Genomic DNA, 71455 nt, shown 5'->3' with positions numbered 1-71455 from the left:
GGTCTGGAAAAACATCGAAAGTTTTGGAATCATCGCAATCTCGAAAGACATTGGATCGTTGCATCTCGTCACAATTCCGGGAGGATTTATCTTGCACTGTTAAAAATTTCTTGAAATTTCAGTCACAATGCCATCTGAATTTCCAATGTTGTGAGTTTGAATTCAATTTCAATTGAAAACGTTCACTAAATTTCGCATTCATCTTGAAAATTCAAGAAAATTTGATTTTTCATTTTAAAAATCCATTGATTTTTCAATGAAAGCTTGAATTTTGGAATTCATCGTGGAAATTGAACATCAAATATAATTGAATTTTCAATAGATTGCCTGAATTTTCAACATTATCGATGTTTTTCAGTGCCGTATGGATCTGAAAATCGAGAATTACTTGAATATTCAAGAAATTAACCGATTTGTCAGTGAAGAATTCTACAGGAATTTCATGTAACTTTATCGTTGTTAAAAATTTCAAGTTTTGAAATTTCAAGTGTAATTTTCTAACAGTGCACCTGGATCTCGAGATTTTCGGTTCTTCAAGTTCACCAGACGAGACGAGACAGATATCGAGATAAACATTTGAAGAACAGAAAATACTGAAACTCAGACGTGATGGATTCTTCCAAGTTCGTGACGAGATGCACCGATCCAATGTCTTTCGAGATTACGACGATTCCTAAACCTTCCATGTTTTTTGAGACCGTGAAGATCTTTTCAAAATAATTCTCGTCTAGTCTCGACGGCATCACTATTGTTGGGCATCTGAAATTGAGTGGTGCCAACAAACAATCTGATTTATCATAAAATATTGGCAAGATGTGAAATCTCTATTATTTATATCGTTCCAAGATATCTCGATTTCGGTAATTCGCTCTCAGAAATTAGTTTTGCTCGCGCACAAGCCTTGTCGATAGTTGATTCTTGCTGCCCTCCACTTACGGCTTTCAACTTTTTAATTTCCTCTTTTCCCTGAACATTCCCTGGACGAGTGCCCGTCGTTGGGGCATGCTAAAAAAACACCTCTTGGCTTATCACTATGGAGCACCGTCCACCAGTACCAAATGGACGATACGATCGATGAGTAAGAAAGACAGAAGCTCCTCCAAAAAAAGAACAGAAACAGTTGAAAAAGAACACATTAAAGCTGCACAAAAAGTGACAAATTGAAGCACTAATTATTTTCTGTTCACAGATAATCGGCGTTATATCCGTCTTCTTCATCTGTGTATCGATAGTGTCATTCTGCTTGAAAACCCATCCAGATATGCGTGTACCAGTGATAGAGAGAAGAATAGCTAGACGTGGAAATGGAACAAGTACAACATACGATAAAATTGAGACAAATGCACACGATGCATTCTTCTACATCGAGTGTATGTGCAATGCATGGTTCACTATTGAATTTATATGCAGAATAACAGCGAGCCCAAATCGTTGGGCATTTCTACGTACAACAGTGAATTTAATTGACATGGTTGCAACATTGAGTTTCTACATTGATTTGGCATTACAAAAATTTGCCGCCCATCTTGGTAATGCCGATATACTTGAATTCTTCAGTATAATACGTATACTTAGGCTGTTTAAATTAACAAGACACTCATCGGGATTAAAAATACTGATGCAAACATTTCGTGCATCAGCCAAAGAACTCACCCTGCTGATATTTTTTCTGGTCCTCGGCATCGTCATCTTCGCCAGCTTGGTCTACTACGCTGAAAGGATCCAGTCCAATCCCAAGAATGACTTCAAGAGTATACCACTAGGATTATGGTGGGCACTAGTTACCATGACCACTGTTGGATATGGTGATATGGTGCCAAAGACCTATCCTGGAATGTTTGTTGGTGCATTATGCGCATTAGCTGGTGTATTAACAATCGCCCTGCCGGTGCCCGTGATCGTTAGCAATTTTGCAATGTATTACAGTCACACGCAGGCGCGAGCCAAGCTGCCCAAGAAGAGACGTCGAGTGCTTCCGGTGGAGCAGCCTCGGGTCAGAGTACCCGGGGTACCGGGGGTAGGTGGGCAAACTCAGGGATCTACTGTCTGTAGCCAGCAAGTTGCCCTTCTACCCCCGGGGGGTGGGGGAGGAGGTGGTGGTGGTTTACAGTCTGGGCCACAAAATAGGAGAATGAATGCTATTAAAACGAATCATCCCAAGGATCCATTTGCTAATAAGACAGGTAATTATCTCTCAGTATTATTAGAATCCAAATTGTCTTTTGGTGATGAAATTTTCGTACTCGTAATTGAGACTCCAAAATTAATCCATTCCGTGACCAAGCGTTTTCCCATCTTTCGCCATCTTGTTGTAGTGGCCCGCATGGCCCCCCACTTTTCTCACACGTAGGGGATTGTACACGTTGGTCGTTGAATGGGTTAAGGATCAGAAACTCAAGGTCATAAGGGTTATAATTGTGGGAAATAATAACGGTGGCATGCAACTAGTAGATGAAATAAAAAATACATCAACTTTCAGTAAGTTGAAATCAGTAGCGAAGTGGTAAAAGGTGATAAGTCAATTTTGACTATTGACCAGTTTTCAATCAATAGCTCAGAATCTAAGGGAGATAGAAAATTTTTTGTTATAACCTTCTTTCTGGAGCCGATTGAGTGCTACAACAAATGTGATTACGAAAATTTCGCTATCTCCCTTAGATTTGGAAATATTCCTCAAAAACTCAACTGGGAGATAAGTCGACTTTCTCCGTTTACCACTTCACTACTTAAATGTATTTCAATGATAAAAATAGGTCCGAATTTGAAAGTCTCAAACATGAATAATTGTTCTGCTTTCGACAGCAACGAAATATTTGGCTCAAGAGGCGGATAATTTTCAGGATGAAAATATCTCATATAGAGGAAAATTTATCAACAAATATTTTACCCCCAAGTTATAAGATTGCTATCACATCATTATTATTGGTTCATTTAAGGGTTCATTTCTTGTCTGTGATTATTAGAAAGCTGAAACGAAAAACTACTATCGCTTGTTTCGCATAAAGCAAAGATTTTTCGGGAGCAAAATACGTACGGGAGTATCGAATGACGAAGGAGTAGTGCTAGAAATGACATTTCTTGCGTGTACAGAAAACGCAATTTTTTTTAAACTACTAAATATATTTCTGCGACAAAAATTTTTCATTCCGGCGCACTCTCTGCATGTTTGGCACAAAAAAAAACATTTTTTGATAATTTTCAAAAAAACTATTTTCTTGGCTCAAGTAAGACTTGGTTGAGAACTTTGTCGTTTTTCCCTCAGTATACGAACGCACTCCGTCTTGCCCTATCGCGCCCAAAATCATTTTCCAAAAAATGGGGGAGAAACAGTGAAAAATTGACCATTTGACTATCAATGAATTGTGGAATACAAATTGATTCGCTTGTTTCCAATTACCAATAAACCACTTGGTAATTCATAATGACAATCATCAGTAATTAAGTTAGATTGATGATTCCCATGGAGCAATGGAAACCCAATGTCCCACAAGGGTTCTCTAATTACTAATTCACCAACATAGCAATGATATGAATTGCTTCGCGTTACATTAATGTACGGAGTAGAGTAACTTTTGTAACATGAATAATTAGTACATTACGATGGGTTGCGGTTGCCACACAGCTTCCAAGGAAAGTTGGTGAAAATTATTTACACTGTAATTGGATCATGAAATAAAACATGGGATCGGGGGGGTGGGCAGGCTAGCAGACGATGTGACTTGGGGATAAATTGGGTTAGGCATTCGAGTCAACTTCGAAAACCCCTCTGATGTTGTGTGTTAGCTTTTAGTGAGATTCTGCCTTCATTATTTAATCATACGGCATTCCATACCACAACAGCCGCAATGGCGTAATCCACCCTTGAACACAGTCCCATGAGGTAGTAATTTTCCATTCGTGGACTCTTGTCTCTTACTCTTGGTTGCGGTACTTTGCCATATTACTTCCTGAAATTATCCGCCATGCATTAGCTTTGAATCGCTTGTCGCAGTTGGCGGCCAACAAGTTTGGCCAAGGCGTGCGCGGAAGAGGACTCATAAACCATAACTTCTAGAAACAGAATGTGATTGATGCGAAATTTTCACAGGATAAACTCTCAGTACACTGAGAGAAAAATATGATTCTTCTGACTATATTCCATCACCATCGAATTATAGTCAAAAAGTCCTCAACAATTTGGCATGGGTTACGGTAACTGTGGCCGGAGAAGTGATTACTACAATGGAATGTAGTAATTGCAACTATTTTATAGTTCTACTCACGATAGAATTGTCGTGCTTACTTTTGAAATTTGGGTAGTTTAACTGCATTTTCGTTTGCAAAAATTACGCTTGTGAAGTTATTTTAATGTTATGTGCCGCATAAAAAAAAATCATATCGTTCACCAAAACTGCCTCAACTATTTTCGAACTTCGAACTACTTTCGAAATCGAACTTCAGATTTTTCTCTCAGTGTACTTCCAAGTGTACATTGATTTAGTGAAATTGTTATTCGTCTCCATTGTTTGTATCAATGAAGTGTGGAGAAAACAATAAACTGCACTGGATTATTGTCAATTCGCGACTATTCGCTTGTATTTTAAGTTTCCTCAGGCATCAGAAAGTCAATTGAGTGCAAAACAAAAATTCGACTGGGTTGTTGGTTGCTCGCTCCCATTGCGAGTGGATTGAAGTGGGTGTGTCCCATTACGAGTCGAACCAATAACTTCCCGACCAATTGCCTTTCCTTCATTCATTAGAATTAGATTTTTCTATATAACCCCTTCTATTGAGATATTTTCCATCAAATTTCCTTGGCTCAAATCTTCTAATTTTTTGTGTTTGATTTTTTAAATGAAAAAAGCAAAAAAATAGAATGAAAAAAAATAATAATGAACAAATTAGGCCTATATTGAAAAATCTTTGGAAAGTTTCAAAGTTCAAAAATTCATGTTCGAATTACTCCGAAACCGCTGAAACGATTTTGCTGAGATTTCACTCCACTCTTAATCATACAAAGTTGCATCAATTATAATGACAAGAAATCAATCTCATCGTTTCTGTAAGAGGAATCATCAAATTTGTAACAAAAGTGTCAATTTTCGATGTTTTTTCACAAGTTTAATTGCAAAATCTAAAGAATAGCTGTGGCGATGTTACTCTGAATCTAATCAATTCTAAGTTATATGATAACACATCTAAAAAAATTGAATCGCATCGTTTATTCGACAGAAATCGTAGCGCAAAATTTTGTTCCCATTCACACACAAACACACACGCACACACACACCCACACACATACAGACCGGCCTCTAAAAAGTATCGGGAAGATTCTGCCTTCATTATTTATTATTATTATTATTATTATTATTTATTATTATTTTTTTTTTTACTTCCGCCCTTTGGGTCGGCAATTTAAAAATAAATTCATGGAGATATTGCGAAACGAACGTTAATAAACATCAGAATATCAAAATTGCATCAACATTCCAAATCAAAACAAAAGACATGACTGATAGTCACAGGTCCAACAGTCACCGATGGATAAAATGCAGAAAATCTTGTTAATTACTTTAGTAATCAAGTACACAGTCATATTATTTTCTAAAATATTTCACATTGAGAACCCAAACACACTATTGAGTTCATACAACATTAAATATCTGGCACGCCACGAATTGAGTTTCAAAAGATTTTCGTCTCTACCAAAATTCCAAACCGTAAAACCCAATTACTCACTGTTGCCAAACAAACTTGTGCTTTCAGATGAAGACCGAAGAAACTCAAATCTAAGAACCAACGGGACCAAAGCGTCAGGTGGCCTGGGCTAATAAAACAACAGCGAAAGAAGAAAAAACTTTCCAAATGAAAAAGGAAAATTAAAAAACAACATACTCCACTGCCGCGAATGTCGCCCGGGGATTCCATTACCAAGATAGCAAAAAACAAGTCAAAAGTACAGAAATTCCACAGAGCGGAGGAAAAAAATGAAATGATGGCGGAAAAAAAAAGTATAGCATCAATTGAAGGACTCAACGGCATTGTGAGTAGTGAAATAATACCAAAAAGACATTAAAAAAAAGCTTAATGTAAGTAAGAGTGAGAGGCTGAACGAAAGTGGACTGTTCATGGTTTAAAATTTTATGAGAGCATTAGATAGACCATAGAGATAACAACGGACGTTATGAAGGAGGGGATGTTACCAAGTGGTGTAGATAAATGCGACGAATGTAGAAAATGCGTCCGACATGATGTATGAAGTGAACATTCAGGACACTAATATAGGATATACGAAGGGGGAATATAAATATTTACTTTTGGACCACACTAATGGGAAGTTAGTTGAGATAAGTATAAACGAAATGAACAAATGTGGAGGGGGGGAACACTTGAGTGAAGACACCACGATGGACACATATCACGATCCATTAACAAAAAATAACATAAACTCACTATTCACCCTTCCCTTCTCCCAACGCTTGCCTCTGCACAGAGTGTAATGAATCGATTCAATCAATCACAATCACAGGCCCATTGTATGTGAATTATAGGCAACGTTAATGATAATGGTTCAAGTGAATGATAACAAGCATAAGCGAGCCTTCTCCTAAAATGCCCACCCACGCTGCCTTTTTGTCATCATGACAAAAACATATATTAGGGAAGTAATAATACACGAGCTAGACACTCTTGCACTCCTGCAGCCCCTCAAGGCCTTGTGGGAAAAATTTAAATATTCCACTATTTTAATTCAGATAAAATCCTCTCCTCCTTCATTCTAAACACCATGATCGCGTTCTCTTGTTCCAGCGTAATGATAAGAAAATATCTAGTAAATACCGTACCTTTGGAAAATTCACGTTTTACCTTCATCTAGGGATGGGCGATGTTTTAGAAAACATCGATGTTGCGAATCTTGTTTCAAAAAACATTGATTATTTTAAAAAATTATGTTTTTTCTCATTACACAGGAAAACAAATTTTAAAAAAAATTTGTTTCTTCTCGTTTTTATTGAAAAAAATATATTGAATATTTTTTCGTCGTTGGACGTTAGCTGCAATAATTACTCAAAATTTAAATTTAAAAAAACAATACACGACTGGACTTGTCCACTTACTATTTACAACGTACATACTGTAGAAAATAATTACTTCTGATTGCGGATAAATTATAATTTTTTTATTCTCAATCAACCAACATTATTATTCGATTACTTCCACCATCACCTTTCCGAACATTAGAATCGCGGTATTCGACGTCCCGTGGACCGATCAGAAGCGATTTATATCGATAATACCCCGTCGTTCCGTAATTTTCCCGTTGGCAAGCAAAATAACAAAAAATTGTCGATTGTACCACGATGACACCGAATACCACAATTCTATTTATCGAAATGGTGATGGGGGAAATAATCCGCCGAATACCCCTCGAGCTTCAAAATGAATCGGAGTATTTCCCTCAAACTTCCCGGCATACAAACAAAAGCGTCAAGTTTCGGAGGAAAAATTCCAGCGAAACTTGACGCGCAAGCGCTCGAGATTTTTTTAAGGATGTTCGACACCCTTTTAGCCAAAATTGACGTTGTTTTCATTTTTCTGGCAAATTATCGATGGGAGTGACGTGAAAAAATATAACGATTTTGTGGTTTGTCATTCTTTAATGGCTCACGAAGTTGCGTAGTGGTGCGATAATTTTCATGCGTTTTTTCTACAGTTTTGTGATTCTTTTTAAAAGTTTAGAGAAAACGCAGGAAAATGTTCGCACCACCTTAAAATTTCGTCAGTCATTAAATAATGACAACACGCAAAAACGTTATATTTTTTCACGTCAATTCCATCATAAGTTTGCCCGAAAAATTAAAAAAACGTAAATTTTGGCAGAAAGGGTGTAGAACATCCTTAACCTGCGAAACTTTACATATTCGTTTGTATGCAACGAAGTTATCGCACGGAGAGAAATATTCAATAAAAATTACCAGAAAAAGACGTAAAAATTACGTTTCGAAACGTAATTTGGGAGCTAAGTAAAATTCAATAAAAAGTGTCAATCGTCACGTAAATTCTACGATCTGTTCCGTAAAAATCACTCATCCATCCGACGCTTCACGGCTAGCCATGAGTCACCGTGAGGGGGAGATTTTAACAACACGTTCCGTAATTTTTCCGGAACTCTTCGTAAAAATTCTTAAACATCCAAGAATTTTCATGTTCTGAGGCATAATAAGTCTTGAAGTTTCTGTTAGATTTTACAACTTCCAGAAAAATTACGTGACTTTTTCGTATTTTTTCGGTGACAGACCCGAAAATTTACTGAACGTTTCAGATTTATTCTCTTATATTCCTATAGAAANCGGGAAATACCCGATCATTTTGAAGCTCTCGGGATACTATAACCGATAAAAAACGGAAAAATTTTGTAAGCTTAGTAATAAACATCGATGTTTGAAAAGAAGAATCGAAAATCGATTAATCGGCCGTTGAAAATTTCAAGGGAAAACCATCGATGCTTGTGCATGAAAAATCGATGTTTTCGATTAATCAACAAGCATCGCTCATCCCTACCTTCATCGATTTAACCGACTGAGAATAACTCACTTAACCCCACGCCCACCCCCTTCCCCTTCAACCTCAATATTGACTTTAATATCTCGATATCGTTCTGCAACGAATATGAAAGAATAATAATAAAAGGGGTAGATTTCGGGGGAGAATGGCTTATGAAAAAACTTTCGACCCTCATCAAATCGTGAGAAGAAAGAATTCCTGAAAGAGTGGGTGGACCAATTCATGTTGAGCCTTCTCTGATACAATGAAACAAAGAAGATTACTGAAGTTTTTTTTGTCCGGGTAAATGAAATAGAAAAACATTTCAATTTCACAAACACTTGGGGGAGACAAAAACGACAATAATTCGCTGGGGGATTGTTGCACGATGTGCTGACAGAGGGGCGTGATGTTTCCAAACGTGGTAGGTTTTTCTTTTTATTAGTCCTCCACCCACCACCCACAATTTTACCCCAACGCCACTGGGACCAATCAACCATCCTTTACCCTTCCTACCCACCCAGTCCGTGCTCCCTCTTTGGCAAATCCAGGGGAAAAAAAATCTCGGTAAGAGCTTTTTTTTCGCAAGCTTTTATGCCGCAATGTTGTCCAGTTTTATTTCAATCGAACGTCAACACAATTTTTTTCTGTGCTCATGCCACTGACTTGTTGTTTCGCCAAGTCGTCGCCACACACGCGCGTATAAATCACACTGTGGGGAGAATATGGCGAAATTGTGTCAGCCACAAAGCGATATATAAAAAAATACATGTCATACACAATTTCACGCATATAGAGTGCTGGGTAGGGGAGGGGCTTTTGGTACATGATGCTGGCTATGTGTATATAGGGGAGGAGAGTATCAGTACAGACGATTTATTCTGGTTTCTATCGAACATATCATTGCGCAACTTTCCTACAATCCCCTTTACCACCCGCCGAACCTCAGTACCTGTCGTCGGGTATTTCTGGCTTTTAGAACCCACTATCTGGGTATTGAGGAAAAATGTACACTTTTAGAATGTATAGTATCAACGGGATTTTCCTCCGGGCTTTCTGCATACGATAGGAATAGCGAGGATTTTTTTTTGAAAAATCAGAGGTTATCGTTGAGAGGTTTTTTGCCGATGATAGGGAGAACAGGCCAATAGCTGAACTCGGGGCAATACCTGGACGATTTCACCTTTTATTGAATTTTCTATCAATAATAGAATGAAAACTGGACGGATTGTTGGCATTAGGAATAATAACAGTTGTGTATAATCATAGGATGAAATTTTTTTTCAAAATCTCAACATTACAGCAAGAAAAAAAATGAAGTATTCAGGGCCGCGATTTTGCTCGTTTTATGTCGACATTAAATCATAAATTTCAACCAATCCTAGTTGAATATTGCGAATCCAGGACTGTCATTGGTTGAAATTTCCGATTTTATGTCGACATAAAACGAGCAAAATCGCTCCCCTGGAGGTACAGTGCTGAGTGAGGAAAGAAAATACTTTTGACAAGGGAGTTTACTTGATACAAGAAAATATTCTCTGGTCAGTTTTAAAAACCGTGAAAGCTCATGATAAATCACATTCGCGATCGCAACGTAGATGTGAGAGCCACCAAGTGGTCTCTAAACTAACTACTCTTGGGGGCCAACCAATGAGAGCTCTGGGAGGGAACCAACGATCGGGCTCAACCAATGAGATCAAGGAGAACTCAGTGATATCATTGGTTGGTCCAGAAGAGTAGTTAGTTTAGAGACCACTTGATGGCTCCCACATCTACATTGCGATCGCGAATTCTAACAGGATGACATTCTCTTGTCCTGAGAAAATTTTTAAGCGTTCTCAAGACTAGAAATGATCTTGCGTTATATCTAGATTTTTTTTCATCATTGCTTTGCAGAAAATCTTGCACAAAGAGCACAACACTTGAGATCCATTTTCTATACACTTGAATTGATAATGAAAGTGTTCGTCGTGCAATCGAAACAAGAATTCCTCAGTTGGAGATGATGAGTGTTCAGATCGGAAAAGTGTGAACTCTCACAATTCATTAAATTCTAGATATAACACAAACTGTATAAATTTATGGAAAGACATGCTAAAACTTTGAAAATTTTCTCGGGACATGAGAATCTCATTCTGTTGAAAGATTTCTTTCCCTCAGTGTGAGCACAAAATTATTTACCAGGGTATTTCACGATTCTAGAAATTGACATGAGAATATTTTCTTGTATCAAAGAAATCATCTTTGTCAAAAGTACTCGCAATTTTTTCTCTCAGTGCAGGCATCAGTGACAGGGTCTCGTGGAGAAAAAAAACGAAGTTCTTACATTCCGAAAATTGAGAATCTATGTCGCCTTGAATTGCTTCACATTCAATAAAAAACAATTCACATGTTGGTTTAAACTGGATAAACGTTTTATATTCCTCCAGACCTTTCATGACCCTCCAGACCCTTCATCCACCGTTTATCTATTGGCCCTAGCGTCCAGTTATTGGGGATTTAGAAGATATGCTCCCCTTTTCCCTCGTTTAATTATTCTTCTCTTCATTTTTTCCACTTCAAATTATTGTTTTCCCTAATTCATAGATTCCTTCAGATCTAGAGCTCATTTTTTATTCATTTGGCTACTTCATCGATTTTAAAACCTTTAATGAAGTTCATTATTTCCTTAACGGTCTAGCTATTGGCCTGTTTACCCGATTTTTTTACGTGAATTCATTTTTGGACAGTATAAAGTAAAAATTTACACATATTTGATTTTTACCGGAAATTTCAGTCTCTCCAACTTTGGGTTCATGAATTTGTTAATTAAAATTGAAATTCAAGTGTCGTTCGACGCAGATTCGTCATGATCGATTTCCAGGGTTCATAAACATACGGACATATGGCGCTAAATGTAATAATGCGACAGCTGATGCTGGAGAACAATGCGAGATATTTAAGAATAGATATGATACTCTTATTTATTTTCTCTCCCTTGTTTCCTTACGAGGGATATAATGGGGTTGCTGTCGGCTGATGACGATCTCCTGGAATGCGAGGGAATCTCTCCAGATGTGAGGGTGTCACGCCTACTTTACGGAAGTCGAGTGGTCGGCAAGGGTTCAGTTTTCTTCAGAGATCTGTTTTTCATGGGAGGGGAAACGGTAAATTTCCGGCAAAATTATTAGAGATGATTTGAAAGTGTCGGCTGTTCTGAAAAGCTTTAAGAATTGGAGTTGGCAAAAATGCCCCTCATCGTGTGAACCTCAACTTCGCGCATGACATGACCGTCTCTCTCGCTCTAGCCCTCTCGTAAATCAGTCCTTTCGTATAAATAGGGAACTTGCATGTTTGAAAACAATTTTTTCCTCACATATATGCCCCCAAGAACCCACATTTGATAAGGAAACACACGGAAACTAATTTAATAATTATTTATTTGCTTTTAAAAATGTCATTTTTTAAACATTCTAAAAAGACCTGTGACGTCAACTCACCAGAGGCCGAAATTTTCGTGTGGCGCCATCGAGCTGTTTAGTGCAACTGCTGGAATTAGAGATGCAAAATGACCGACATTTTTTAGATCGCGTCATATGACCAAAAAATGACGGTCATGTGACGCACAAATTTTCCAACTACAAATGATTGTCACAAATCATTTGTAACCAAATTGTTGTCAAACCATCTGTATAGTTGCATAATGACGGTCATAACTAATTTCCAATTTGTGACGGTCATGAATAAAACAAAATAGTTTCATCTATATGGATGGAAAAAGACGTGATTTCCATTTCAAAATGCGGATTAGGCCAATACAAAAGGAATTCAACTGAAAATTGACCGAGAAAAAAATAAAGTTTCATCTATATAGATGAAAAATGACCGTCATTTTTTCTTGACAAGTTGTGACAGTCACAGAAGAGGGAGGGGGAATGTGACAGCCGTCATGAACCCCTCGGCATGTGACCGTCAATGACGGTCACATGACCGTCATATGACGGGTCATGTGACGCATTTGCATCTCTAGCTGGAATCTAGGAAAATACTCCGTACATATATTTAGCTCCAAAATGTCAGAAAAAGCGGATCGCGTGATGAAAGTTCTTTATAAATATTATTTTGTAGCAGGATGTAAAAATACAACAGTGAAAATTTTACAACCACGACTTTCGAAACTTTGGCAGATTTAAACCCATAAAATCTATCAACACGCCGTCTGAAAATCATTTTTCCGTACTGATCTTCCCTTTTCCTTGTTCGGGATTGGTATTGGCCCTTCCCAAACTCGTAAAACTGAAAATAACTACGGAAAAATAGCGTTCACGACTAGTTTCATGGGGTTTTTTTACTCGCGTGGTTGGCCATAGTGTAGTCAATCTGGCATTTGACCTCCATATCGATAAATAAATTATATACAGGTAGAAACATATACGAATAGATAGATAAAATAATTGTTTCAATAATTCTTTCAAATAATTAACCTCCTCGATTTGTTTTGGCTGAACGTCCCGCACTTTGAGAAGCTAGAATCTAGAATAACTCAATAGCGCTCCCAATGGTCGCAAGAGGAATGTGATTTCGGTGAATTGACGTTATGACCCCAAAAAAAGTGTTCAAAATTGATGCATTTTTAATCAGTTATTACAAAATATCCAGACAACTTTTCGGGAAACTTTTTACTCTGTGATGATTCATAGACAACAAAGACTCTATTCATTTGAAGATATTTGAAAAATGGACTCTATGCAAGTTCCCTATTCCGGAAAAAATCCCTTTATTAATAACATTATTGTCTCTTCCGATTTTTATCGTGTCATTCATACCCGGAAATACCCTTATTCAAACCGCTATCATCATTATCTAAAAACCTTCACCCCTCGGGAAAAAAAACCTTGAAAATATGAATCGTGATAACCCGTAGGATCGTTAATAAGCCAGATTTTCTCGGGGAGGGAACGCGAGATAACGAAAACTATTGGAAAAAATAACACAGGGAGCTTACTGGGGAACAAACGAAAGGGATGCATATCTGTGGTGGGCACAGACCTACACAACACGTTAACACGAGAAAAAAAAATTTTTAAAAACCACGAGCACGTAGGCACATGAAGAGGAGTAAATATATAACGAGTATAAAAAAATAAATAAAGGATTAAAAAACACGTTTTTTAAAGGGATTAAAAAAATAATTTCAGTGAGAAACAGAAGAAAGTTGAGTTATGGAGGAGAATAATAGTACGCGACGGCTTTAAATCTACGCCTAAGGGATCACGATGACATCATGATTCCCATTGTGTTCTAGATATGACGAAGACGGAGGATTAGTTATGCATGAATAATTTTCCATTCACGAATTGAATAACAAAGAAATATTTAAAAGAAATGATCGCACATTTTTATTCCAAAACGAAAGCGCATAAATCGATAAATTATTTAAGTTGTTGTGAATGAAAAAATTGTGATGATTTTTTATTTGACATTTTAATTGGGCTGTTTTATTGTATAAATTTTAAATAAAAACAGAACATTTATCGACGAAGAAAATGCTAAAACACCGCCCATTGTATGATGTTAACGTTTTTCACAGGGAAATAATTAACGTGAAGAGTTGGAGAGTATTTTATCCACTAAGAAATCATCTAAATTTCATAGATAAAAAATAATGTTGCGATAACATTGGGTAAGGGTGGACGATTTATTACGATAATTATCTGCTCGATTTATTCAATTGAATTAATTATCATTGTTAAGAATTGATCATGAATTTTGAGGGTTCAAATGTATGATTAAATCACGAATAAGATTTAATAAAAAAAAGAGGTAATTATTTTATTAAAGAAAAAATATAAAAAGTTGAACCTAAAATTTTTTATTGATTGCGGATAAATTGAGGACGAAGAGATTATTGTAAAATTCTATTTCAGTATTGATATTTGTTTTTATCGTAAGTAAATTTATCAATTATTTATCAACTCGTCATTATCGTGATTTAATCGAATCAAATGTGATGCGAGAGAACAAAGAGGATGGGAAAAAGTGGGAGAGAAATTATAAATTTTATTGTAATCGTTGATAAATGCTCGACTTCTTGGGTGTAGATAATGGAGTGATTGTTGGTGGAAATGACGTAAAATCATTAAAAGTTGGAGGGAGAAATGTATTATTCGATTTTCACAAAGTAATTCACGAAAGACAAATGAAATGATTATGATTAATAAAAATTATTGTACCACGGGCCGAGCGTTGTGTTACGACGAGCTAGCTGGTTTGTAAATAAAACAACAAACTATTTGATTCTTTGAAGTCATTCGTTTTTTTTTAATCCTTTCTGAATTAACTTAAAAATCATGAGACTAGGCAACAATTATTCAACTTGTTTTTATTAAAGAAATTGAGTACAAAGTATCACTGCAATTATTGCCAATTAATATCTATTTTCATGTTTCTAGAAATATCTCTACTATGTACATCTATATTATCCCTTGGGCTATTTTACTCGGTCAACCTTAGATGTTTTTAAGGCATAAATTACTTGGAAAGCGGGATGCTATGTGCTATCCATCGACTTTCCGGACCTCTATATGAGGGAAATAATTGAATAATTATCAATGCACAAATTAAAAAATTCGGAGGCACACGGATGTTCAATATACCGGTCGTAAAATGTCTTTGATTCTACTATGTACACTTTTGTAGTATCAGCTTAAAGTTAATCGATACTGACCGAGTCAATCAGACGATGGCAAAACGTCATGTGGTCTCAAGTATTTCAAAGTTAATTTTTAGAAAATCGAGCGAGCGCCAGCGCAATTAAAAAGCATTTTTGAGTGATGGAAACACTGATGAAATTACAATTGAATTTCTACGTTATTAACTAGAGATGTGGGTGACCATCGCTGCTGAAATTTCCAGGTCACTTTTCGGACATTTTTATCAGACTTAAGTTTCAGTGGAATTGCAAGGAATTTTGGGGAAAATCAATGAAAACTAGATTTTAGTGCAATTATTCCCTAAAAATTAGTAAAAAACCGGAAAATTCTGATAAAATTTTCTTGAATTTTCAATTTAAAAAAAATTTAAATAAATTAAAGCATTCTCGTCTTCACGCTTCTCAAAATTTTCAAATTTTATCGAATTTCATTTTTTTAATAAAATTTGGGGAGAGTGGGGCAAAATGAAACAGATGAAAAACGACGATTCGGCGCAATTCAAGCAAAAAAAAAAATTTTTATTAAATACTGATGTAGTGTACTGATAAAAATAATAATTTTGTATTCGTCTGATAATTTAATTTATTAGATTACGCTGATTACACTTTTCTGTTTTCATTCTATTGAATGGAAAATAATTATTCTCATCAGTACTCCGAAGAATGAAAAAAGTTAATAAACAAAAATTGATTAAATTGCGTCAAACAGTCGTTTTTCGACTGTTTCATTTTGCCCCACTCTCCCCTACTAAATAAAATAATAATTGATAATAATTCAATTCTATTAAAAAGTTTTCCGATCGAGCCCTCAAAAAATGACCCAAATATGAGAAAATATGACGGAAATAAAACGGGCATTCCACATCTCTATTATGAACTACCTCCCCTGCAACTCCCGCAGACTAGAACTTTGACATTAAATTGTTTCACGATACACAAGGCAGTTGTTCGTAATTGATGCACATACCAATCATGTCTTCCATTGACGTGAAATTCTCATTTCCTGTGCCAAACGCCACCCTTATGTGGAATGGAGTGGCCGATGTTTCAACTCGGCAATTACCCTCAGTGTCCATTTCCCCAGGTCCACAAAGTGATGTGCCACAGTGCTCAAGGTCACAGACACCAGCGCCATCATTGCCCGGCTGAAAGCGAGAGAAATGCCCTCGGTGTAAGTGAAAAATCCATTTAAAGTCAGACGATTTTATCATGCTCGAGTAGTTAGGCATGGTAATCAGGTAAATTTGTAATGAGTGTTTGAAGAGGGCATCGAGAGCACTCACTGAATACCTGATGAGGATATTAAACGACTAGTGTCTGGTAATTGCCTCTCTACATTCGTTTTGCATTACTAATTGTTGTATATTGTCGGGAGTAAGACTCGACAATTTTTTTTCCCATATTTTTTTTAGAGGGGGAGTTGTATGGAGATTACCTCTGAATTTTTCATCGTTCAGTCTGACAAAAAGTGAAATAATTTTCTCCCCCTTTGACGTTTAGAGTAAATATTCTTGAATATTCAAAACTTTTTTTTTAATTCACCTGCATTTTTTCCCACATTTTATACGGAAAAAATGATATTTCTCTCTGTGATCGGTCTTTAGATGAACAAATAATCGCGATGATTTTTTTATTCCTCGAGTGAATAGTTAACAAGGACAATTATCGAGGCGGCCCAACTTCATTTCCCTCTTGATGTGTGGGGAGATGCGTTAGTCATTCCCATTGTGCTGCCGCAATTCTAATTTATCCTCGGGGGTAGAATAAATTTGAAGAGGATTACAGGAATGGTTTAATGGAATTCAATTACTTAGAGGAGATTAATCATATGGATTCTAAAAATGAAATGAAAATTCTAGTCTGCGAAATTTTAGAGAGAATTTTCGTTCAACTATTCCAATACGGAAAATTGAATCACAAACTGATTTATTAATTCCAGTTGCTATAGATATTTCACTGCATCCCAGACATTTCCATGCAGCTCTCGGAAACTTTGTCTGCAAATACAGAAACTCGACTGTCTTGACTCAGCGATCGATTGGATATTTGAATGAATTTGTGATTGGAACGGAAAAGTTACATTAAGCCAGCAATTTAGTTTTTTGAATATCAAAGGAGACATTTTTTCAAACATTTTCTGTGAATTTTTCGGCCTAACGACATAACAATTTTTTTTCACCCCGAGCCAAAGGGTCAGATTTTCGATTTTTCCAGGGGGAAAGTCGGCTTTGGCCAAAATCTAATTTTTTAGCCGGGTGGACGTTGATTCCAACTATTTAAGCGACGGGCTATTCAGAATTCTCAAAAGTATGTGGAAAAAGTGAAAACTGAAATTTTTTTTTTTCACGTTTTCAAAGGGTCAAATTTTCCGTTTTTCAAGGGAGAAAGTCGACTTTCGCCAAAAACGAATTTTTTATCCGGATGAACGTTGATTCCAACTATTTAAGCGACGGGCTATTCAGAATTCTCAAAAGTATGTGGAAAAAGTGAAAACTGAAAATTTTTTTTTTCACGTTTTCAAAGGGTCAAATTTTCCGTTTTTCAAAGGGGAAAGTCAACTTTCGCCAAAAACAAATTTTTTATCCGGATGAACGATGATTCCAATTATTTAAGCGACAGGCTATTCAGAACTCTCAAAAGTATGTGGAAAAAGTGAAAACTGAAAAAATTTTTTTTTTCAGATTTTCAAAGGGTCAGATTTCAGTTTTTCCAGGGGGAAAGTCGATTTTCGCCAAAATCGAATTTTTTAGCCGGGTGAACGTTGATCCCAACTATTTAAGCGACGGGCTATTCAGAATTCTCAAAAGTATGTGGAAAAAGTGAAAACTGAAAATTTTTTTTTTCACGTTTTCAAAGGGTCAAATTTTCCGTTTTTCAAAGGGGAAAGTCAACTTTCGCCAAAAACAAATTTTTTATCCGGATGAACGATGATTCCAATTATTTAAGCGACAGGCTATTCAGAACTCTCAAAAGTATGTGGAAAAAGTGAAAACTGAAATTTTTTTTTTTCATATTTTCAAAGGGTCAGGTTTTCCGTTTTTCCAGGGGGAAAGTGGACTTTCGCCAAAATCGAATTTTTCCCTCGCCTCGCCTCGCGTGCCTAAAACGTCCCTTTTCCACACATTGTGATGAAAAATATCGTTCGATACTCGTGGGAAAAGAGTTTTTTGGCTCGTGGGATCATATCACTCGCCTTCTGCTCGTGCTATAAACCTCCCACGAGTCAAAAAACTCTTTTCCGCACTCGTAACGAAATATACTATTCTCGTATTTTTCCCGAAAGCGATCATCTCCTCATAATTGCGACCACCAGTCGTTTATCAGGACTCTAGGTGTGACAAGTGTGGGTGGACACCGGATTAAAAGTGTCGAAATGCAAGGGGTGGGGTATTGCGCCATGTAAAATCAATTCAATTGAATAATTCATGAGGATTGAGGTACGGAAGTCGGGTGTGGTATTCTGCAGTTGCCTACATTGAACGTAAAGATCGATGAACACGTGTGTATCTATCTCCATCAAATGCCTCCACGGATAAAGTGTATACATACCGTTATGAATTCCTCAAAGTCACATGGGATGAGAACACGATCATTGCAGCGTCTGATGGGAGTAGGATCATCAGAGCCAGCCCCAGAGCCATCTGCAAGGTTCACTTGGTTACTCTGGTTTCCAGTTAATCTACTGGGACCTATTCTGAATGAGTCATTGCTGCATGGTGAATAAGCAATGCTGCACATCTCTCTCTCCTGGCGTATGCACAGCAGATAATCCTGATTTGATAAGTATCGTCCGTTTGGCAAGTAGTTTAAAGTTTTTAGAGTACCACGCGATGTGTCGAAGTATTGGAGGCAGCCGGCTGGTGCACGCTGCTCGAATGGCAATTGAACTATTGACATTTCCCATATTCGGGATTGCAGACTACTGGGTAGAATGAAGTCAAGAGTCACTGGACCCTCTGACACGTCCACGTACACTTTGAATGAAAAATAATGGGCTTTAAGGATTTGAATTAAAAACGCTCCTTGAAAAAGTTCAGAATCTTTTCTACTTTCTTTAATCATTCTATCATAATTTTTGGGAATTTCTACATGATATACCACTCAATTTTCAATTTTGGATTACGAAAGATAAAAAAATGCAGATCTCATTCGAAAGATAGTACACCCGGCGCTTAAATTTAGAAAAAAAATTTTAATTTAAATTTTTAATGATCATTACAGCTAACGTCCAGCCACGGAAAATAGTCAACATATTTTTCTCCATTAAAAATTCAACTCTCCAGCAGTACTTATCACTGAAACGTAAGTTCCTCGGGTTGCATTTTTTCAATATTATACTTTTCCATAAAAATCAGAAGAAAATAAATTATTTTCAAAACTTGTTTTTTTTCCTGGGTAATGAGAAAAACAGATTTTTTTAATAATCGATTTTCCTTGAAAAACATACGAGAGCAATTTCTTCTCTCGTCTCGTCGAGAATTGAAAGATTCTCTCGTCTCGTTTCGTCTGGCCTTATCTCGTCCCTATTATCCAATTTGCGCGGAAAAGAAAAATACACAGAGGGACAGAGAGGGGAGGCTCTCTCAACTCTCGTCTCTCCTCTCGTTTCTCTCGTTCTGCCGGCTTTCCTCGTCTCGTCTCGTTTCTGTCATTGTCTCGAATGACTCGTCTCGTCTCGTCATGTCTCTCGTGTCGTTTGTCTCCTCTCGTCTCGTTTCTCTCGCGTCTCGCGGCATCATTACCTCCAAAGTATTGTCTCATCATGTCTCGCGGCATCACTATATATTTTCAATAAATAGTAAAAAAGCATGGAGAAATTAAATTCCTTGAGGCTCTCGAAACGGAGTTGGGGCTGTCGATTCACATAGAACAGAGTTACGCAGTGTATGACGCGCACGCTAGAGGCGCTGATATCACCAGGAGATACATCCCCCTTTATTCCATTCACAGAAGCATGAGAACCACAGAAATTACGGAGACTAAATTGTCCCGCATACATTTCATTTATACTCCATTGTCTTCTCACCGCGAAAATGTAAATACCCCGTTATTTTCTCCCGATAAATATGTAAAATTGTTGGTGCTTACTGTGCTGTCCACTATTCCATCCGCAAAGCTGGTATATTCGATCGCCACTCGTGATTTCCATTATGTCTTCATCGCATCCACCAGTTCGCCTGTTCGGCTGACCCTATTCACCGGAGGAGTGCTTTAGTTTTTCATTCTTATTTGTGTTTTTATTACTTGCAAAAAATAATGGGAATCAATATCCGGATAGTCTTGGGAACAAATAAATACGTAACGGAGAGGACGACTTACGATATTAAAATGCAAAAAATCGATACGAAGCTGACTGACTTGGGGCTCTATCTTTCTGATGATCACTGAACAATTCATGGGCTGATCGATGAGGTTTGGGAATCCCGGGCTCGTCACGTACGTCAGGTTATTACCAACTTCACTGTTGCAAGTCGCTGTAACTGTTCACGAAATTTTCATTGATTATTTTTCCAACCTAAATGTCGGGCAATATAATTGGCCCATTCGACATCACGTGGTAGAAGCTACAGGGTTTTCAACTGATAATTTTTGGATAATTTTCTCTGGTAGTTGCTATATAAAAAACAAAACATCATGCAGTCGAATTAACCCCTCGTCAAACTGACAGATTGAATTCAATTGTGGTAATCCGAGGATTTTTATATAGTTAATTACACAATTTTCGTTTCTCAATTGTGAGTTTCGTCTCATGGTCCAATTATATTGCCCGACATTTGGATTGGAAAAATAATCCCCCGAATACCACACGAGCTTCAAAATTAATCGGGCATTTTCCTCAAGGTTCCCTGCATACAAACGAAGTCGTCAAGTTTTTCAGGAAAAATCACTCGTGCTTCGCACTCGTGATTTTTTAACCTGAAAAACTTGACTCCTTCGTTTGTTTGCAACGAACCTATCGGAAAATACCCGACAATTTTGAAGCTCTGGTGGTATTACAAGTGATTATTTTTCCAACCCAAATGTCGGGCAATATAATTGGCCCATTCGACATCACGTGGTACAAGCTACAGGGTTTTCAACTGATAATTTTTTGATAATTTTCTCTGGTAGTTGCTATATAAAAAACAAAACATCATGCAGTCGAATTAACCCCTCGTCAAACTGACAGATTGAATTCAATTGTGGTAATCCGAGGATTTTTATTCGAAACGAGTGCTAATTATACATTTTCGTTTCTCAATTGTGAGTTTCGTCTCACGGTCCAATTATATTGCCCGACATTTGGATTGGAAAAATAATCCCCCGAATACGACACGAGCTTCAAAATTAATCGGGAATTTTCCTCAAGGTTCCCTGCATACAAACGAACCTATCGGAAAATACCCGATAATTTTGAAGCTCTTGTGGTATTACAAGTGAATATTCATCTTTATTATTCCAGATAGTTAACAAATTACTTGGAAAAGTTTACGGGCAACATGAGTAATGGAGACGCTCGGGAAAAATAGAGGCCAGGGAGGTGAATAAATTCCTAAAGTGCAAGCCATTTTTCCTGATTTCAAGTTTACGAAAGTTGTTCCGAACTTTTTACAGTAACAGCACCACCAATTTATAAGAAATCTTTCGTACACTATTTGCCTCAAGAGTTTCAAAATTTTCTTGAAATAGTTTCAGTGAAAATTTCTTATGGCTTGTCACTCACAACTGAAATGAAAAACTGGAGAAGAAAATTTCATTTTCCGGGCCGTTGAGTCTTCATTTCTTTCGAGTCCACTTGTTATTATTTCTCATAAATTGAGGATAAAATATTTTCACTGGCTCTCGGGCGACGATGGATAATTCAATCAAGCTAAGCAATTGAATAATATATTCACAAAGAGGCATGTGTATCCTTGATTACAGTGAAAAAAATATCAGAACTAGAATTCCCCAAGAGCCCCATTCCCTCCGAACTAAGAGAGCCGAAAAAAAAAAAATACCAACAGTTGGGGAAAATAAAAATCCGCCTGATATCTGTATTTATGCATTCCACGTGGAAACCTCGGATGGTTTAACCACTCTTTCCTCATATTCATTTTTTTTCTTTATTCACCATTCACTGCTTCCTCGTTTTTCGTGCAATTTCGCCTCGACTCCCTACTCCCTTGCACTTCTGTGAAGTCCCTCAGCTGTTCAACCAAACACATCACAATCTGGAAGAGAGAATATTTGAACAAGAGGGACAGGGGGTGGGAGGGGGAGAAGGCAAAACTGAGCGTTGAAAAATTCACGATCCACCGCTGAGTCTGTTTGGGTTGAAATAAAAAAGAAAAATGGAGGATGTAGGCCTCCGTCCCTTTAAAGCTGAACCAACCGACGAATTTCCCAAGTGACAACTGGTTGAGATGTGGTAGGAGCTACCAAGATTCACTGCTACGATAAAGGAGTTGAGTGGGTGGTGGGTGGGGGGACAGGTTGGCAAACCGGTCGTGAACCTCAACGGTATACCTAGCCTGAAGAAAGGCACGCGAGTAACGTCAGCATAGTTGTAAACAAGGTACTTGGACTGGTGGTGAGATTGGTCCATTTGGGGGAATGAGTCAGGGTTATGTAGCGGTGAATTTCGGATGCCTGGGGGATTGAAGGATATGATTGAAAATTTTGGGAATTGATGGGTTTTTAACTTCCCGGCACGAGGGGAAGTTATTGTAATGATTCTGAAAATCGAGGGTGGAATTTGCACTCCATCCGATCTCATGTTTGAAAGATTTTGGTTTTAGAGACACCCCCATGGGGTTCGGGATGAACGTCCTTTCTTCATCGTAATTACCCACAATCAAAAAAGTGTCTCATTTTCTCAGAGAAGTTGTCTTTGAAACTCATTCTCAGGTCGGCTGAAGATTACTCGAACTTGCACAATTTACTTGTTTATTTGACGTCTTATTTATTTCGGTAAGATCGTATATCGCAATAAGGTTTTGCAATAATCTACAATTTGTTGTTAAATTTGATTCATCAAAAAAATTGACGAAAATTTATGGAAAATTTAACAAATGGTTGTCGAATGAAATTGAAAAATCTTTTCTGAATTTTAATTAATTAGTTGTCAAAGTTCACCAACACCAGCAATCCAGTCGAATTTTTTGTTATAATGAACACAATCTGACGTGATTCAGTGAAAGGAACGTCACCTTCATATTATGCGGTGGAAATAGACATTAGATCCGCCATTTTGTAGTCCATGAAATGCACAGCAAAATGGCGGATGAGGTACAGTCGCTCATAAAACGAGGAATTTCAATACATAAATTGTATTATTTCAAGAATTATACAGAATTATTTCAATATTTTGAGGATATCTTGAGAATGACTCGGTTAATCGAAATGTGGGACAGTCTGACAAAACCTTGGACGAGGCAATACGGAGTAACTGTACCTCGTCTTGGCCGGTCAATGCTGCAATGAATTCCAGACCTGTTTCGAGATCCTTATCCATCGTTTATTCTTCATCCAATTTATGCATTTACTTTTTATGATGGAAGAAACTTTATTTCCTCGGTGAAACGATACTATCGCAATGCATCTTCAGTGATATTATTTGCACCGGCCACCGGTTCACCCATTTTTCTGATATCTCTCAGTGAAAAACCTGACGCAGGAAGCGATTCTCGGAAAATTGAATTGGCTGAATATCTTCTATTTACCCAGGATTTTCATCCTTACTCTAACGATAAATATTTACTCACATACACAACAAACGCCGAAGCCAAGGGCACATGGACCGTGAGATGTTCCTTGCTGAATTCGGCATTCGTACGTGTTCATGCATGTGCCGCGCCGGCGTTTGTCATCCGTGAGACACTCCTCCTCGACTGGTACAGGGAAAAAATTTAATACTGAAACGGAAGAAATCGGGGTGAAAAAGTGAATTACTTGTCACTCGTGATTTATTGAGGAATTATTCGGCAGAATGGATTGACACGGCCTATCGGGGCGTCATAAGACATAATGAGTGGTATTAGGGCAACAGCTGTTATGTCCCTCCATTAACCCTAGTTTGGTCACCATAGGAGGGAAACGCCGCAGAAGGTCGATTTTTTTTTCTTACCATTGACTGGCTGGGCGGAAAAATCCTAAAAAATTGGAATGCTTCAATTCAAGTGTCTAGAAAATTATAATATTTTTTAAAATTATTTATATCCACAATTCCTGAAGAAAAAAAATTATTTCTAACAGACGGGACATTTTTCCCATGTTAAATGAAATTGTCCGTTGTGCGACGTTGCCGAAGTCTCGCTAAACGCGCCCGGGCAGTATAGAGTGAATTCGGCAACGCTCGGGCCTAAATAACACGGCGGCGATTCCCTGCGGAGGTGACCAAGTCGCAAGTTCTCATATGGGGACCAATTAGGGTTAACGGTTATTCAACGCTATCAAGATTCGAGTCTTCTGCAATTTTTCAGCAGTTTTCAAGAATCTTTGAATTTACCGTAAGGGTAGAGCTACTTTAAGAAGCAATGAAAATAGCAAGTTGAAATTTGGTATGATTATAGCTCTTCCAACACTGAAGGTTGGTATTTTGAAACGGCGGCTGTTGACACCCTGTGGCATGTGGTTACGGTACGCCTGTCACAAGGATATGGAATTGCTACGGATCCATTCAGAAACTTAATACCAATGGAATTGGTAGAAATAAAAAAAAGCAATCAATAAATAAGTTCGTCTTCATGAGATTATTAATTAGGAGGAAGGTCAAAGGATATCGGTGATTTCCCGTTATGTTTTAACACGAATTGTGTTAAAATAAGGTCGAATTTGTTTGTATTGTTTTTCCAATGTCTGAAGAGGCTGAAATAATCAGCCAAACGTCACACTTACGGCAGTTTAATCAACGTCGTAATTTATTCTCCAATTTTCGTTGACCTTCCACTTCATTAAACGAAAGGAAGAGGCTAATGACGCAAAAAGTAACGGCCAGATACCTTCTGTCTGATAGGCTCGAACCCCTGCTTGTTTTATTCGAAACACACGATTTGGAAAGCATTTGGAATGTACGACAAAATTTTACAGAAAAACTTGGCAAATTCGATGGAGAAATCAATTGAATTTCTTTGGAAGGCAACAGCCAACCACGAGCGTTTTACATAATTCAATCGCTGCGAGACATTACTCTCGTTCCGGATTAATCAATAATTATTCAAATATGATTAAACTAGATAACAGATCTGCATTCATACAACAATCCGCATTGGTTCACTGCGTCCAGTGACTATAATTGAAATCGTATAATACAGAATGTTGCGTTCGTTAAAAATAATTACGACGAAATATCCCGCAAATCGTGAAACATCACATGACAAAAATAAATTCTGATTAATTTCAAACACAAACGTGTTGATGACGTGAATTCGCAAAAGGGAGGAACAAAGAACAGAATATCAGCATGATTTTGTGCACCTGCACGGCGATTTATTCGTACAATTCTGTGGATTTATCCGGCATTAAAAAAATCCACGTGTCCCGAGCTTTTACGCATTCCCCATGACAATGTAATTCCCTCGTTCCGGGGAATGCTCAAACAAATACGACATTGTAGACATATCGCAACAAATGGTGGTCGATAAATTCACGGGCGAATTGAATAGATTTATTGAATTACGAGCGAAATAAATATTTTACCTCAGTTACACAATTGAAACACGCGACATACTTCACTATACACTAATTTCCAGAGACTACTGTGAGTGTATGAGTTTTAAAAGCCGCAGGCTATATTGAAGTGAGATTTTTCATACATTGAAGATCGATTGAATATGTTTAAAAGTGAGTGATTAGTACAAAATAGTATATTTCGATACGATTGCGGGAATAGTATTTTTCCGGCCTGTTGCGATGGGGTTTTTTACTCGTGTGGCGTTGGCCTCCGAGCCGTAGGCGAGGACTGGCCAACCACATAAAAAAACCCCATCGCAACAGCCCAGGAACAATATTTTCTGTAGTGATTTTAAAGTTTTCGAGCTTGAGAAGTATGTAATACCAATTCCCAGACGAGAAATCGTGAGAAGCAGTACCGAAAAATGATTTTGGGCTCATGGGAGGTTTATAGCACGAGCCGAAGGTGAGTGATATAATCCCACGAGTCTAAAATAGTATATTTCAGCACGTGTGGGGCAATTTCGTCTTTAACGTGTGTGGGGTTTACAGCATGAGCCGAAGGCGAGTGATGTAACCACACACGTTAAGGACGACATTTCCCAACAAGTACTGAACAAAATTTTATGTCACGAAGAAGCGCGAAGCGTCTCGTGTCTAATTCAGCCGGTTTCAGGCATGAGTGGCGTAAACACTTTATTGACACTGCTGCTACGTTCACCTCGTGGCGAAAAGTGCCTTTTCGTTTACTAGTAAACGAAAAAAGGCACAGTTCGCCACTCGCTGAACGTAACATGACTGCCAAAAACTATTGTTCGACACATGTGAGACAGAATTTTCACGAGTGTGAAGTTGGCGGCCCGAGGCGAAGCCGAGGGCTGCCAATCACACGAGCTGAAAATTCCTATTTACTAATAGTAATATACTATTTTGTCACTGCTGCTACGTTCAGCCCATGTCGAAAAGTGCCTTTTCGTTTACAAGTTTCGACTTTTAGAGTGTCACAAATTTTGGTCATCGAAAATTAAAAAAACCGATCGATGAATTAAATTTTAATTAGTGGTGATCAATAGGGCTCAACAACACCTACATTTGAAGAAAAAAGCTTCAATTTTATCCATTCATTAGCGGGCAATTGAAGACAAACTTTGTTACATACGTACACACACACGTACGGACAAGGTATAAAAATTGAATTTTCGGACTTTTTGGATCATACTGGGACGATATAGCACAAAAATCCAAAACTTAAATTTGAACGATTCCAAAGTTTCCATTTGAAAGCAAAAATACGGTTTCCGAAAGTTGAAACAATTTCACTGATTTATCCATAAACAACTAATGTTTAAAAAAATAATAATTCTGTGCAAAATGTTTTATTTCACAAAATGATTGTTTTCCAATCTTCCCTCACACATTTTAATTGACAAATTTGACGATCAAAAATGGTTGAATCTCCAGAGTGATCTGTACCTAACTGTAAAAGATACTTGGATATCCTCAACTACAGACGACGCTCAAAATCTCCTCGTCTCCAATACTTCACAATTAAGAAATTACACTGACTAACCCCTGGCCTCGGTGCGCTTCCCTGAATAATTCCTCTCATTTGAATTTCCCAACGCTGACAGCCAAAATCCAAGCGCTGGCCACTGTTGACTCAGTCTCACCGCACAGAGAATAAACATCAGTGACCATGGTGAACATGGGCCCATGATAGGGGCTACTTTAACAACGTATATTGTGATTTTCACTACACCTTAGTTGCCTTTAAATACGTAAACAAGTGGCTAACGTACACAACGGGGGCTGTACACCACTGCACCACTGAATTCACGCGGTGTTTACTGGTTCAAGGTCTCGGCTGGTGGATACCAAAGCCGTCAAAGTGACCAACCGGACCCCCCACCTGACCGGCAATCATTATCCCTCGCTGCGAACGCCTGGAGTCACTCTGGGGTGGGGAATGACCAGGTAATCACGGAGTCTTTTTTTGAGGCCAATGACTCCGCTTGAATCACAAGTTTCTCTAGTTGATGTAACTTTTAGTCGAAGTTTTGCAGGTCTTCGTTGATAATTTATGAATTGGGTCAATGGTTTGTGGAACAAGTGGAATGCATGGAAGAACAACTTTTTTTTTCCTGATTTTTTTTTCGCGGCAAATTATAGACAACGTGAAATCCCCATCTGCTCGATTTTTCTCCCTCAAAGCTCATCATAAGGTTCAACAAGAATGCTGAAGCCAAAGCTTTGTGACGGTGACTAGCGGGCTATCCATTAAACCACAGACTGCCGCTCGTTAAAAGTAATTATGCGTTCATGTTTCTTCCGCTTTTTTTTCTTCATCGCCAACATCTCAGCGGAATTTTCCTCCATAAACCGGGAATCCAATGAATTTCCGGTGATTAAAAATTCATCTTCATGCTTGATTCAGGGTAAAAGTGGTCAATTATTCACGTGGTTTTTGTTCATTAATTTAACATGAACTGTCTGCCCTTTTCCGAAATAAAATCCGATGCAATGGTCATTTGACCTCGATATGAATAATTTTGGTGATACCCACATCGAATTGAATCCCAATTAATGATTTAATGAATTGATTGATTGAAACATTTATTGAATCCTTAAATTTATCGTTTTTACAAGTGATTTTTTTTGGTGGAACTCGATTTTTAAACCACCTAATACTGCAGCCATAAATGTGAGGCTGTGAATTTTCAATGTTGCGTCTACTCCGTTTTCATTGAGGAGATACGTCGGTGAAATTTAAAAGTCTTCACTGGGCTTTGGGACCTATTGAACAGTTTGTGATATATAACGGAAAATTATTTTGGATTTTGCCTTGCATAACCACGAAGAACTTCATTTTTGCAGTTTTCACTTTCAAAATGCTCCTTATGTCGTAATTTTCATATGATTCTAGCTTTTTTTTGAATGTTCATTACACTGCAAAAAATAACGTTAAGCACCCGTTTTACTTTAATCGCAAATAGATCATGAATAAATGAATTTTGAATTTCATAAATTTTTCGCGGCTCTAGAGAAGCACTAAAATTCATCGGTTTTAGTAACTGAACATCGTAATCATGCGTAATCTATCTTTTATGAAAGAAAATGGCAGGTTGAAGCGAAAAAGCGGGTTCAATAAAAAAATTATGAAATTCTAAATTCATTTATTCATGATCTATTGCGAATAAAGGAAAACGGATCCTTAACTTTATTGTTCGGACTGTAACGAACATTATAAAAAAAAAAGCTAAAATCGTGTGCAAACTACGGCGCAAGGAGCATTTTGAAGGTAAAAACAGGAAAAAAAGAAGTTTTTCGTTGTTATACGGGGCAAAATCGATCGGTTCCGCGATTTTTCCTAGTTATTCTCAATTTTCGTCATATATCACAAACTGTTAAATGGGTCCCAAAGCCCAGTCAAGACTTTTTAATTTCACTGATGTGGCAATAAACAAACAAGTGGACAACGACATTTTTTAATAAATGAGTACAGTAATAGTGGCTAATAAATTAACAATTTGCAATTAAGCAATTTCCAAATGAGTTCTCTTTTTTCCAATTCTTGATGAACAGATGAACCGCCAACCGCGGAATTTTTAAATAGAATTGGTCAAAAACTCACAGCAAGTTCAATGGAAATCCTATAAAATTTTCTATCGAATTCGCTAGCTTTTTCAATGGAATTTTTTATTTAAAAATATTGCTGCGAGCTCTCCGTTTTATCGACATTTTCTCGTGAGCCATCAGAAGATAAATGAGAAGACATCCATGCCTACCGTTCACAACAAAAATATTTCGATGGGGAAGAGAAGGGAGAGCCGATTCACACTGGAGTAGGAGAGGAGAGCGATCAGAACAGAACGAAAAGGAATACTCCAAAAAGAATTCAATAATAAAGAATAAAGCAGCTAGAACAATCAACGAAAGGGATTTAATTAACAAAATAGTTTGAAGATTTTTTATATGATTTCTACGAAAATTCGAGAATAAAGGGAAAATGGAAGGAATGGCTAGTGGTTATAAGAAGAAAATGTCAGACTCGTACGAGGACGAGGAGGAGAAGAAACACTTTCAACGGATCGTCTCGGCGTTCAAATATTACAAGTGAGTGGTTTGGATTTTTTTGTTTTTAAGAATTACAGGGCTGACGTTATGTAATTGAGCCGCTCAGGTGATGCCCTAGCGGTACCAGTCAGTGTTTTTTCTACTTGTTTTTGCTGGGGGAACATAACCTGCGGGTTTTGTAAAGGTTTTATCTGCTCTTTTACTTTACATTTTTTTTCACAGGTTTATACTGGAGAAAAAAATTTATTGAAATTTATTTATTTACTTTCTACAAAACAAAAAATAAATATGCAAAATTGTAGAGAAATGCCTTCAATATTTCTCTCATTTTTGCTTTTTTAATTTACATTTTTTTCACGTGTTTTATTCTGTACAAAAAAGTTATTGAACGTTTGAAATTGTATAGATATTTTTTTTCAGATTTTCTACAAAACAAAATATTTAAATATACAATATTCTACAGAAGTGCCGTTAACATTTCTCTCATTTTACTCATAATTTTCAATAAAAAAAATATTCATACAAATTTCTCCACTTGCACCTGGGTTTTTTACGGTTTTATTTGATTTTTTAATTTAAATTTTTTCACGTGCTTTATTTTGTACAAAAAAAGTTATTGAGCGTATAAAATTGTATTGATACTTTTGTTTTTTTTCAGACTTTCAACAAAACAAAATATTTAAATATACAATATTCTACAGAAATGCCGTTAACATTTCTCTCATTTTACTCATAATTTTCTATAAAAAAATATTCATACAAATTTCTCCACTTGCACCTGGGTTTTTTACGGTTTTATTTGATTTTTTACTTTCAATTTTTTCACGTGTTTTATTTTATACAAAAAAAGTTATTGAACGTTTAAAATTGTATTGATACTTTTGTTTTTTTCAGACTTTCTACAAAACAAAAAATATAAATATGCGAAGTTCCACACAAATGCCTTCAACATTTCTCTCTATTATTCATGATTTTCTATAAGAAAACTTCATAAAAATTTCTCCACCTACTCCAAAGAAAATAATCCACCAATAATGAAATCCCCCATTTAGTTAAAAATCACTTTTATTTGATTTTCAGACCCCATTCGTTACAAAGAGTAAAGAAGACTGAGAGTTACCTTCTCTCCCTGCCCCCACATCACCAAAAATTATTAACGAAATACAGAGAACATCTGCAGGAAGTCAAGCTGTGCATTGAAAATAACGACGAGATAATAAAACTCATCATAAAAGACGTATCGCACATATTCGAGAATGTCAATCCATCGAGTGCACATACCGACAGTGTAAGACAAGTTTTCATGGTGTGTGGCATGTTTATTAAGCTATGATAACGATGTGTACCCTCGTGATTGCGTGCTCGTTGGGTGATAATGAAATTATTTTTACATTTTTGTCGAATGAATCGATCGAACCTCCCCGTCGTTTATCATTGTCATGGTTTCGATTGTATAAATGAATTATTTTATTGTGTGAAATATAGGTAGGTCTGATTGCAGACACTCAATCCACGACCGGTGTTGGCTGATCAGGAGAAGGTTCAGGCTACTATTAAACAGTTGGTGAGGGATTGGAGCAGCGAGGGGAAAGCTGAGAGGAATGCCTGCTATCAGCCCATTATCGATGAAATTATCGGACAATTTCCCACTGAGTTTTGGTATGTGGGAAGTATCATGAAATTATGAGGCATTTTACAGGTTTCTCAAGGGGAGAGTACTATGAGTTAAAGGCCGCGAGCTATTGGAATGAGATTTCTCATATATTGAAGATCGATTATATATGTCTAAAAACGAATAATAAGTAGTCTCTCAACGAGTAGAAATTTAGCAATCGAGTAGAATACGACTGCGGCTAAAACATAGCCATTGGAGGAGTCTTTCAATCCCAGTTAGAAGGAAACATCAATTATATAAATTAGCTACACGCACGAAAAAATTTAATAGAAAAACCTATCGAATTCGTTAGAAAATTCTATTGAATTTCTATTAAACTTTCTATTAGTTTTTGACTGATTCTATTGACATGTTCAATAGAAAACATTCAATAGAAAAAGTCAACAGAATTCGATTTTTCTACATAACTTATTCTTTTCACATATTTTCTATAGAATTTGCTCGACTCAAATTTTCTAAGTTTTTTTCATCTTATTTTTCTTTTCTTCTCATCAAGAAAATCAAACGAAAACACTTAGAAAATTTGAGCCGAGGAAATTCTATAGAAAATATCTCAATAGAATAAGTTATATAGAAAAATTGAATTCTATTGAGTTTTTCAACTGAATATTTTCTATTGAACATTTCAGCAGAATCGGCCAAAAACTAATAGAACAGTTCAATAGAAATTCAATAGAATTTTCTAGCAAATTCGATAGGTTTTTCTATTAAATTTTTTCGTTCGTGTATTCGACAGTAATTCGAAATTAATCCATCAACGTGTGAATTGAATAAATCAGCAATCAATACATTATCGAGAAATAATCCGGGAAACTCAACAGTAATTCAAATTTATGAATCAACTTCAGATTAATTATTTGAGACATTTAATTAACAGTCTTCAAGCAAGTGTATATACGTATAAAGTTAACGAAGTGGTTCAATCCCACAAATAAACAGTGATATTTTTATAAAGGCGTGTCCAGATACTTTTCGGCCTTTCTTGCAAAAACCTCCCACATCCACCGTAAATTCAGAACCTCTCCCAAACAGACATTTTTCGTGGGAGATTAATGCGTTTTAAAAATGATCTGATGACATTTTTCTCTGAATCTACTCGTTCTCGAGATATTTTGAGTTGACAAAAACGTATTTCTCTTTTTTACTTGAAAAAAATCAGCTAATTGTCGATTTATCAATAATTATTGAAAATTATTTTTCAAATTATTCAGGAATGCAGCTGATGTTCAGGTACTCGTACCAGGTGCAGGTCTGGGGAGATTGGCATATGAAATAGCAAAACGTGGATACACCTGTCAAGGGAATGAATTCTCCCTCTTCATGCTGTTTGCCTCCCACTTCGTCCTGAATAAGTACTGAAAATGTTCATTTTTATTTCTTTCGTATCGTTAATATCAGTTTGATATTGACGAATATATGAATTCCAGATGCAGAGGGATAAATTCATACCAGGTGCACCCCTGGGTCCACCAGTACATGAATAATCTCCTTGCTGGGCATCAAACACAGGCTGTTTCATTTCCAGATGTTAATCCCAGTGATTTACCTGAAAACGCCCAATTTTCCATGACAGCTGGGGATTTCCTAGAGGTATGTAACATACGTCATATTTTCTCTGCAATTATTTTGGCATTCATTCACATTCTCATGAATATTCCTTTTCAGCTTCTTTCTCCTTTATTATGAGCCCTTGGTCTGAATTCTTTTTTCATTCATAAATATGCTTTCTTCACTATGTATGCCTCATATAACTGCTTCATAACTTTGGCATTAGCATCAGGTTGCATTTCGCTTTATTGTATTCCAGGGTGTCTTCTTATGCTGAAGGGGTAACAGAAGCCCAAGATTTCCTCGAAATTTTCAAACAAATTTCCTGCTCAAAGTTATTAATATTTTTTGAACCCTAAGCACATTGATCTCCATTATTGCTTCCTGGAGATTAATGTGCTTGGATTTGTAAAAGTATCGATAACTTTCAGCAGGAAATTTGCTCAAAAAATTGGAAAATTAATGGCAATCTGTTACCTCTTAAGGGTAACGAAATTTAAGGATATTTAGCCAATGTCGGTAAATTGGCGGTAAATGGCACGAAAAAATTTGATAGAAAAACCTATCGAATTCGTTAAAAAATTCTATTTAATTTCTATTGAACTGTTCTATTAGTTTTTGGCTGATTCTGTTGACATGTTCAGTAGAAAACATTCAATAGAAAAAGTCAGCAGAATTGGATTTTTCTATATAACCTATTTTTTTCAGATATTTTCTATAGAATTTGCTCGACTCAAATTTTACAAGTTTTTTCATTCTATTTTTCTTCTCTTCTCATCAAGAAAATCAAACGAAAAACTTGAAAAATTTGAGCCGAGGAAATTCTATAGAAAATATCTCAATAGAATAAGTTATAAAGAAAAATTGAATTCTATTGACTTTTTCTACTGAATATTTTCTATTGAGCATTTCAATAGAATCGGCCAAAAACTAATAGAACAGTTCAATAGAAATTAAATAAAATTTTCTAACGAATTCGCTAGGTTTTTCTATTAAATTTTTTCGTCCGTGATGTTTATTTTGTACAACATAACGTACAGTTGATAAACCTCAATCAATGAATATTGTCAATATTTCAGGTATACACAGATAGCAATCGCTGGGATTGCGTTGCCACCTGTTTTTTCATCGACTGTGCCAACAATGTCGTGCAATTTATCGAAACAATTCACAAGATATTGAAACCTGGGGGCATTTGGATCAATCTGGGACCACTTCTCTACCACTTCAGTGATATGCCTATGGAAGACTCGATAGAACCCAGTTACGAAGTTGTCAGAGAAGTTATCCTAGGCTTTGGATTTCAAATTGAGGTGAATGTCACTACATGTGTTTCGTTAAAATTTTTCCTTCCAAGAAAAAACCATAATGTGTTCTTCTAAAATGAGCAAAGAATGCTGAAATTCTCCTCTTACATTTCACAACTCGATTGAATTATTCTCATTCTGCTATTTTTTTTGTCTAACAGAAAGAACAAACTCGTGTGCAAACTCGATACGCCCAGAATACAAATAGCATGCTCCAGTGTGAGTACCAAAGTGTCTACTTCGTGTGCAGAAAGTCGAAAAAAGATCCACCACACGATTACAGAAATGGCAGCGAAGTGAATGGCACACAAGAGCCAGGAAATTGAACGACAATTAGAAAAGTGTTTTTTTATTGAATAGAATTTAACAAATTATCTCATAAATTGGACGATAAATAGCACAAATTAACTGAATGACCAAAAATGAGTAGATCATTGGATCAGTGAGATCTTCTAATTTGCAGAGCTGACTATACCGTACATAGTATATCAGTAGTGCCTTTGTATCGATAATTTTTTGTCCTCGTTTTGAAGGGGAAGAATTGTTAAGTGGTGGAACGGAATGGAACATTTTTTTTAACGAGAGACGACATTGAGGGTATCACGTTTATCTCACCACTGAACTCCTTGGGCATTATCGCCTGCAGTTACGATATTAATTCATATCCGTAATATTACTGAATAGATATATTGTAATGTGAACAGCAGATTGATATTTTAGGTAGAGCTACAAATTTCTCTCGTATTTACAGTTAGTCTTGTGTATAATAACCATCAGGCGAGAAACAATACTTTCTTGTTGGCAAATGACTTTGTGTATGCAATATCTACATTTCTATGAATCATTGTACATAATTATGATCCAGCGAATCCACTTTCGGCATAATTTATTTCAACGTTGGAATTCATCAAAATAAAATGGAATTTATACGACTGATGAATGAATGCATGATTCATTTTCCTCTTGTGTGGCATTACACCTTTTACAATAGAACTACAGTTTCTCAAGGTTGTGCACTCGTTGTAAGGTAATACATAGAACCGAAATAGTTGGAGGTGCACGAGTGCACAGCTCAATGATGACAAAAATAACAAGAATAAACATATTAATGGAATATGAGTGCAAGTGAATAAATAAATGTGGCAAAGCAATGAGAAATTTTATTAAAATCTTTATTTGCACGAGGAAGACACGTCTGTCCTCACTGGGAAAACGAAAAGCAAAAATAGTGAAGTTCTATTACTCAAGAGGACACAATCCTTCTTCAAATTTCACCATGTGTTTAGGATTAAACCGCTCTCCAGTGCAGAGCACAACGAATCGTAAATTAGAAATGTTCCCTTTCTAGAAATGTTTTCCCAGTACGTCATAAATCTTCGTCAAGTAGTTTTTGTGCAATAATAAAAGAGCTGTGCTTGAATATTCCAAGACATCAATAATAAACTCAATAGGCGAAAGTAACGACACTGATGAATGAATAAAAAACTCTGCACCGAGTTTTTTTCAGTTTCATATACTTTTATTTAAATACTGTACAAACAATTGGGCTATCTGGTTCAATTCAACTTGATGCATTTTGCTGTACGTCAGGAATTGTCGCCTCAGTCTCGTCAATTGCGCTGCACTCGTGCTCCTCTCGATAGTTAAATCGTACGAAGGCAACTTTATACCGTTTGTTATTCCCATTTGATCTGCAGTAATGATTGCCTGGGAAATTAATTCAAAGAGAATTCGGTGAGAGGAAAATGAAGCTTTCAATCGGTTAATTTTTCGATTTTTTTTGGCTTCAGTGGAAGAGATCTCTGGAAAAAATCATTTGTTTACTCATAAGCGATGATTGTTACTTACGTTGACAATTTCCTGGGAAATTCTGTCCAGCTCGTAAAGATAATTCGTTGCAGAAACAGCAGGCTGGAATAGACATAAATTATTTGTTTTTGCCCTTGCTCTTCGGGTTGAATAAATCAATTTCACTTACAGATTGAGTGCTCATGTTGGGTTTCGGTGCATCGACCGAATAGAGGGAATGGTAGATGTCTTCTAGAGGTAATTTGTCGTCTGGAGTCACTGAGAAGAGAGGACTGTCCCAGCGATTTTTGTTATTTGGGGTTTCGTATCTGAAGTTGTAATATTTTAAAAATTAAAATGTCAAACATTTTTTTCAATATTGTCCTGAAGTTTAAGGCCCGGTCAATTATCTTTAGAACGTTATCTCGATTATTTTTCCATCTTCATAATCTAAAATATATAATAATTTCCATTGGATTTTACATCACGCAGGAGTCCCTAAAAATTATGATTGTACAATCAAAAAAAGTAGAAAAAAACTCGACAGTTTCAAAGAGCGTTTTTAATAAAGATTAAGAAATGAGTCCGATAGAGAGAAAATAGTGAATCGATAATTTATCATGGTGACTAGCGATCTGACAGCCATTGAATACTGTGACAAATGACGACCTAACAGCCATTAGATACATCAAATTATTACTTTGCAATTTCCTCCCTATTATTGGGTTTATTTCCTAATATTATTCAAAAACGCTCTTTGAAAATGTTTAGCTTTTTTCAACGTTTTTTATTGTACAATCATAATGTTTGGAGACTCCAGGGCTATGTAATACTGAATAGCAATTGGAGATCATTTCAGATTATGAAAATAAAAAACACAACATGTATTGAACATCCACCGTCCATCTATTGACCCTGGCGCCCAGTTATCGGGGATTTGAACGATATTCCACTTTTCCCTCATTTAATTATTCTTCTCTTCATTTTTTTCCACTTCAAATTATAGTTTTTGCTTCCGAACGGAAGCCTCGTATTTGCGCGATTTTTCGATTTTCCAATTTTGATGGCAAATGGCCATCAAAAATGAAGGAGCAGGGGAGGGTGGGGTAAAACGGACACTTTAGACTTTTTTAAAATTATCCATAACTCCGAAACAAATTGAGCAATTGAGCTCAGTTTAGGCTCGTCGCAAAGGGAAAGAATTGTTCCTTGTGTTGAAAAAAAAAATTATTAAATTTTATCAATATTTCAACCCCTCATTAACATTTTAAAAAAAGTCAAAAGTGTCCGTTTTACCCCAACCTCCCCTAGTGCTAGAAATGACATTTCTTGCGTGTACAGAGAATGCAACTTTTTTTAACTACTAAATCTATTTTTGCGACAAAAATTTTTCATTCCGGCGCACTCTCTGCATGTTTAGCACAAAAAAATTCTTTTTTGATAATTTTCAAAAAACTATTTTCTTGGCACAATAAGACTTGTTTGAGAACTTGGTCGTTTTTCTCTCAGTGTAATTCATATATTCTTTCAGGTCTAAAGCTCATTTTTTATTCGTTTAGCTACTTCATCGATCTTAAATCCTGAGTAGTCCAACTATTGGCCTGTTTACCCTACCTCAAAACAAGAGCGTCGAAGGTATCCCTGACATATCGTTCACCCTCTTCTCGTCCACAGTTCATCAACCAAGCATGTTCCACAGGAAGATCACAATGAACTGTGCACTGTGGAGTTTTGTAGAGCTTTGACAAGCAATAGAGCTCGTATCTGGAGCCCTTGATGTAGTTGCTCCCGTCGACAATCAGAACATCTCTGGAATTCAGTGTCCTCTGCACTGTAGACCTGATCTCACCCCTGATCGCCTTCTCCTTCTTCGAGTCCATGTAGAATTCATTCTTGGTAAAGCCACCTTTGATAATCAACTCAATCTCACTCACTACCTCCACTTTTTTGTTTTTATCACAGAAAAATGATTTTAATTCTTGAGTTCTCAGGGTCTTGCCACTCGAGGGGATGCCTGTGATGATGATTAAAGGCATTTTGTGGGGATTATTTGCGGAAAATGGAGGAAATTAATTAGAATTATTGTTTTTTTTGTTATAAAAATTTTCGAATTCACCTCTTAATGCTGAATTCTTTTAAATCAATGGGAAAATAGAGGAAGTAACCTCAAGAATGTGTTGATACTGTGGTAAAGCGCCATCTTTAATTGAGTATGAATACTTGAAAAATTAATTTACGCGCTTGAAGTTCACGTTTTTTAGGGGAGGGTGGGGTAAAATGGGCACTGTAGACTTTTTTAAAATTATTGATAACTCAGAAACAAATTGATCAATTGTGCTCAGTTTAGGCTCGTCACAAAGGGAAATAATTGTTCTTTGTATTGAAAAAAAAAAAATTAAATTTCATCAACATCTTTCAACCCCTCATTAACATTTGAAAAAAAGTCAAAAGTGTCCGTTTTACCCCAACCTCCCCTAGTTTTTCAGTGTAAATCATGATTTTTATTATTTTTTTGCTTCTCAATGGAAGCAATGGAATCTTTCCATTTTCACATTTTCTAATTTTGATTGGAAATGAGATATAGAATGGTCTGAAAGGTAAAAATACGAAGTTTGGCGACTATGTTTGCATGTGACCACGTCCATCGCCACTTTCCCGGTGGTCAATTTTTAGAAAATTGAGTAATTAAATGGTTAAAGTAATTTTAATAAATCTGAAATTTTGGCGGATTAATTCTCTTGGTCCTAATGAGGACTAACTCTGGGCAAAATTTCAGCCCCATCGATCTAATAGTTTTCGAGAACAAACGATTCATTTTTAAACAGTTTTTTGCAAATATCTTCAAAACTAAGGGCCAATATTGATTTTTTTTGTCGGTTTTTTTCCTTCATAAATTGTCATTGGGATTGTCATGAAAATTTAAAAAATGGATGAGCTATTCCTATTATTGCAATTTGTGAATTCCCTCCATCATCCATTCGATCTTCTCATCTTTACCAACATGATTGTTTACTGCACATAATAGTACATTAGAGTACAAGGGCACAAATTTCGTTTTCAACGGATGTGTAGTTTACAGGCCGAGCCGAAGGCGAGGTCTGTACACACATTCGTTGAAAACGAAATTTATTACCGAGTGCTCTATAATATTTTATGTCAAGTCCTGCAGAAGTCGAGTGTTGAGCAGGCGGCGCGAAGCGCAGCGTGCGATAAACTCGACTTATTGCACGGCGCGACATAAACAATTGTAATTTCTCCCGAGTAAAGAGCAACTGAATTTCGGCGGGATGAAAATAAAGCGCCATCTGTGATGGGTTTGCGAACTTTCTCCCGACCAATCGCTGTCCGTTATTTCAAATCCAAACGGTCTGGCGTCCACCGGCTGGCAACCGTCATTCGTCCACATTCGTCGTTTCAGTGCAGTTCGGTGTGTGCCTCTGCTGGTTGTTCTTTCCCAAGCCTCTGGATTTTCTATTCCAGAAAACTAATTACCCCCAAAAACTCAGTGATTACCCCCTTCCCATCCGCAGACCCTTCTCCCACTGACTCCAAAGAATAGTTCGCGAAAAGTGATTAATAATTCGGAAAAATGTAGAGTGAAAACCTGATTTTCCCAACGGATTTTCGTCGCCATGACCGGGAAATTGGCATTTTCCTCAGTTGAGCTGACAAATTGGATTAATCTAGTCCATAACAAACAATAATTAATTCCTAATCGATTAAACATTACGACTAATAAATATTCAATTAAAATAACCTCAAAGGCTTCGATTCGACCAAAAAACAGAAGGAAAAAATTTAAGTGTTTTGAGATTATTGAGGTGTTTGGAAGTGTTAAAAATGTACAATTAATTTATTCAAACTTCTGAATGAAGTAATTATTCAGTGAAATTGACCGTGCGATCCTTTATTTCGTAAATAAAAAGTATCAAAATGTCGGATAACATCAAGGTCGCAATAAAAGTTCGTCCTTTGATAAAGAGGGAGAAGAAGGACAATCTGCCTGTGCAATGGGCTATTGACAACAACAAGATCGCCCAGTTCGACGTTGAAACGAAGAAGAGAGGCGAGACTGAATACACATTTGATTACATTTTCGATCAGAACTCCACCAATGAAGATGTCTTCAAAGCGACAGTTCAGCCTGTGGTATGTTGGATTTTTTAATCAAGGAATTAGGGTAAACAGACCAATAGCTGGACGGTTAAGGTATTTATGGCGTGGTCAGGGGGGTCGAAGAAAAGTCGAGAAATTGATGATTTTTCTTTATCCATTCTTTGATTTTTTCAAAACAACTATCAAAAATCCTAAATAGTATAGGAGAATTGATGAAACACAGGAATTTTTCTAGAAAATGCATTCTAACACGGATTCTTAAGGGATTAGGAAAAAAAATTAAAAATAGAAAAAAAGTCGCCATGGTTTTCATGGAGATGGAAAAAAATAATCCAAGTGGCCTAGTAGAATTGTTTAGAAGAAATAATTGAGGTATTTATGGTGTAGTCAGGGGAGGTCGAAAAAATGTCAAGAAATTGATGTTTTTTAAAATGCATTCTTTGATTTTTTCAAAACACCCATCCAAAATCCTAAATATCCTAGGAGAATGGATAAAACACAGGAATTTTTCTAGAAAATGGATTCTAACACGGGCTCTTATGGGAATTACGAAAAAAAATTAAAAATAGAAAAAAAGTCGCCATGGTTTTCATGGAGATGGAAAAAAATAATCCAAGTGGCCTAGTAGAATTGTTTAGAAGAAATAATTGAGGTATTTATGGTGTAGTCAGGGGAGGTCGAAAAAATGTCAAGAAATTGATGTTTTTTAAAATGCATTCTTTGATTTTTTCAAAACACCCATCCAAAATCCTAAATATCCTAGGAGAATGGATGAAACACAGGAATTTTTCTAGAAAATGGATTCTAATACGGGTTCTTAAGGGAATTAGGAAAAAAAATTAAAAATAGAAAAAAACTCGCCATGGTTTTCATGGAGATGGAAAAAAATAATCCAAGTGGCCTAGTAGAATTGTTTAGAAGAAATAATTGAGGTATTTATGGTGTAGTCAGGGGAGGTCGAAAAAATGTCAAGAAATTGATGTTTTTTAAAATGCATTCTTTGATTTTTTCAAAACACCCATCCAAAATCCTAAATATCCTAGGAGAATGGATGAAACACAGGAATTTTTCTAGAAAATGGATTCTAACACGGGCTCTTATGGGAATTTGGAAAAAATAAATAAAAATAGAAAAAAAGTCGCCATGTTCATGAAATTTCGCACTTGGGTGACGTTTTCATGGAGGAACCTGGAAAAAAAAAATCCAAGTGGCCTAGTAGAATTCTTTAAAGAAGTCTTTAAAGATGACAAATGTTTCTAAAGATGATGTCTGTTTTCAATTGAAAAGCGCAATTGTGACAACATTGTCCAGTGGGGTCTAGGAGTCTCCCCTGGTTCAAAACCATCTTTAGAGGCCCTTACACGCCATTTCTCGACCCGCTCTATCATTTGAGCCAAAAAAAACATTCATATCTTGTCTGACATCTCTGCCACAAACTCTGGTCATCAACTCTGGTTTTCAGTTGAAATTGGAATTGTTAATTTACACAATAATAGGAGTGCATTGACGATTTTTTCTTAACTCGCAAAAATCTTCAAACAATTTGCTACCGATTGGTGATAAAATTTTTTGGAAATAATGAAATAGGGGGGATAACGCCTTTTTTTTCAGGGGTGATTTTTCAAAAATTTATTTTAAAAAAAGTACTAACTAGCAAATGTTTTTTATTAGCTCGCAATTTTCTTCAAAACTACTTCAATGAGGAAAAAAATAAAAATTTGGAATATCTATATATGAGGGGCAATTGATCGGATCTCTGGACGAATATAGAATTTTCATCCAGTTTATATAAACATGTGAATTTATTTTTATTGGATGTGAAGAAATACAAGGCCAAATAGATTCTTAATCTTGGGAATGTGATTCTCCTCCTGAATATATTGTGCTATTTCCCACATCTGACTCTTTCGGAAGAGAACTTCTTTTTTTTCTCCACGACACTTTGTCACTGATGCTTAGCAAATAGCAGCGCCACGCCACCCAGCACTGTACCTCCCGAATATTTTTTTTCTCGCTGTAATGTTGATATTTCGAAAAAAAACGTCATCACATGATTATACATAGATGTTATTATTGATAATGATGATAATCCGCACAGTTTTCATTCTATTATTTATAGAATATTCATTAACAGGTAAAATCGTCCAAGTATTGGTCCATCCATCCTATTTGTAAATAAAATAAAATCAAAGGAGAGAAATAAAATTAATTATTTTCAATCGTCAATCACTTCACAATTTTTTATCATTTTGAAGATATTTTTAGCTTCTTGAAATGAGACCTGACTCATGGAAATTTCATTTGGTATAATGTGGGTGATTTAAAAATGTTCACATGAACATGCGGCGTACTTTCTCCCAAGTGAAAGCTCATCGTCTTCGCTAATTGTTATTTTTATTTTAAAAATGACATAAAAAAACCTGACACTCACTTTTAATGGCAAAAATCTGTACACTATTCAAAAAAATCAAGCGACTCTAAATTCCTAAAATTCGATTTCTATTTCCTTTAATTTCTATTAATTCACGTGGATGAATCAAACGGAAATTCCCAGTTTCCATCGATTTTTCCACAAAATTTAAATTCCAAAATTCCTCGGAACTTTAGTGAAACCATGTGCTGAAAATATTCAAGAACTGCACCAGAAACACCAGGTAGACATTTTCAATCAACTTCCTAAACTTCAAAATTTCAATTTACAAGCCATCACAAATTCATTTCCCCCTGACAAAAGCCCCAAGACCCAAAGTCCCCCGAAATTCCAGGTGGAAGCAGCGATGCGAGGGTTCAATGGAACCATTTTCGCCTACGGTCAGACCTCCTCCGGCAAGACCTACACGATGATGGGCACGAAGGAAGAGCCCGGGGTGATTCCCCTGGCAGTGAATGCGATATTCGACTGCATTATGAAAGACGAGACCCGAGAATTTGTGCTGAGTGTCTCGTACATTGAACTGTACAATGAGAAGGTGAACGACCTCCTGGACACGAAGAATCAGGACCTGAAGCTGCGCGAGGACAACGGCGAGGTAAGAATGGACTGCAAGGAGGAGGTGGCGCACTCGGTCGAGGACATCCTCAGGGCGATGAAGAGAGGAGAGAAGAATCGTAGTATAGGCGAGACTAACATGAACGAAAAAAGCTCGAGGAGCCATACGATCTTCAGGATCACCATCGGAAGTGTCCTCCGAAGTGATCCCGATGGAGATGCCACCGTGGCTCAGTTGAATCTGATTGACCTGGCTGGATCTGAACGAGCCAAGGAGACTGGAGCCACTGGAGACAGATTCAAAGAGGGAAAGCACATAAACCTGTCGCTCTCAACCCTGGGGCTCGTCATCAATCAGCTGAGTGAGAGTCAGGTCAAGGGCAAGGGGCAGAAGGTGGTGGGTCACATCAGCTACAGAGACTCAAAGCTGACGAGAATTCTGCAGTCCAGTCTGGGTGGCAACTCCCTGACTACTATCATCTGTGCTGTGACACCTGCGGCTGGGGACGAGACCTCTTGCACTCTGGCATTTGCTCAGAGGGCGAAGGGCATTAAGAACAAGCCCAAGGTCAACGAGACTGGCAGTGACGAGGCACTCGTGAAGAAATTCAGAAAGCAAATTCACAAGCTCGAGGAGAATCTCAAGAATATGTCGAAGCAGTTGAGGGAGAAGGAGGAGAAACTCCAGGATATTGAGGTGCTCAAGGGGCGAATTGAACTCCTCAAGACCAAAATCCTCTCTGGGGAGGGGCCCAGGAGTGAGGGGAGGAAGTCCAAGAGTCAGTTCACCAGGCGGAGGACCTGGGGGGGCTCTGGGACCTCTCCGGCTGATTCTCCAATTAGTTTCCAATTGCCAACTATTCCGGAGAGTGATTCACACTCTGAAGACCCTGAGGAGAAAAAACAGTACATCAAGAGGAGGCAGAGTGTCTTCAGGAATGTCAAGATGGTGGCTGATGATGAGTCTTTCTCGACGAACTGGGAGGATTTCGAGCTGCAGCTCATCAAGGACGAGGAGGAGAAGATGGCTCGGTGGTCCTGTGAGAGCACTGATTTAATTCAGGATCCTCGGGAAATCGACGTTCGTCGAGTGAGGTTCATGGAGGAGCCAGAGTCAGTTCATCCTGTCAACTCTGCCAATGCTGAATGCCCAACGACACCAGAGAAGAGTAAATGTCCTGACAGTTCATCACCAGAAACTCCTAAGACACATCTTCGCCATCAGATAACAAATCTCTGCGTCGAGTACAATCAATTGCGATCCTACACGACTCTGGAGAAGCAGCTGCGCCAGGAGGAGCCGACCCCCCAGGAACCGATGCTGGAATTCATCCAGAAATCCCTTCTGGACAGTGAGCAGGTCTGCAGAGACATAAATAAGAAGTACTCAGAGTTGAAGAGTGAACACTCAATTCTGAAGAGCGAGCACCAGGAGTCCTTAGCCCAGTGTGAGACCCTTCGAAAAACCATCGAATCCCTGACATCAGCGAACGAGCAGCTGCCAACCCTAGAGTCTGAGAGGAATTTCTTCAAGGCCAAGTTCACTGAGACGACGAATAAATTGAAAATTCTGGAGGATGAGACATCCTCCCACGCGTATGCCATGGAACTCTTGATTAATAAACATAAACTCAGGGAAAAAGAGCTGGAGAAGTCCCTGGATTCCGCCTGGGAGGAGCTGAAAGCAGTAAAAGATGGACAAAGTCAATCAATTGACAATAAAAATGACAATAATGACTCCCTAAAAATTTTAATCAATGATTTGACGAATAAATTGGCTTCAGCAGACGAGAAAATCGAGGGAATTACTAACGAAAACAAGGAATTGAAGGAGAGACAAAACATGTTGATCTTAAGAGCCGAGGAAGATGTAAAAAATTACAAAGAAATTGTCGATGACTTAAATGAAAAGATCGAGAACTTGGAAATGACTGTAAAAACCAAAGACAATGAGATTTCCGATCTTCAGAAATCAATTTCTGCTTTAACTGAAACTCATGAGAAAATGTTGCTGGAGAAGTCTGGAGAACTGTCAGCAGTAACTGAGACCCTGGAAAAAGAAATTAAACATCTTCAGACTGAAAACGAAGCCCTCAAGCTGGAGTTGACCCAGAAGAGTCGAAAAGTCTCATCCCCTGGAGCTCCAGAAAATCCTCTGGAGTCTTCTCCAGCCGCAAAGACCAGAATTCCACCCCTGGAGAGCTCAAAATTACCGTCAGAACTGGAGGAAACAAAGCTCAAGCCTCAGGGGAATGTCACAACCACTGAGAAGACACTACTGGAGGACAGCATCATTTCTAACACCAGCTTTTTCAACTCTTTCGCCCTTGAGAAGTCACTCGCCCCCACCGACTCAGTATTCACCAACGAGACAATGTCCGTCACTGCAAACACCACGATATCCACTAGTCTAATTGACCCAGAGCAGAGTCTCCTTCAGGAGTCTCTGCTCCAAAGCCTGACATCCAAAAGCCCAGAGCAATTGGTATCAGTGATCAATACCCTGGACAAGGAGAACAGACGACTGATGAAAGAGTTTCAGCAGAAGGCACTGGAGAGTGAAGAGATAAAAAATTACATTTCAACCTTCAAAGCTGACGTGGAAAAGCTTCGAGAAACTGTCATAATCCTGACGAACGAGAATGCTGAACTTACGATGAAACTGGAGCACGAGAAGGATCACTCTGATGAGATAAAAAGATCCTTTGAGAAGCAGATGACAAATGTCCTGGAGGAGAAGAGAAACCTGGAGACATTGAACAAAAGTATGAACAACTCTGGAATCAATCTCATGAATTTCAGTGTCTCCCCTGGGGACGATCTCCAGGTAAAAATCGATTCGTTGATAGCTGAGAACACCCAGTTGTCCTCTGATTTCATGGAGAAATTGGAGGAACTGGAGGAAATCAAGAGAAATCTCGAAGCACAGAAGAAGAGGTGCGAGACATTTGAGAAGGAGAATGAAGATCTTTCGAACAATCTTATGGAGAAGATCGAGGAGTACGAGGGAATCATCAAGGGCCTCAAGGACGAATTGTTAGTGAAGAGTGATCACTGCAAGAAGTGCGGTCATCTGGCTGAGTTGATTCAAACACGTAGAGCTTTGAAGCAGGAAGTTAAATCAGCAGATAAAAAACTTGAGGATTTGAAGGAGGATTTTGAGAGGAAATCAGCGAGTATTGAGAAGCTGCAGGAGAAGGCGAAGGAGAACGTGAATATTTCTGGTCTTCTGGACGATACCATGTTCAATGGAAGTATTCTGGAGGCTCCAGAGGGTGTTGATACTGTGTCGTATGTAGAGGAGAAGGTGCAGAAGTTGCACAGTGAGTTGGAGGGCTTGAGGACTAATTACGATAGTTTGACGATTCTCTACAATCAGAAGTGCCAGGAGATCGAGACACTGAGTGATAAGAAGATCGATAAGGTCAGGGAGGAGGTGCAAAGACATAGGGATGATCTCCAGAAATTTAAGAAGTGCATTAATAATGTGAGTAATGCTCTAGAGAAGTTCAAGGATGAGAAGTCGTTGGTTGAGGGCGAGATGGAAGCTCTGAGGGAGGAGAATAAACGTTTGATGGAGAGGGTGAGAGAGGAGGAGAGAATTGCCCTGGAGTCAAGGGCTGCTGGAGAAGCCATGGAGACACTGCAGGGGACTGTCGATACTTTGACTAAAGATTTGAGGAATTCTAGGGATGAAAATGGTCGTCTTGTTGATGAAATTTCATCGCTGAAGTCACAGATGACTGTTCGAGATGTTTCTCCAGGACTCCAGGAACTGGAGGAGGTGAAGGAGTTTTTGAAGGGAGAGATGTCGCAGCAGTTTGAGGAATCCTCGAAGATAATTGATTTAGTTAGGGTCTTGATATCGATAAAAAATGATGAGATAATTCTCCAGGTTTCCAAAAATTTTGCAGAAGAACTGGAGACCCTCCAGGAGTCTGTGAAAGCCTTGACTGAAGATTTACAAAATTCTAAGCAACAAAATAGTCGTCTCATCGAGGAGATATCTTCATTAAAATCACAGACAAATGATCAAGATATTTCTCCCGGACTCCAGGAACTGGAGGAGGCAAAATCATACTTGATGCGAGAAATGTCCCAGGATTTCGAGGAATCTGTAAAGATGATGGATCTCATAAAACTCTTCGTCTCCACAAAAACTCATGAGGAAAAACTTCTCCAGGATTCTAAAAGCTCTGGAAAAGAACTGGAGACTCTCCAGAAATCTGTGAAAGCCTTGACTGACGATTTACAACATTCCAAGAAAGAAAATAGTCGTCTCATCGAGGAGATTCCTTCATTAAAATCACAGACGAATGATCAAGATATTTCTCCAGGACTCCAGGAACTGGAAGAGGCAAAATCCTACTTGAGGAGAGAGATGTTCCAGGATTTCGAGGAATCTGCAAAGATGATGGATCTCATAAAACTCTTCGTCTCCACAAAAACTCATGAGGAAAAACTTCTCCAGGATTCCAAAAGCTCTGGAGAAGAACTGGAGACCCTCCAGAAATCTGTGAAAGCCTTGACTGAAGATCTACAACGTTCCAAAGAAGAAAATAGTCGTCTCATCGAGGAAATTTCTTCATTAAAATCACGGACGAATGATCACGATATTTCTCCAGGACTCCAGGAACTGCAGGAGGCAAAATACTACTTAATGCGAGAGCTGTCCCAGGATGTCGACGAATCTGCAAAGATGATAGATCTTATAAAACTCTTCATCTCCACGAAAACTCATGAGGAAAAAATTCTCCAGGATTCCAACAGCTCTGGAGAACAACTGGAGAATCTCCAGAAGTCTGTGAAAGCCTTGACTGAAGATTTACAACATTCCCAGAAAGAAAATAGTCGTCTCATCGAGGAAATTTCTTCATTAAAATCGCAGACAAATGATCACGATATTTCTCCAGGACTCCAGGAACTGGAGGAGGCAAAATCCTACTTGATGCGAGAGCTGTCCCAGGATGTCGAGGAATCTGCAAAGATGATGGATCTCATAAAACTCTTCATCTCCAGGAAAACTCATGAGGAAAAAATTCTTCAGGATTCCAAAAGCTCTGGAGAAGAACTGGAGAATCTCCAGAAGTCTGTGAAAGCCTTGACTGCAGATCTACAAAATTTCAAAGAAGAAAATAATCGTCTCATGGAGGAGATTTCTTCAGTAAAATCACAGACAAATGATCAAGATATTTCTCCAGGAATCCAGGAACTGGAGGAGGCAAAATCCTACTTGAAAAAAGAGATATGCTCCCTCCAGTCGTCCCAAAAGTTCGACGAATCCCCGCTGATAGCCGATCTGATAAAACTCTTCATCTCTACAATAATGGCAAAAGAGAGTGAAATTATCCAGAAAATCCAGTCCTCCCACAAGAGGGAGAAACTCAAGCTGGAGGAGGAGAAGAAACAGCTGGTGGACGCGGAAAAAAGGTCGATATTGTGGGCGAAGGAGCTGGAGAGTGACGTAGAGAGACTTCAGCAAGATTTTTCAACCCAAGAGTCGAAGAAATCGTCCCTGGAGGAGGAAATATCACGTCTCAAGAACCTCTTGAAGGAGCTGCAGCACGAGAAGAACCTGCTGGACGAGAAGGTGAGGGTCATGGAGACGGATTACGTGACCCTCCAGTCGGATCTGGAGAAGTACTCCAAACGGTCATTCTCGGAGGAGTCTAAGTCGTTGAGTTTGGAAGAACATGACAAGATTCTCCATGAGCTACTGATGAACAAGGATATCGAACACTCGTCGAAGGTTCATCAGCTGGAGCAGGGGCACAGGATGAAGGTCGAGGAGTTGGAGAACTCTCTGGAGTGTCTCAAAACGAAGAACATGGAGTTGAGGAGGAATATAGAGGGGCTGGAGGCCAACAAGGAGAATTACCAAGCCATCATCGATCTCAAGGCCATTGAACTGGAGAAATCAGTGGGCACCATTGATCGACTGGAGAAAGAGTTGGAGGAGGCGACAGCAGCCTGTGATAACCTCAGGGGAATAAACGATGAACATCTGGCTAAGGTCGAGGAGGTCACGCAACTCCTGAAGGTCAAGTGTGATAAACTCTCGGAGATGAAGAATCAGATTCAGGGAATGACTCCAGAGTACGAGAGACTTAAGGACGAGTCACTGGAGAATCAGTCGAGACTGGAGAAGTACAAGACTGAAATTGAGTTCTTGAGGGGGGAGAACATAAAACAGAGGGCCATGTTGGGGGAGGTGCAGGATGCCTTGAAGACTCAGGAGATTAAATCTGTGGGTCTTGAGAAACAACTTGCTGAGAGCAGGAATCTTAATGAGGTGGTCCAGGGGAAGTTGAGGGATATGGGGGAGAGGATCGAGGGACTGAGAACGGAGAATGAGACACTTGTCAGGAAGATCAGGAACAGTACGAGCAAACTCACTGCTGAGAGGGATCTCGAGGATCTCAGGGATGAAAATGCTGGGTTGAAGAAGAGTCTCGAAGGTGCCAGCAACAGAATTCTTGAGCTTCAGACCCAAAAATCCCAACTCCTCTCCGAGATAACGGACCTGAAATCTGTTCTTGATACCCAAAAATCCCAACTGCAAGTCCTTCAATCTGAGAACAAAAAATTGGGGAAAGAGAACAAGGAGTTGGACGACGAGATGGAACTCATGCTGCAGAGAATCCGAGAGCTGGAGGATGACAATGTCAAGATGGAGAGAAAATACTGGGACCTCAAGGAGGAAACAGCCTCCCAGGCCCCACCCCAAGGCCCAGAGTACAATATTCTGAAAGAAAAATATGATAAATTGTCGAAGGACTTTGAGTGTCAGTCGATGACGTGCGATTTATTAACGAAAGAGAATGCTGAATTGAAGGTTAAAGTGAATTCTGAAGGGCTGAGTCACTCCAGGAGCAACAGCTCGTCGAGGTCAGCTAGTCCCACTCCGGGTGTATCAATGAGGAGAAAGAGACGAAGTGATCTTTTCAATCAGAATCGACCGCAGGAACTCGCCCAGGAGTTCGTCGTGACTGAGGAGAGAGAGTGCAATTGTGAGAGCTTCAGGAAGACTATTCTTAATCTGGAGCACGAGCTGGTCCTCAAGAAGGGGAAGATAACAGCTCTCGAGATGAAGATCGAGGGACTGTGCATCCCCTACAAGAAGAGGTGCCAGGATTATCAGGAGACGCTGGGCCTAGCTAAGCAGAATATTCAGCAGTTGCAGAAGGAGGTCAACAGACTCAGGGAGGAGCAGGGCAAAGCCAGCAACTGCGAGAAGTGCAAGTTCTGGAGGAACAACAGGAGGGATGCGGAGACGCAGTGCATTCCAGAGGTCATGACCGGGTTCATGGCACCCAAGTCTGGAATTATCCAGGTAATTTTTCATTTTTACTTCCGAAGGGAAGTTTTGTAATCGTTCAAATTCAAGCTTTGGATTTTTTGTCATATCGGCCCAGTATGATCCTAAAAGTCAGGAAATGCAATTTTTAGACCTCGTTCGTACGTGTGTATGTAACAAAGTTTTTCTTTAATTGTTCGCTAATGAATGGATGGAATTGAATCTTTTTTTTCAAATGTAGGTATTGATGGGCCTTATCAATCGCCATTAATTAAAATTTAATTCATCGATTAGTTTTTTTAATTTTCAATTTTTTTCCAAAATCGGTTGTCCTACGATAACTTCAAAAAATGTTCTGAATTGATTGAATGATACCCCAACAGAACAGCTGTCCCATTGAACAGTTTGTGATAAATGACGGAATATGGGAATAACCACAGAGCCGATCAATTTTGCCCCGTATAAACATGAAAAACTTCATTTTTTCCTGTTTTTACCGTCAAAATGCTCCTTGCACCGTCGTTTCCATACGATTTTAGCTTTTTTTATTTTATGTTCGTTACACTCCAAACAATAAAATTAAGCATCCGTTTTACGTTATTCGGAATAGATCATGAATAAATGAATTTTGAATTTCATAAATTTTCTTTTGAACTTACCTTTTGGCTTCAACCTGCCGTTTTTTTGCTCATAAAAATAAAATTACGCATGATTGCAATGTTCAATTAATAAAAACAATCAATTTTTAGTCCTACTCTAGAGACGCGAAAAATTTATGAAATTCAAAATTCATTTATTCATGATCTATTGCAAATAAAGTAAAACGGATGCTTAACTTTATTCTCTGAAGTGTGACCAATATTTTAAAAAAAGCTAAAATCGTATGAAAATTACGGTGCAAGGAGAATTTTGACCTTAAAAACAGCAAAAACTCAAGTTTTTCGTGGTTATATGGGGCGAAATCGATCGGGTTCGCGGTGTTGCCTAGTTATTCCCATATTTCGTCATATATCACAAATATATATATCCTCTCAACATTTTATCGAAGAGCTGAGGGGAGAACTAGAACCACAAAAAAAACCACTGGTTGTATAGAAGGAAGGGATAATAAGAATAATGATGATGATAACGTTCAACTAAGTTGAAAATCTGACAAAATTAGTTGAAAAGAAATCATATTCAAATTAATAAGATGAAATAAACAATGAATTTATGCATTGAAGTTCGTTTTTGTCATTTAAAAACAATTTTTAAATATTAATGTCAATTTTGGAATTTTATTTGACAGGACCAGGTGATGATTAATAAGAAAATTGAGAAATTAGAAAAGGAGAAAGGAATTCTGAAGGGCCTGTGCATTTCTCGTCGTTCAGAGATCCACGTGTTGGAGAAAAAAGTGAAGGAGCTGGAGCTTCAGTTGCAGTCCTGTGAGACTAGGTCTGGTGATTCCCTTCAGTAAGTACAATTCAATTTCTTCCCTCATTTTTTAAATAGAAAAATAACTGTTATTCCAAATTTAACGTTTCACTTCGAAAAATGTTTGAGTTTCTCCATCTTTCGATTGATAATCGATTAATTTATTGTATTCACCACAAAGATCTAATGGCAATATCAGTGAAGAATCGAAAGAGAACGTGCCTTCAAACATCATGGACATCATGGGACAGTCTAAGTCTTCTTCATCCCGTTCGTACAGACTAAACCAGTGATTGATAAATTACGTTTTGCAAGAGTATTTAATAAGTCAATTGGATGAGTTATATATTAATTTAATCAAGTGACCTTAGTATTATGTTATGTGTATTTGTGGAGTATGTCAGTGTTCACTATGCAGAAAGTATTTTTATTGAGAATCACGAAGGATGAAATATAATTTCTATTATCTTTTGCAATGAAAATCATGTGATTTATTCCCCTTCCCCTAAATGTCGACAATTATGGACTGGAATTTTCATTAACTAAATGAAATAAAATACATTCACTCATAAAAGCTACTGAAATTGAGAGAAAATTGCGAAAAGTTAAGGTTTTTCGGGATGATTTTCTCAAGCAAATGTGAAGTTAAAGTTGCTAATTATTCAAAGCTCATTACTTAAACAATTCTAAAGCATCTCTAATATTATGAAATAATAATCAATTTCTTTCAAATTATAATTCAATAACAAATGTGAAATTAATGTTGATAATTTCTCAATATTCATTGCTTGAAAAATTCTAAAGCATTTCTAATGTTATAAAATTGTAATTAATTTTTTTCACATTATAATTCAATAATGTTATAATCAATGGGTTCATTGCTTGATCCTAGTTGGCGTACACTAATTTACGATAAATGATTTTAAACTGTCGTTAATAGTTCCTTAATTTCATGCAAATGAATAATTATGTCAAAATGTTTAACTCAAGGTAAATCAAACTCTCACATTTACAAAAATCGATAAAGCATTTTTATTACTCAGTTGACGTAATCACGGTAATATTGTCAGATAATACATCCGTCAAAATTTTTTTCAACAATCAATAATTCAGGGGAGTCGGACATACATCACATTGTTCCCTAAATTTTTTAAAACTTTACACAATTTTTTAGTATAAAAATTCGGATAAATAAGATACAAAAAACACGTGAGGATTTCAGTCATAAAACCGAAAAAACTGAATTATTTTAGTTCGTTTAAGTAAATTATTTCGTAACAAAATAGTCAATTTATTCGAATTATCATTTTTTGTTCTAAGGAAGGCCACTTCACGGACGAACTATAATCATTTGCGTTTAGGGAACATTCGAAATTATTTTGTTCAATATTTCCCCTCAAACGTCACGCTCTCATCCTAATACTCATTCTTGCTTCTATCTACGAAAAATTAATGAAAAGAGTGTTTTGAAAAATTACGAACATAACTTGATCAATTTTTCAGGACAGAATGAAACATAATTATTCTCTATTGTACTTTCTTGTGTTTGAAAAGACTTTCATTTAAAAAAATCATTTTTAAACATGATCCGCACGTTTGGGATTCAGTGGCGCAGAGGCTTGATTCTGGGCTTTCTGTTGGGCTCGTTTTTGGGCACGGCGTTTTTTCGCTTTGGCATCAGCTCCTGCTGCCACGAAATTCGTGTGGAAGTATTCCTCAATCTCGGACAGTTTCTTCCCGTGAGTTTCTGGGAGTAGAAGCCATACGAAGACTGCAGCGCCGACAGAAACGCCTGCGAAGAACCACTGAATTGCATAGGATCCTGAAAAATTACATGATAATAATCCAATAAAATTTTTGGTTTCCAATTTTCAAGTTCTGTCATTGATTCTATTCATTCTATCGAAAGACAAGGATGGAAATCGAATTTATGGGTATTCTTCCATTATTTGAAACCACTAGCCAATTTATAAACCTCCTTATCTAGCTGGAAAAAAAAACATTGCAATGTCAACATACCTCCTAGAAAATCAGAGAGGCTTCTGAAGCTCTGGACAGCAGCAAACATTAGTATATTAGCCATTGCATAACTGATTGACTGGGCAATCCCTCGGATTTCCGTTGGAAACAGTTCAGCAGTCATTGTCCACGGAATAGTTAGCATTCCAATCATGGAAGTGCACACGTAAAGCAGGAGACAGATAACAGGTGCTATTGCACGTGGATCCTCCTCTCGGTTATCTCTCTTGATGACAAACGTAAAGTACCCGGAGATGCCCATGCAGAGGGCCATCCCAAGGGCCGAGATGATGCACAGAACTCGTCTTTTGTATCGCCTCAGTAACCAGGTGTTCACCATAGAGCAGAAGAATCTGGTGAGACCGACGAAGGTTGAACATGTATAGGGATCAATTTTTGCTCCGGCTTCCTAAAATAAATAACATCACGCGATGATTCGTGATAAATCGTGAGGGTCAAACGAAGAGTTTTTGCTTCCAAATGGAAACTTTGTAATCGCTCAAATTTAAGTTTTGGATTTATTGTGTTATATCGACCCAGTAGGATGTGTACGAATGTAACAAAGTGTTTCTTCAATTGTCCGCTGATGAATGGATGGAACTGAATGTTTTTTTCAAATACAGGTATTGTTGAGCCCTATCAATCGCCATTCATTGAAATTCAATTCATCGAATAGTTTTTTTAATTCTCGAATTTTTTCGAAAATCGGCTGTCCCACCATAACTAAAAAAATGGTCTGAATTGATTGAATGATGGATTGAAAAATTTGTTTGGATGTCTTTTTGACGGAGTCCGAAGATGAAGGCGATAGCAATAATCGTGATTTTTATTTATTTGAAAATTTGCAAAAATTTTGTATTTTTTTTAAATCAAAATTCCGGGGATATCTTTGAATATCATGCTTCAAATGAATTCAATCATAGCTTGACATGTTTATTTTAATGCCATTAAGTCGAAGTTAAAAGATGATTACGATAGCTATATTGGTTGATTTGATTTTCATGATGATTGTCAAAAATTTCGAATTTTTCATGAATTTCCCTGAAAGTGAGCTGTCTGACGGTTTTTTCAAATGTGATGTTTCAAATTCATTCCAGTATGTACAAATAAAAATTTTTTTCGGAACTCTAAAAGAGACAATTGATTCTATAGAAAGGAATAACAAAAATAATGATGATAATAACATTCAACGAAGTTGAAAATCTGCCAAAATGAATTGAAAAGAAATCTTATTCAATTTAATGAAGTAGTAAACAATGACCTACATGATAGAAGGAAATGATGTGCAAAGTAAACATTTATAAGCATATTGCTAAATCATTAGCAAAAAAACCACTATACGTAATATGAGAGGACTTTTTCACTTGTTTTAATTCAGACAACTCATAATTTTCCTCATCAATTGACTGAACTCACCACAAACCACGTGACAGCGTAAAACAGAGTGATATAAATCCCCGAGAATTGCTGGAATAAAAACAGTAGAAAGAGAATGAGCAGTGGTTTCCAGCCAGTTGGTTTGAAGAAAGCCCTGACTTTGGTGCTGGCACCACCGTGTTTGCTCCTCCTCTGTTCACTCAATTTAATCTCATTCTCCTTCGTTATGGTGGTGTAATGCTGCTCAGCTGCAGGGATCTTCCCATATTGAACGTCAGACTTGTACAGCCTGTAAACATGAGGGTCGATAACGAGAGTGCATCGATGAAAATTAATGCTCCCACATGACATTTACTTGGACAATTACCAGTGAATAATGAATTGAATGATGAATGAGATACCAACCATTCTAATACTTTTTTGGCCTCATCATTGCGTCCCTTGGCAACAAGCCACACAGGCGATTCGGGAACGAACAATTGGATGGCAAATACTGGTACAACGGCGTAAATGATGCTCAACCAGGCAACAAGACGCCAATCCAGGAATGTACCCTTGAGATAGACAAGCACCATTCCCAGTGATGCCAGGGTGGGTCCGAATGACATCAGGGAGCCTCGTAACTCAGGCCTAGCCACTTCTGTTATGTACACTATTGCAGGTGAAGTGGCTAGGGCTGTTGACATTCCCGAGAGAATTCTTCCCACTAGGATCATGGGAATGTTTGTTGCTGTGGCTATAAGGATCCAACCGATGACACTGGGTATCGTTCCAATTTGCAATGTTCGAAGACGACCCACTGTTTCCATTAGGAAACCACCCAGGAGGGAGCCTATCGGTGCCGCGATTACAACAACACTTGCTGCAAAGAGGATTCAGAGGATTCATTCTTCATTATTTTTGCTTTGCAATGGAACTTGGCAATCGCTCAAATTTCAGTTTCCAATTTTTTCTGTTTGTTTCAATGAAATTACTTGAATTTTTTCATGAATATAGACTGGAGGAAGCTCTACTCATTGAAATCAATTAAAATTTAATTTTACATACAGATTGGAAAAATTGATGTTTTTCCAAAAATCGATTTTTCAACTATCACTCAATAAATTTTCATCAAAATGTAGTTAGTCATGGCTCAAAAAATTGATAATAATACCCTTTTGATTCTATCAGAATATGATGGGGTCGCACAATTCGTTGTTGAGTTATAGCACATTGTTTATGTGATTTGAAAGAGAAAATCGGTGTTTTTCTTCAGTACTGAAGGAATTATCGACAATAGTAATTAAATCAGGGCTTGAAAAGTATATTTTAATGCCTTCTTAATCAAGTTGAAAATTGGTGAGAACAGTATCATTGCTTATCCAGTTACACAATACCGTCATGAGTTTCTCATATAAAAATCTTAATATCTATTAAACTCAGGTACCAGTCTATTATGTTGAATACTTATTAATAACTATAAGAATTATTTGAGAGAATAGAATTAGAATTAGAAGTAGAATTATTTGAGAGAACGAAATAATACGCAAAATTTTGATGGCATTTCAATTAATGATAAATATCACGACATGAAAAATAGAAAAGCAGGGATAGCCATATCCGTCAATTATAATTACCGTTAAATTATTAAATAGTCAATGGCCCGGTTGCACCCAGCCCTGTTATCCAAATAAACCACAGGCTAAAATGTATCCTCGGGATGAATTATATCGTAGGGGTCATAATTATTCAATATTTGACCCGAAGAATAATTTTTTATTTATCCTGTAGCCAAATTTGAATTAACGCTGATTTAACCTTGGAATTAAATATTATTTTTTGTCCCTGGGATAAATTTAGGATAAATCCCGGGTAAAATAATCCATCGAACATCCAAATTGACTTTTTTTCTTATCCGACGTTTTCGTTACCCGGAGGTGGTGCAACCGGGCCTATATCCTTTATTTTCTTCCACGCATAAATCGCAAAAAGAAATTACCTATCCAGGAAGTTTCAGCCTTAGTAGCCCACAGTTGGGTGCTGTTAGCCTCGACGAGAGTGTCATTATTAATTTCTATTTTGGGAATTAATATGGCTGAGTATGCCATACTGAGGCCCACAGCGATGTGAAACGATGCGGTGAGGACACAGGCTGTGATCTGTGGAGAATAATGTATCGATACTGATGTCAGAGCAATTTGGGGGGGAATGCAATTTCGTGAGGAGCATTTCGGCGGCATTATTTACCTCGGGAATTGCATTTTTGAGACGTGTAGGCTCGACAAAGCCTTTGTTCAGACTTCTGCTGGAGACAATTGCATCCTTGAAGCATTCTCTCTCGTTTTCCTCTATGTTCTTTGACGCTTCGCGTTCAACACTGAAATTCGGAGGAAGATTCGATACGTAACGCACGAAAAAATTTAATAGAAAAACCTATCGAATTCGCTAGAAAATTCTATTGAATTTCTATTAAACTTTCTATTAGTTTTTGGCTGATTCTATTGACGTGTTCAATAGAAAAAATTTAATAGAAAAAGTCAGAATTCGATTTTTCTATATAACTTATTCTTTTCATATATTTTCTATAGAATTTGCTTGACTCAAGTTTTCTGAGTTCTTCTCATTCTATTTCTCTTTTCTTCTCATCAAGAAAATCAAACGAAAAAACTTGGAAAATTTGAGCCGAGGAGATTCTATAGAAAATATCTCAATAGAATAAGTTATATACAAAAATTGCATTCTATACTTTTTCTACTGAATATTTTCTATTGAAGATTTCAACAGAATCGGCCAAAAACTAGTAGAACAGTTCAATAGAAATTCAATAGAGTTTCTAACGAATTCGATAGGTTTTTCTATTAGATTTTTTCGTCCGTGGTGTCATGAAGAAATTGTCATAATTTTTTGTCCCCCATGAGAATTGCTCGGAGGGATTGCCGTCGCTCTCTGCAATAAATTATCGACGAGTGCGGGTAAGGGACTATAAAATGTGTAAAAATCCATGTATCTCGATCCCAGCAATCCCAATAGTTGCCGTCATCTCGTCCGTTTAACGCCAAAGGCGCGTTTTATGGGAAATATTCTCGTTAAATATTGAGTTCGACTGCAAAAGGATTTATGAACAATCTTTTGTCGGTCTATGACTGCATTCTTCGACGCGAGTGATTCTACCCACGACAGCAGTTTATTTCATAACACTGCGACGTGCAATTCTCAAGCTATGGTGCTCCTCAAGTCCTCAATATAATGAAAATAAAAAGCGATGAAAAATGAGATATCGCAATATTTATCGGGGTCTGGAGGAGTTGTGTGTTGTAAATTTATATGAGAGTAATTAGACGAGATGTGTTTTTTATTTATTGAGCAATAAAAAATATGACGAATCAAAAATCCCAATAATCTTCTTCTCCTTTCTTTTGAATAATGAGGAAATTTTTTTTTATTCATATTCTTTCTCGGGGGCACAATAATTGGCTTGGGTTATCGCTTTGAAAGGCTTGGATAGGCACACGGAATGTCTGCATGTGGATACATAATGTCGGATGTTATAGTATTTGACGATATTGAAGCGTTCGGAATTTAAATCTCAACTCAATTGTTACGGTGAATGAATTTGTTTGAGTTGAGAGAAATTCTGTTACTTATTTATAAGAGAGAAATGCTCAAAAGGAGAATTTTGAAGAAATTTCCAACGCAACTAGGGGAAACAGGCCAATAGCTGGACGGTTAAGCAAATATTGAACTTCACTGAAGGATTTAAAATCAGTGAAGTAGCTAAATGAATAAAAAATGAGTTTTAGACCTGAAAGAATATATGGATTAAAAAAACAATAATTAAAACAATACGTGGAAAAAATGAAGAGAAGAATAATTAAATGAGAGAAAAGTGAAATATCGTCCAAATCCCAGAGGAGGAAAAAGGAAGATGTGATGCTGAATTGTAATTTGTAATCGAATAATTGATTGGCAAAATCTTCACCTATCAAAACTTCTCAATAATTTTCCATTCTGCTGAATGAAAAATTACTAGTGTCATTAGTACTCCCAAGAATAAAAAAAAGTTGACAAAAAGTTTAATAATACATATTTTTTTGCTTGAATTTCATCAAACAGTCGTTTTTTGACTGTTTCATTTAGCCCCACTGTTTCATTTTGCCCCACTCTCCCCTATTTATGTAAATTTTTTTCAAACATATACATATTATTTATTTATAAGCTAAGATAACCCTTAGATATTTCTAATTCTAGCATATGCTTGGCAAAATAGATTGCGTATAAAAAATGATTCACCTATTTTTTAATCGAGGATTCCCTAAAAGCTGAAATCCTCCAGCTATTGGCCTGTTCACCCTACTCCTCGATAAAATAATCATCGAAAGTGGCATAAATATCATGAATTCATCCCTCAACGGAGAATTCCCAGCATCAGCAAATATTCTCACGTTACGTGGGAGATTAAACAGCTCCGACTGATGATTAATACGTGACGACTGGTTAATTATTCGTGAACGTGACGATCAAGGCAACAGCTGACAATAAAAGTGCAGCACAGGCACTCGATAAATGTTTTAAATTGACGCGTGTACATAACAGTGTCGGGTTTATTTAGTCGCACGAGTCCAAAATCCACTCGAATACTTGTGGCAATTATGTGGTCGTGATTTTTTTATTGAAAATCGGAGAAGATGTTGTGTTAGTTTTTACAATTACTGGAGGTAGACGGATTTTCAAGCGATCGATTTTTTTTTCATCCATCAACTCTGATTTTTTAATTAATTCTCAACCATTCATTTAACGATCGATCATTAAAAAATTTGAATACAAATTATTACGGAGTCGAGCTGAGTGCTTCAGTAGAAAATATAAATTGTAGTGACCGATAATTATCTCAAGTCACGGTATTCCTGAAACTCTTACAAAACATGGAGTTTATCACATGCAGTCTAGCAGCGGTCAGTCTACCACGTGACACCCTAGGCAAGCCTTTGCGTCAATATTGTCGTTGATGGAACGAACCACGCGAAAACATATACCAGTCAATTCGACGAACGAACGTTTAATCAACACCGTCTATTTTTTTACAGAGAATTGATAGAGTGGACATTCAGAGGATCGAATTGAGGGTGATTTTTTCACGAGTTGGACTTCAAGGCTATGATTTACTATTGAGGAATTTCGAGTCGTAAAGTGTGAATTATTACATCTGAATTATTGTTTACACTTTTACGAGACTTGTTAATTAGGGGGGATTTGCAATTTTTCAAGATTACGAGACTCTTCATAAATAATTCTTAAACAAAGGGGTTTTCCAACGTTTAAACAATTTTTAATTGAAGAAAAAACATTTTTTGGAGAAACTTTTTGAATCAAAATTCAATTAAGAGTGAATTTGTAACAGATTCCATTCTTGATTCAAGCGGCAAAAACGCGGAGGAAAAAATGAACTCGAAGAAATGCTGACGATCTTCGGATTGTCACATGATGAAATAGAAATCATCATCCCTTGACCTTGGCGAATCGTCTCATTGGCTCAATCAGTGGTTCGGTATCTCGATTAATTTTCCTCCCAATCATTTCAGTTGGCTATCGATTTCCGCGATAACGATCGCACAAGCACGCGCTCGGCCTCGAACTTCACATTACGTGGATAGTTCCAAAGTGATATATCGATTAACCCTGGAACAGTTACACATCGGGCAATCCACTTTGTCGCGAGTGTTTTTTTTTCTCTCGTGGCTTTTTTATTCAGACTTTTGTCCCGTGACGGGCGGTGTCAAGCTGTCTGCAACGGACTATTTTTGTAGTTGAGTTCACAGAGATGTTTGCCGAGTTGCATAATTTCTTTGGAACTTTAAAAAAAAAATTTTCTCGAGATGATGACAGCTTCTTTTTTAATCTGAGATTTGTCTGGGTGATGAGGGATTTTGGAGGAAAAATTCAGAAGACATTTTTTGTTGGAAATTTTCTGGTAACCTCGTCATTCTCAAGATATTTAGGGCTTTACAAAAATTATCTTCAAACCCAATAATTTTAGGAAAAAAAACAAGACATTCTTCGTGGAAATACATTGATAGCGGGCTTCCGAATGATATCTTGATATCTCGATTTTTGCACAAGCTGGAGTGTTTACAAAGTTTTTTTTTTATGAAAAAACGGAAAGACGGGATTATCTTGAAAACTTTGTATGAACGGGTATGTATGTTTTGATTGATTTAGATAGAAGGCGTCGAAACGAAGATTTTGAAAACAAAATCGAAATTGGTCCACAGGTATTGAAGATATTTGCGGAAAACTATTAAAAAATGAATCGCTTTTCCTCCAGAATTGTTGGATCGATCAGGCTGAAATTCCACCCAGAGCTAGTTATACCTATAATGTTGGAAAATTTCAGATTTTTTGGAATTACTTTAGCCACTTAATTACTCAATTTTCTAACAATTGACCACCGGGAAGGTGGCGGTGGACGTGGTCACATACAGAAATGGTCGCCCAACTTCGTATTTTTACGTTTCAGATCATTCTACATCATTTCCAATCAAAATTAGAGAGCGTGAAGTTCAAAGGATCGCAATGCTTTTGTTCGGAAGCAAAATAACATCAGTAGTGGTAAACGGAGATAAATCGACTCATCTCCCAGTTGAGTTTTCGAGGAATATTTCCGAATCTAAGGGAGATAGCGAAATTTTCGTAATTACGTTTGTTATAGCACTCAATCGGCTCCACAAAAACGGTTATAGCAAAAATTTTGCTATCTCCCTTAGATTCCGAGATATTTATTGAAAACTGGTCAATAGCTAAAATTGACTTATCTCTATTTACCACTTCGCTACTGATATATTCGGGAGATACAGTGCTGGGTGGCGTGGCGCCGCAATTCGTTAAGCATCAGTGACAAAGTGGCGTGTAGAAAAAAAAGAAGTTCTCTTCCGAAAGAGTCCGATGTAGGGTAAGCTACCCAGTAGATGGACGAGCTACTTTTGGATAGGAAATTACGCAAAAAAATACTGAAATGTGAATTGTTACTTTGAATTTTCATTAACTGTGACTCTCAATCCCTGAGTGGCGATTTTTTTTTCGATCAATTTTTTTTTAATTGCTAAAAAACAAACGTCCATCTACTGGGCAGTTTACCCTAGGAAACAGCACAATATTTTCAGGAGAGAATCGCATCCCGAAGATTGAAAATCTACTTAGCCTTGTATTTCTTCACATTCAATAAAATAAAATTCACATGTTTGTATAAACTGGAAAAAAATTCTATATTCCTCGAGACGTTATTGGGGATTTGGACGATATTCCAATTTTCACTCATTTAATTATTCTTCTCTTCATTTTTTCCACTTCAAATTATCATTTTTCCATTCATATATTCTTTCAGGTCGAGCACTCATTTTTTTGTCAGTTAGCTACTTCATCGATTTTTAATATTTTAATAAAGTTCAATATTTTCTTAACCGGTCAGCGACTAGCCTGTTTACCCTACACCCTCTAAATTCCAAGGTCCCACAACTATAAAACCTTGATTTAAATCTCGATTGGAAAGGCTTTACGAGGAAATCCTCGTACCTGGGACTTTATACCTGCTATAAGTACAAACGAATAATCCGAAGAATAAAATTAAGAGACTCACCTCAGGGAATAAGGGTCCATTATAAACTATCCTTCACAGCCAAGTAAATACTGATTCTTCTGCGTGTTTGAACTTCACTCGAAATTCACAAAATAATTTCAATTTGGGTCTGTTAATCTTCCGTTATCTACTATTATTTCTTTGTTAATTCTCCTAGACACTTTCACGTCAACTCATCGCCATTGGCACGTCAAATTCCACCATTTTTATTCACCTGCAAAAGGAAAATCATCATTGCCAACAATTGATTCATAACAATTTTCCATCAAATTCTCCCGTCAAAAAAGATATCATTTTTCCTTCATTTTTTTTTCTCGAATTAAATTACGAATTACTTTTCCTTTCGTGCGACTTGCACTCCTTCGCACAATTTTATTAACCGCTATCAATCGCAATACCACAATGAGTCGATCGACGATGAAAATTCATGATAACATACGCGAAGAAAAAAAATCTGTAATCCTATCCCGATCGCTTGATATCATTATCTCGAAAATACCATGAATGAAAATAATGAACTCCCCTTACGGGATATACAATCATGTACTTATTGATTCGACTGACGGTTGTGTTTTGAAAACAATTCAAAATCACCTCTCACACAGTAAAAAATAATTCCATGCCTCGACAATCCGTCATTATTTAACGTTACCGTTTAAACGAAAAAAATTGTTTTGAACTGAAGAAAAAGAGAAAAAAAATCCTCCGTTACAATTGTTATGAAATTAGATGTCGAACATTTTTTTCTTGAAAATTCTTTTTACTCAATATATATTTTTCTAATTTAACAATAGAATCATAACAAATAACAATAAAAATAAATAATAAATTCATAATAAATTAAATAAATAATAGCTATAAAGTAACAAAAAAATACGTCATTTTGTAGTATTATTTTTTCTATCTCAATTATTTGTCGATTAAAGATTGAATTTCTTCGATTAAATTTTTTCCACAAAAAAAGTAAGAACGATGCATTTTTCTTTTAAAAAAAGAGAACTGTAACACCTCAAAAACCCACAGCCATTCCATTTTTGACATTTCTTTCCCCAGATTTTTTTCCTAACAATTAAAGAATTAAAAAACAGAAAAGAATAAAAAATAGCGAAATTTTCTCTGACAATTTACCTGACTTGACTCGGATAAATCGATGATGCAACTGTCAGAGACAGCTGCCCTGTACCAAAACTGCTGAAGTCGGTCGTTGACGACAGACTGGTCGAGCGTGCCTCATACCCCAGTAAATGTACCCGCAATGAGAACGGTGTGCGCGATCGTAGCGTCAGCAGGAGGAAACTAAACTATTGGTGAAAATGTATAGTCACTCGTATTACCAAACTGGTCTATTAATAATGACAGACGGCGTAATTTGCAAGATTTCGTGAAATCTCGATTCACGTGTGATGCAATTATGTCCAGATCTTCCAATTTTTCTCTGCTTATTCATTCATTTTTTTCGGATCATGGCATAAATCTAATGCCCATTCACCAATCTAATAAAGGAAAGATTTTTCGGTTCAACATTTTTCAATAATTCTTAAGGCCACAGTTACTCTAGCTATTTTTCCTCCAGTGAAATGCTTGTCTAATTTTATAGTCGAACATCAGAGCTTTCATTTGAGCACCATTTGACCCCAAGTTTCCGGATATTTTACAATGATTTTATTATTTAAACTTTGCAGGTCTGAATCTGAGTTTTGATATTGAATCGTTAGAAAATATTTTTGAAATCAGTATACCTCATTCCACAGTCATTTAGATCAGTAACAGAGATCAACGAGAAAATAGTATAACGGAATCGAATTCAATCGAACAACAATATTTTTAAAATCTGAACAAAAAATTACAAGTTATACTTTTGGAGAAAGATTAAGAGATAATGAAATAAGCGGGAAGTTGCTATTGTATTGCATATAGAATGGTTATTTTGCATATAATTTCCTTCTATTATATCTAATTAATTGTTCATTTTATTTTATTAGATTGAATAAGATTTATTTTCAAATTTTGGCAGATTTTCAACTTAGTTGAATGTTATCATCATCACTATTCTTATTATCCCATTCTCCTATACAATCGATTGTCTTGTTTACGGTTCGACCTCACCCCTCAGCCCTTCGATGAAATGTTGATAGAAAAATTTTACTTTACATACTTGAATGCATTTGAAACATCACATTTGAAGAATCCATCAGAAAGCTCACTTTCAGGGAAATTCATGAAAAATTCTAAATTTTCAATAATCATCACAAAATTCAAATAAACCAATATAGCTGTCGTAATCACCTTTCAACTCCAACTTAATAGCATCAAAACAAACATTTTAAGCCATGATTGAATTCATTTGATGCATAATGTTCAAAAATATTCCCGGAATTCTGATTTCCAAAAAATACAAATTTTTTGTAAATTTTCAAATAAATCAAAATAACGATTATTGCTATAATCAAAAGGACATCCGTTCAAAAGGACATCCAAATAAATTCTTTAAGCCATCATTCAATCAATTCAGAACATTTTTTTTAGTTATCGTGGGACAACCGATATTCGAAAAAATGGAAAGTTAAAAAAACTAGTCGATTACTTAAATTTTAATGAATCGCGATTGATAGGGCTCAATAATCCATCCATTCATTAGCGAACAATTGAAGAAAAACTTTGTTACATACATGTCCGGGCGAGTTCTATACTATAGTATTTTTGATTGGTCCAGTTGTATACCCTCTCGGGTTTTTACATATTATTCCCTTCCCATTGCCCCCTAGAGTATAACCATGAGTACAAAAAATATATGAAAATACAAACATATTACATATTAAGGACGTAAGTCCCAGTCAAACAAAATTTTTATATAATATATTATATAATCTTTCATCTCTTGGTATCCAGCTAAGACAAGACTTTCAAAAAACTGACTAATCATTAAGTTTACTGTTTTTTAAACAGAAAAAGAGGATAAAACATATTCTCTCACTCTCAACTATTTACATCGAGATCATTGCACTTGGGTGAGAGCACGCATGAGCTAGTTAACATAATACTGAAAACTAAAGTGAATAAAAAGAAAATCGATTAGAGAGATAATGAGTAATTGGCGTCCCAGCCTCGAGCCGTTTCTCGACGGGCGAGTTCTAAAATAGCTATTTTCATCACGCTGTGACGAAAAGTGAACTTTTTGGCACGCTCCGCATGCCTAAAAGTCCAATTTCCGCCACATCGTGATGAAAAATATTGTTCGTAACTCGTGAAAAAATGTTTTTTAGCTCGTTACGAAATATACTATTTCGTCACAAGGCAGAAAAGAGTATATTTCGTAACGAGTGCAAAAAACATTTTTTCACGAGTTACGAACAATATTTTTCATCACGATGTGGCGGAAATTGGACTTTTAGGCATGCGGAGCGTGCCGAAAAGTTCACTTTTCGTCACAGCGTGATGAAAAAACTTTTTTGACAAGTGTAAGGGTTGCAGACCGAGGCGAAGCCGAGGAATGCAATCACACGAGTCAGAAAAGTTGTTTTCGGCCGAGTGACGAACATAATTTTTCTTCTCAATGTCCGTAAACAGCATTTGACGGCCACGAAGTGTCCGTAAAACGACGTTTTACGCACAGTGTGATGAAAATTGCATATTTCTGACTTTTTGGATGATACTGGGTGAACGATAATTGCATCTAGTATTTAAACTATTTTTATTTCATCCCAGTAATTTCCTTCTCCAAAAATTAAACAAAACCGAGGTGCATCGTTAATAATTTAATTGCAGACTGATCGAATAGAATAAGCCGATTGATTCGTCTGCAATTAGTTCTCAATTACGGACAATGCTCAGTCCTCAGGGGTTCTCTCCCCTCAACATCTTGCGATCAATTCAGTCGACATTGATCATTCACTTGGAATTCAGCGACGGTTAAATCGCAGGATACCGTCATTTCAAATCTCTGCTTTGCACAACAATTTTGGGTTGCCACGTTTTTTTTATTCCTCCATCAGAAGTCGTTTCTCCCCGGGAATCAAACACGCACGCAGGAGGTAAAGAAAAAAATTAATGAGACTCCATAGCAACAGAGTGTACTATCCTGGGGAGTGCATTACGAACGAAAAAAAAAAATTTTCTTTCAGTCACAAAAAAAGAGTAGAAAGTGAAATATTTTTTTTTTGTGCAATCTAGGCATAATTTATTTTTTTGTAAGTAATCCCCTCAAAGCTACTGCGGTTTACGCATCTAATAGGAAAAACATTGATCCTTTGCAAGAGCGCGAGCTCCTTCGTGATAAGATAAGCCCAATTTTTAAGAAATCACCGACTTGAATCGATCCTGAGACACATGCGTAGTTATCGCTCTCGATTACGAAACAGTTCACCATTATATTCATAATTGCATGTTCTCGTGTGATGCCTAGAGCGGAAAATCGATAAAATTTTAATTGGAAACCATAATACAATTTATCCATTCCCTGCATGATGGAATCGTTACAGTGTTGCGAACAAAGACGACTGTAATTTATGATCAGCGTATCATGATTCTTTCTCTGTGATTCAGAAAAATAGAGGAAGCGATCGCTATGCGATGACCACAGGGGATATTCAAGATATTAAGGTCAAGTGTCAGTCGATGATAAATTTCCGAAAATCATTGCCTCTTCTTTTCTCGGTATCATGAAACCATCGTGGCATCATTGTTCTCATCATTTCAGAGATAATTTTCCAAAAAAAAAACAGTTTGTTGATTGGTAAAAATGATTGAGACTAGGAGTAGAATAGAAAAGTCCACAAGTGGGCAACTCATTTTCCATGAAGGAATATTTAGAATGATTCACTGTGGTGGTATCTCTGAGACCTCCATTGGGAACATTATCACACTGGTTTTATCGATCGGAAGGAAGCCGGCCGGCTTGGAAGAACGTCGACGCCAGGCACCGACGTAAGCGTATGCCATTCACCCTGCCATCAATAAACACGAACATCCCCGGCTCCCCTGAATTGACCCTTGTTTTTCCGCGTTATGTGTCGCGATTGTTGACTGATGCATTTTGCAAATTAGAAATTTGTTTGGGTCCACAATTTTTTTTTGCCTCAACAAATGGGTGCGGTTGTTATTGAGTGGATGCGGGTGAATAGATACAGCTGACAAAAAATATTCTACACGGAGAGAAATATTCAATAAAAATTACGTATCTTTTCCGTAATTCCGAAGCGCATTGCGGTTGTAGGAAATTTTACAACTTTTTAGGGCTGGCGATTTTCCGAGTCTTGTTGGTATCATCAACATTTCATTCTCAGTTTTAAAAAATCATAAATTCATCATTCGTTGTTTAGTGCGGAAAGTAATTTTTCTGTCATTTTCATTCTCACATTCTCTGCCTCAACGAAATACAGAAGAGTAAAATCTTCAATCTATTCGTTCCATGTAAAAATTTGCCAAAATTATCATCGACATTTGATTACGAAAAATTATTCAACTAATGGCTAACTCGTTAGATCGAGCGAGCAATCATAACGGTTCGGCTTCATCACGCTAGCTGTGTAAGCAATCTCTTTATTGTTTACGTCAGGTTCAATTAGTCGATTAACCCGGGCAGATGTGGTATAACGTTTCACCTAAAGACGAGATGTTTGTGAATCGTGTGGACTCATAAAACTACTTAATCATTTAATCAAAAGTCGGGTCCTTTCCGCTTCAAAGTTCGTTTCAATTTCATTCAATTATCATTATTTATAAATTACGGAAAATTTTTTTATTGAAGGGGAATTTATTATTTATCATCCATCCATTTAACGATGAAGAATGGTAACTTAATGGTACCATCTGTCATGCGAAAATTGCCGAGGAAATATAACATTTCGTTTTACCAACATCTGATATGGAAGATTCCTCTCTCATCGGCTTTAAAGTAAAAAAAACATTTTGGACTCTCTAAATACCGTTGAGGGCGCTGTTTTTCGTCAATATGGTCGTTCTAAGTAGAGATGCAAATGCGTCACATGACCCGTCATATGACGGTCATGTGACCGTCATTGATGGTCACATCATGAGGTGTTCATGACGGCTGTCCCAATTCCCCCTCCCCCTTCTATGACCGTCACAACGTGTCAAGGAAAAATGACGGTCATTTTTCATCTACATAGATGAAACTTTTTTTTTCTCGGTCAATTTTCAATTGAATTCCTTTTGTATTAGCCTAATCCGCATTTTGAAATGGAAATCACGTTTTTTTCCATCCATATAGATGAAACTATTTTGTTTTATTCATGACCGTCACAAATTGGAAATTAGTTATGACCGTCATTATGCAACTATACAGATGGTTTGACAACAATTTGGTTACAAATGATTTGTGACAATCATTTGTAGTTGGAAAATTTGTGCGTCACATGACCGTCATTTTTGATCATATGACGCGATCTAAAAATGACGGTCATTTTGCATCTCTAGTTCTAAGGCGCTCATATACGCGCCTACACAAACCCAAAATTTGGTTGTGTTGTGTGTGTGAGTGGCCGTGCGCCTTAGATCCTAGGTGGCGTTTTCTTATTCAGCGAGCCCAATTACCTACTGTACATATCCCTAAATACGCAGTGGCATTGTAATTGGCGTGTGCTCTCCGAAAAAACGGCAACAACGATAATCAAAGAATTTCTGAAACAGAAGAACTTCATTTTTCGTGACATCAGTCGCATACGTTATCCCAATTATTCGTGGTGGTCGATGCGTTCACAAAGTTTGTTATTGCAAAGGCAGGGAAGAGCACTAAAACACTTTATGTTGAGCGGTTTTTGTGCGTCATCGCTGATACGGACGGTTTCCCAAAACGTATTATAAGCGACCCCAAGCAGCACAGTTCTGGAGGGTATCTGCAAGTATACCAAAAAGGCTTCCTAATATCTGTCCAAAAAGGTAACTTGTGTCTAGAAATTACCTAGAAGTTAACTAAAAGTTATCGTATGACTACAGGATACCTTTTGGACGGACATTAGTCAGCCTTTTTGGTATACTTTCAGATATCTTTCGCAAGGTTTGCTACTTGGGACGGTGAAGCGCATTCACTAGCCATAAGTTTTAGAAATTTTTGCGACGAAAAAGGCATAAAGCACGTTTTGACAGCAGTACCCAAGTAGAAATCTGCAGAAAGTTATCTTTAAGATGAAAACTTCCTATACTAAAGTCTGTCCAAGAGATATCCTATTTGAAAAGTTTTCTGTTTGCTATCTTTAAGACGTCTCGGCGGGAGCGATTTCTTTTGGACAGACATTAGTATTGGGACCGCTATTTACCGATGGTGGCGTGGTGATCGCCCTCATAACATGGACGACCGATGGTTTACTCGTTCAAACTTGTTCAAACCCTCACATTGTAGCTGACAATAGTAGTTCCTCTTCGACTCATTCATGTCTGTATTGTTTTTAATTGTTGTACTCGAAGGTCCGATGGTGTCATTGTTTAGAAAAACTTGAGGATTTGCAAAGTAATTGATTGAAGTACCAACGATAAACCATCGGATGGCCATTTTTTTAGTACATGCGATACCCACCAGAAATCGCAGCGATTTATAGCGTCCCCAATATGAATTTTCTGTCTTAGACGTAACGTTCTGCAGATTTCTACTTGGGTAGCCACTCGACGGGTAAATGGGCAAGTTGAACGCTACCAATAGAACCACTCTAAATACACTCACCGCGAGCCTCGACGAAAGTCGGGCTCTGATGGGTCGGAGCTACGAAAAAATAAAGTGATGGGAATCCCACTGTCTGCAAGCATCTAAGCATCAGCCATTCCGTCAACTCTTGGCCTCGGCGTCTGTGAATCTCTGAACAATTTTAGATAATCGACTATTTTTTACGCACATTTGACTCAAAAGCCGTATTTTTATACCAAGAATGGTAAGTACATCTTTTGTACATAATTATTTCGTTAATTGATGAATGCGAACGTCGTTAAAGGACCTTTCCTGTGCAGAATTTCGTAGACAATATGAAATCCCTTTTGATATTCTCTCCTCAAGTTGATTGTTTCGGAGAATAATCCAAAGTTATGGAACCCTTTTGCTTCCGAATGAAAGCCCTGTATTTGACCGATGTTTCGATTTTTTTATTTTGATTGGAAATGGTGTAAAATGTTATGAAACGCGAAGAAATGATGTTTTTACGGTCATGTCTGTGTGTATGTATGTGACAACTAAGATTTTTGGCGATTAATTGTTAGAAAATTCAACATACATACGGTGAAATTTGTCGATAAAAATCTGAAATTTTGGTCCATTTTAGCTATGATTGAGCTCACCTTTGGCGCGCTGTTTCAGCCCGATCGGTCCAGTAGTTACGGAGATATAACAACTTGTTTAAATTTAGTTTTTCCTCAATATCTCAAAAACTACTTCACCGATTCCAATTTTTC

General features: G+C 37.2%; 6 protein-coding genes across 6 annotated transcripts in view; 3 read left to right on the top strand and 3 right to left on the bottom strand.

Moving 5' to 3' along the window:
• Positions 1-6462, top strand: part of LOC107040878 (potassium voltage-gated channel protein Shaw) — a 20287-nt gene extending 13825 nt beyond the window's left edge. The window contains exons 3-4 of the mRNA XM_015261148.2: positions 1190-2183; positions 5746-6462. Coding sequence (XP_015116634.1) covers positions 1190-2183; positions 5746-5810 — 1059 coding nt within the window. The 3' untranslated portion in view covers positions 5811-6462. The remainder of the gene's footprint in view (positions 1-1189; positions 2184-5745) is intronic.
• A 9491-nt stretch (positions 6463-15953) lies between these two features.
• LOC107040883 (cubilin) lies at positions 15954-27561 on the bottom strand. The gene is made up of 6 exons (XM_015261151.1): positions 27417-27561; positions 23941-24090; positions 20534-20694; positions 20303-20405; positions 18764-19188; positions 15954-16359 (listed from the first exon to the last, which is right to left on the bottom strand). Exons 1-6 carry the CDS (start codon positions 27559-27561, stop codon positions 16141-16143), a joined length of 1203 nt encoding a protein of 400 aa, XP_015116637.1. The 3' UTR covers positions 15954-16140.
• Positions 27562-29672: 2111 nt separating this feature from the next.
• On the top strand, positions 29673-35390 carry LOC107040876 (carnosine N-methyltransferase). The gene is made up of 7 exons (XM_015261143.2): positions 29673-29959; positions 31001-31208; positions 31422-31579; positions 32807-32947; positions 33023-33185; positions 34223-34456; positions 34612-35390. The coding sequence occupies exons 1-7, from the start codon at positions 29853-29855 to the stop codon at positions 34774-34776; spliced, it is 1176 nt and encodes a 391-aa protein (XP_015116629.1). The 5' UTR covers positions 29673-29852; the 3' UTR covers positions 34777-35390.
• Positions 35391-35959: 569 nt separating this feature from the next.
• On the bottom strand, positions 35960-38428 carry LOC107040884 (protein KTI12 homolog). Its single transcript, XM_015261152.1, has 4 exons — positions 37853-38428; positions 36429-36567; positions 36299-36361; positions 35960-36157 (listed from the first exon to the last, which is right to left on the bottom strand). Exons 1-4 carry the CDS (start codon positions 38272-38274, stop codon positions 35960-35962), a joined length of 822 nt encoding a protein of 273 aa, XP_015116638.1. The 5' UTR covers positions 38275-38428.
• A 1224-nt stretch (positions 38429-39652) lies between these two features.
• LOC107040905 (kinesin-related protein 4) lies at positions 39653-52538 on the top strand. Its single transcript, XM_015261176.1, has 4 exons — positions 39653-40387; positions 43120-50676; positions 51929-52095; positions 52238-52538. The coding sequence occupies exons 1-4, from the start codon at positions 40172-40174 to the stop codon at positions 52347-52349; spliced, it is 8052 nt and encodes a 2683-aa protein (XP_015116662.1). The 5' UTR covers positions 39653-40171; the 3' UTR covers positions 52350-52538.
• Positions 52539-53064: 526 nt separating this feature from the next.
• Positions 53065-64296, bottom strand: LOC107040901 (facilitated trehalose transporter Tret1-2 homolog). The gene is made up of 8 exons (XM_015261173.1): positions 64190-64296; positions 63062-63275; positions 57679-57808; positions 57431-57590; positions 55858-56314; positions 55492-55741; positions 54076-54484; positions 53065-53878 (listed from the first exon to the last, which is right to left on the bottom strand). Exons 2-8 carry the CDS (start codon positions 63079-63081, stop codon positions 53634-53636), a joined length of 1671 nt encoding a protein of 556 aa, XP_015116659.1. The 5' UTR covers positions 63082-63275; positions 64190-64296; the 3' UTR covers positions 53065-53633.
• Between the last annotated feature and the right edge of the window lie 7159 nt (positions 64297-71455).

The sequence above is a fragment of the Diachasma alloeum genome, unplaced genomic scaffold (genome assembly GCF_001412515.2).
Source record: "Diachasma alloeum isolate Michigan unplaced genomic scaffold, Dall2.0 Dall_scaffold_00349, whole genome shotgun sequence".
NCBI lineage: Eukaryota > Metazoa > Arthropoda > Insecta > Hymenoptera > Braconidae > Diachasma > Diachasma alloeum.
This window is presented reverse-complemented; position numbering and strand designations above follow the sequence as displayed.

What these genes read in the sequence shown, in the direction of transcription:
- LOC107040884 (XM_015261152.1), bottom strand. Translation starts at nt 38,274, where the DNA reads ATGCCTTTAATCATCATCACAGGCATCCCCTCGAGTGGCAAGACCCTG. An exon ending in CCAACATGAGCACTCAATCT is followed by an intron (nt 36,362 to 36,428) that starts GTAAGTGAAATT and finishes TGTCTATTCCAG; the next exon opens with CCTGCTGTTTCTGCAACGAA. An exon ending in TTTCCCAGGAAATTGTCAAC is followed by an intron (nt 36,158 to 36,298) that starts GTAAGTAACAAT and finishes TTAATTTCCCAG; the next exon opens with GCAATCATTACTGCAGATCA.
- LOC107040901 (XM_015261173.1), bottom strand. Translation starts at nt 63,081, where the DNA reads ATGGACCCTTATTCCCTGAG. An exon ending in TCAAAAATGCAATTCCCGAG is followed by an intron (nt 57,591 to 57,678) that starts GTAAATAATGCC and finishes TATTCTCCACAG; the next exon opens with ATCACAGCCTGTGTCCTCAC. An exon ending in ACGCTGTCACGTGGTTTGTG is followed by an intron (nt 54,485 to 55,491) that starts GTGAGTTCAGTC and finishes TATTTATTTTAG; the next exon opens with GAAGCCGGAGCAAAAATTGA.
- LOC107040905 (XM_015261176.1), top strand. Translation starts at nt 40,172, where the DNA reads ATGTCGGATAACATCAAGGTCGCAATAAAAGTTCGTCCTTTGATAAAG. An exon ending in AAGCGACAGTTCAGCCTGTG is followed by an intron (nt 40,388 to 43,119) that starts GTATGTTGGATT and finishes CCGAAATTCCAG; the next exon opens with GTGGAAGCAGCGATGCGAGG. An exon ending in CCAAGTCTGGAATTATCCAG is followed by an intron (nt 50,677 to 51,928) that starts GTAATTTTTCAT and finishes TTTATTTGACAG; the next exon opens with GACCAGGTGATGATTAATAA.
- LOC107040883 (XM_015261151.1), bottom strand. Translation starts at nt 27,561, where the DNA reads ATGGGCCCATGTTCACCATGGTCACTGATGTTTATTCTCTGTGCGGTG. An exon ending in CTTCGGCGTTTGTTGTGTAT is followed by an intron (nt 20,695 to 23,940) that starts GTGAGTAAATAT and finishes TTTCGTGAACAG; the next exon opens with TTACAGCGACTTGCAACAGT. An exon ending in ATGGAATAGTGGACAGCACA is followed by an intron (nt 19,189 to 20,302) that starts GTAAGCACCAAC and finishes TTTCATTCAAAG; the next exon opens with TGTACGTGGACGTGTCAGAG.
- LOC107040876 (XM_015261143.2), top strand. Translation starts at nt 29,853, where the DNA reads ATGGAAGGAATGGCTAGTGGTTATAAGAAGAAAATGTCAGACTCGTAC. An exon ending in CGAGTGCACATACCGACAGT is followed by an intron (nt 31,209 to 31,421) that starts GTAAGACAAGTT and finishes GTCTGATTGCAG; the next exon opens with ACACTCAATCCACGACCGGT. An exon ending in GCTTTGGATTTCAAATTGAG is followed by an intron (nt 34,457 to 34,611) that starts GTGAATGTCACT and finishes TTTGTCTAACAG; the next exon opens with AAAGAACAAACTCGTGTGCA.